The sequence below is a fragment of the Barbus barbus genome, assembly GCF_936440315.1.
Source record: "Barbus barbus genome assembly, chromosome: 48".
NCBI classification, from domain to species: Eukaryota; Metazoa; Chordata; class Actinopteri; order Cypriniformes; family Cyprinidae; genus Barbus; species Barbus barbus.
The window spans coordinates 5,771,523-5,832,470 of record NC_136726.1 but is presented as its reverse complement, the minus strand read 5'-3'; the positions used below and the strand labels follow the sequence as shown (position 1 = coordinate 5,832,470).

Genomic DNA, 60,948 nt, shown 5'->3' with positions numbered 1-60,948 from the left:
GTGTAAATTTTGTATCTCTGTACATCTCTATGTAGTGTGGGCCTATATCTACTGGATCTAAGGATAGTTTTCACATTAGTGATCAAGTGGCAACCCAACACTACCAAAACTGTATATCATTTAAATGTAATGAAACATATTTATGTATTTTTAATAGGCCCAACAACGTGCAAAATTATTAACATATGGGAAGTTTTGGATTCTGATTCTAAAGTAGTTGTTTTGTAAACATTAAAATACTAATATCTCTGTTTTCAATGTTATTTTGTGATACTGTTGTGGTTGTGTACCCTGATAGCACATGTACATCACAGCGACGTCTATTTGCTGTCTGCATTTACATCTGCAAGACGTATTTTGTAGAGTTTGCTCATCTGAAATACATCTATAGGACATCTCCTATCAGATGCCAAATAGACGTTTATTAGCTGTCTTTAAGATGTTTATGGTTTAGAATATATGTAAAACTGACATCTGAAAGACGTCTGTCAGATGTTTGTACCCAGCAGATGCTTTTCAGGGGTGTGTTTCCCAAAACGTCCCATCATTACCAATAGAGATCAATGGAACTAACGACCATAGTTAGCTAACTATGCTTTTGGGAAACACCCCCCAGATCAAGAGAAACAGACATCTTGCAGACGTACATGTGCTATCTGGGTAAATAGGCCTAATGCTGCTAGAACAACCCAAACCTTATCCAAATCAACTAACCATCACACAATGCAAACAGCCCATCAGTTTCGCTGACTATATGAGAAAAAGAACCATACTATGAGGACATCGTTCATAAAGTGGCTCATTTATTCATAAATTTGTTCATAAGCTACCTGACCTTATCATGTAAAAATTTCCCACGACTCCGTTAGCCAAGATGGAAACAACAAATCAGTCAAACGCTGTGTGAAATATTGTATGTGCCTTGCTTTGAAGCGGATAATGAGATGGTGTTACTTTTGTGGCCATTTACTCTGATCCAGTGACAAAACCAGCGAAAGCAAATGGTGCAGTAATTACCCTGACAGCACACGTACATCACGGAGACGTCTGCATTTACATTTCCTATCAGATGTCAAATAGACTTTATTTAGAATGAATGTAAAACCTTAAAGACTTCTGTCGGATGTTTGTACACAGCAGATGCTTTCCAGATGAAGTGATCTTTAACAGACACCTTGCAGATGTACGTGTGCTATCTGGGTAAGAAAGGTGACTTGTCTACCGCTTTGTCTTTCTTGACATTAGAAATTACACCTAGCATCTTTGTTTGAGCATAGTGCCAACTCCATACTGGTTGTCTGGATCAGTAACTTTTAGAAAATCTACTGCGTTGTCCATTTGATGTGTTTTTGTTACCATAGGTACTTCATGTTCCAAGTTAGAAATGTTGACTAGTTGTCTAGATGATGTTGAAATGTGAATGATGGAATTTGCATTACAAACACACATTGTGCAACGTGACCAATGTGTCCCACAGCAAAAAGTTAATATTGGAGTTTCATCCCAGCTAAAGGCGACTCATTTTCACTTCCAGGTTTCTGAAACCAGATCCACCATTACAGCGACAGCACGGAATTAACAAATGACAGGACGACAGAATCTATCAAATCACTTTAACAAAAAAAGACATGGGAAAAAAATGGCAGTCTTCTGTCGTTTTCACGAATTAAATAGTACAAGTTATAAAATAACTCTCCCAAAATCAGGACAAATCTTGAAGTTGGTGCTTGAGTAAGGCATCCACATAGATATACTTTCATGGTTTCAACAGATACAAAAAAATGCTATTGTGATTCTCAGATATTAATTTCATATATTATTTTCTCCAAAGCTCAGCTATGTCAGATGGGCTCTTGATAGTGCAAACCTGGTCCCATGGCTTGGGCATTCAAATAAATAGTGTAACAATGTCAGCGGAACATGGAAGGCATTTGCATTCCACTCGGTTCCTCCCAACCAAATAAGACCATATCAAAGTCAAGGAAGGTAAACTAAATCTTTTTCTGCTTTGCTTTCATCCCTAGTTTTCTTTTCATCTCTTCCTCCTCCATACGCATGTCCTCTTCATCCTCCTTGATGCCCAGGCGTAAGCTGAGGCAGAAACAAAAACAGGTGTCATTAAGGAACGCCATATACGCTGGTCCTCTGCGTAAAGGGAGAGAAGCGTTTTATTTCATCTGAAACAATCATTTTCTCCTCTTGGCATTCTTCCTCTGCATCTCCTCAAGTTCTCGTCGTTCCTCCTCCTGGTCCTCCAGCACTGCCAATCGCAGGCTAATCAAACAATCAGGGGCAAAGCAAAACACACAAAATAGACAGAAAAGAAGGCAATAGTGTGATGATTTGGTGAAAATGATGATGAACCAAAGCAGTTTGTCAGAACTACTATTGACCCACTCATAGTTTTCAGCTGACTTCCTACCTCCTCACTTCCTCTTTCTGCTGTTCTTTCCAGCTGCTCTCCATAAACTTCAGTGCATAGTCACTTTCATCTTTATATCTGTTGAAACGAAAGCCAATTTTAACACAAAGTAGGCAAACAATCCTTGTATTTTAAGGCTAGAAACATTCTACGCAAGTACGCAAACATCTGCGAGTAAACATCCCCTATAACTAGCAAGATCTTTTCAAGACCAAGGACATTTTATAGTAACCTTAAACCGGGCAAAAACTCACTTGGTCCTGTCATAACCAAAGATTTCCCTGATATGTTTTGAAATTTCATCTTGTTCTTCTCCTTCATCGTCGATGAAGTCTTCCATCTCAGAGTCATCCTCATCCTCATCCTTGTACTTTCGTTTATGAATGGATGTTATGGGGGGCAAGGCCGGTCCTTCAAAAATAGCAGGAATAGAGACAACTTTAAAAATGTAATATTACACGTAAGGCATTAAAGTTGCTACTAATTACTAATGAAAAACAAATGTCCTTGAACATGAATGAACGTGCAAATCAAGCTCATTCTAACACACATTCAATACAAGTACTTGGAGAAATAAACAAAAGAATCGATTCACACTAATGAATTCTGCTTGTTCCATAAATGTCAAAGTTATTACGTTTACATGCACCCAAATAATCAGTTAGTAATCAGATTAACAGTTCAATCAGAAAACTTTCACGTCAAGCTCAATCAACTGAGCTTAATCCAAATGAAATTAATCAGAATGGATGGATGGGGGGGGGGGGGGGGGGGGCACAGACCTAAAATAATATGATAAATGGGAAAACAATGAGCACATATAAGCTCATGAATCAGAAGATATTCTCAATCGTATTCTAAAAATACCTTTATGCATATATTTAACATTATACAAACGTGCCTATGTTTGGTTTCAATTATTCTCAGTGACTTTCGGACCTGGCAACTACGCTTCCACTGACGTTTTGTTTGTTCGAATACATGTAAAGTACATGTACGGACCTTTCAGAACCTGAAGTCGTAATGAGTTCATTACAAATGATGACATTTGTGCATGTAAACATACCTAATATGCCTAACAAACAAGAAAGTCTCCTAGTTTTGTAGATAACTCACCAAATCAACTGTTGGAATATTCAAATCAACTTTTGCAAAGCAAAAGGGATCTTTCACAGTAACTGGTTTAATAATACCTTCAACAGGCTTTTGATTACCACAAAAAAAAAGCACACGAAAGGACTTCATTTTGTCCATCAGGATTTAATTGCATATAGAGTTCTAAGTATATTTTTAAAAATGTTTGTGTATAATGTTTGATATGGTGTAATGCATTGCCCCATTAACTTCAGTTGCAAGGTTCATTACATTAAATCTTGGGACTGGCATCTGCCGAAACAGCAGTTCTCTTGATAATATATTAAACAAATCATTGTAACCCTTACCAGGAGATCTAACCAGGATTCTGTGGCCTGAGGGGGCAATTACTGTCCTGGGGCCTTGAGGTCCCGGAGGTCTTGGAACCATCCCAGGTCTCTGTGCAAAGTTCTTTGATGAAATAGTCTCTGAAAAAACAGTGCACTGAGGTCTTCCAGGGCCAAAGCCCATGTCGTTTACCGGTCTCCCAGAAACACTACCTCCCATCCTGCTTGGTCCATTTATGGAGGCCTTGGAGCTTCCAGGAACCTGCTGACCTTGCAAACTACCGCCTGGTCTTGGTTGCTTTGAGGGTTCACCAGAAGAGGGTCGTACAAGTCCGTTGCTCCCAGGCCGTGATAAGTGTCCTGGTTTAGCTGGTTTCTGAGGTTGCCCACCTCTTTCAGAGTTACTAGGTCTAAATTGCCCAGAATTTTTGTGTGGTCCTTGACTTGGTCTAGCTGCACCAGGAGCAACTCCAGTACGACTTCCCAAAATACTTGATTTCCCTTGAGGTACTGAGGAATTCCCCTTCTTTGGGGTAAGGTCACTTGAGGTTGTGGGCCTTTGGCCTTGTAAGGGTCTGGATGGTGCTGGTTTCAATTGAAACGAAGTACCATTGTTCATGGCAGCTTTACAATTTAAGTCACCTGAGGAGCCTGAGTTTCTGTCTCCATATAGTTTGGCAGAACTTGGAATTCTTTCACTGGAAGCTTGAAGCTTTGGCTTTTTGCTGGTACTACTTGACAGGTACTTTTCCCCCGATGGCTTGGGCAATTTCCCAATTTTGCCATCTCGGTCTACATTCTTCTTTTGTGAATTTGAGCCTGGATCCCTGGATTGGGATCGGCTGTCTTTGTGTCCTGAATTCTTGTCTGGTTTGGCGTCTTTCCCTCTATCTTGATTCTTGACTCTGCGCTCTATTTCGAGTTCTCGAATCTCCTCAGCTGTTCTAAGCCTCTCTTCAGTCTTCTTCACTACTTTCATTTCAACAGGTTCAAACTGCTTCTTTTCCGCAAGTTTCAAGAGGTCCGCAAAGTTCATTGATGATGGAGGAGGAGGCCTTGCTGGAGCACTGGGTTTTTTCGGTTTGCTGTCGACTTTCTTGTAGGACTCAGGCCTAACAGGAGGGTTAACAGGTATGCTTTGTTCTTCAGATTCAGAATCTTTTCCCTCATAGTCGTAATTATCACCATCATCATCATCATCATCATCATATGTGTTCGATGTTTCCTGCTCTTCTGATCTCTCCCCCTTCGACCGCCTCTTTTTGGGCTGGTCTATGACAGGGATGCCGTTGTAACCTCTGAAATTGTCCTTAGTTCGGGAAGCCATTGCTCTTGCCTTCCTATCTGATTTCAGCTCCACTCTTTTGGCCAGCAGCTCCTCTTTTGCTTTCTTACTCTGGATTTCTAAGAAAGACAGTGAGGGGAACATCAAAATATGCATTATATGAGAAGTGCCATGGTTATTTTCTAACACTCATGTCTTTGCAAATCCCTATTGCAGGCAGGGGCGGACTTAACATTTAAGCGAGGTAAGCGGCCCTGGCGAATCGGAGGGCCCCATCTGATATTGGCAAAACAAAATGTACAGCGTTGAGCAATGTAGCCAATCACAGACATATCTGCTGATTTCTAAAACGCAATGACCAGAAGTGTTTAAGTTAGAATTGACTGCGCAAAATGCAGTTTTTATCAAGTGCAGAGTTCTGCAACCTTGTGAATCTTCTCATTATAATAAAGTGTATACGATATAAATAAGAGATTCGTTGTGTAGTGTAGAGAGCTTATTAACGGATCGTTGTGAGATAGCAATGAACTGAAGTGAGTGACAGCTTTTAGAGATTACATGGAGTGCTCTTTGCGCACATTCTTATGCTGTATAATACTGACTGTCTCAGAACAGAGATATTCACCTCAGTAAAGAAAATCGTGTTTCAAGGCATAATTTTAATATCTTGATGTTTCTTAATCTAAAGACAATAAAAAGTTGATCACAAAAAAATCTTGATGTTTCAAAATGACGTGTGTACTTTTCCTAGGCACGCCTGCTGTGCACTCGTATAAATGCACAAATGCGATTACTGGAGAAGTTCACTTTAACAGATTACATTTTATATTTGTTTCTCGGCAAACCCTACCATATGCCTTCAGAACACGTGGAATATGGGATGAGTTGCATGGGATAATTTTATGTTTGTAAAAAAACCAAAAAGTTTACAATTTATTAAATGGACAAGTGCAAAAATGTATTTAGTTTTTTGATAATGTTATCCGAAAAAAATAAGTTAGCCTAATATAGCTTTAGAACAGCATTAGGTTTACCAAATTACTGGTTGTGAAGGGATAAATAAACTATAAACTGAGCGCGTGCAAGCAAAATAAGGGTTAGGCGTAAAAGAGCACATAGATATTGTGTTGGGGCCCCATACCTGGAATTTGCTTAGGGCCCCCAAAAAACTAAGTCTGCCCCTAATGGCAGTGATGTCTTATCCTGCTCCTGCAAAGCCACAGTGATCACAGCTTGGCTGAAAGACTTTGTACAGAATCTACTACATGCTTTCTGTCGTCTGATTGAAAGTAAGTAAAAGGCCTTTTAGTATAACTGCAAAAACATCCCTCTTTAGGTCATGCTTCAAATATCTTTATGCTGTGAAATCTTTACTGATTTTTGTAAACATAACAATAACCTTTTATATTGTTAGTTATTTCAGGATGAACACTTAATGGGCTTATGTTTACTTGATTATCCATACATCATTTGTAGAAAAAAAAGTTGATGAGTTTTAAATATGATCCATCAGGCTTTTGTTAAATGTTTATTTGTTCATCTTTCAAACATTTTTCTTGCATTGCATTATATGTTTTGCCCTGACTATAAAACTACAGAGCTTTGATCATAAAACTAATCAAATATCATCTTACGAAAACATATTACCGGAGAATGAGTAACAACTGATATTTATATGCATTGAATAGTTTTAAGTAGATTGCAGTACTGTTATACAGATCTCACTGATTTACATTACAAGCTGTGAGAATTTCATCTTTTTGGCAACACAAATATCCGCCACTGCATCAAATTGCATATTTTCACTTAGTTCTGTGTATTTCCTCCTCAAGTATAGCATTCCCCTCTAAGCCTGATATCAAATATTATAATATCCTCAATAAAAACATGTTTGCATTCCAGATTTTTCAGATCACTATTACTTATGTCAAGCTTTAGAGAGTTAAACACACCTGAACCAGCTAATCAAGGTCTCCAGGATTGCCGGAAACATCCTGGCACGTGTGTAGGAGCTGTCAATATTTGAAAGGACTAACTAAATAAATAAATTAAATTAGATATTATAAAAGCAATCCATTCAACTTGTGTGCTAGAGTTTCATGATATACCATCATAGAGCTCATAGATCATTTTATAGTAGTGAAATATGCACTTCTAAGGAAAAAAGTGCATTTGAAAAACAGCGGCGGTGAGAGGGCTTTAGCGCAAAAAGTGCATGACCTAAATAGGCACATGAGCACTTTAACTCTTTAAAGGGGACCTATTACGCAAAAATGACTTTTATAAGGTGTTTGAACAGTTGTGTGGCAGCAGTGTGTGAAAACAACCAGCCTATAATGGTAAAAATACACCCACTAATTTTTTTAAATCTAAAACAAAATCATAAACAGCTAATGATGCTAAAGCTACCCTCGCCTTTGCCGGTATTCACTGCTGCTCACCCTGAATGATCGTGAATAGGAATGTGGTTGTTAAAAGTTGCATATGAAAGCAATGCGAGTCGATCGCTTCAGTTTGTTTAGCTCATAATCACGAGTGGGACTTATAAAGTGTGTGATAGCATGCCATGCACCATGCCCTCTTCTCCGGGATCAACAGCTCCTTCGCATTAAAGCAACATACTCCAAATCAGCACGTTTGGGCTCATACCCTAAAAGTGGCAATTTTAACAAGCTATAAAAAATTATCTGTGGGGTATTTTGAGCTAAAACTTCATATATACACTCTGGGGATATCAGAGACTTATTTTACATCTTGTAAAAAGGAGCATAATAGGTCCCCTTTAAGAAGCTTATAACCATATTGTTTCATGTGGGCTTCCCTGTCAGGTGCGTGTGCCATTTAATGCATTGAAAAGTTGTGTTAGGTTGAATTTTACCTACAAATATTAGAAGAGTGCATCCACTCCAAAGCAGAGAAAAGCAACTAATTGATTTGGACAGAAATATTCATTATGATCAAATATTAGTTGTTGGTTGTTAAACAGACCCTCATATAGAATAATAAAGAGTAACAGGCTACTATCTTCAGTTGATTTGAAGCAATGTTTGTTTTGTGACATATTTGTGGTTTTGGGTTCTTATTATCATTCATAATTTAACCTGTGTGCTGTACAGAAAATCCTTTACGTAATTTAGATCATTCAAGAACTCAAAAGGTTTTTGAGCATAATGAGAGATTTACAAGCAATTCTTGCAGACCTGTCATTTTTGGCAGGGACACCAAGCGCAACAAGGTCCTAAAAAGTACAAAGATTATCCAGTTGATTTGGGAAGTTGCTGTACCCGGTTTAAGCAAAGTCAGTAGGTTTTACTCCAATGCGATGTCCGGGTCAAAATAACTAGAACCTGGAACACAGAGTCAAAATGACTTTCTGGTTTAAAAATGTGTTACTTTTTAACTAAATGTGACATTTTATACGGTTGAGGTCAACCCTGATATACCCTAAATATAAGTCATATGGACTGCCTTTATGGTGCTCTTAAGGTCTTTTTCATCATCTTGACAGCATCGATCCCCTTCATTTTAATTATCTTTTGTGGTCTAAGTATTACAGGTTTGCAATGGCATGACAGCAAGTAAACGATGACTTGGATGGATTATGCATTTAAGGTTTAAAGAGGAAAAAAACACCTTTTTTCTTTTGCTCTACGGCCTGTTTTTTCAAGAAGGCCTGCACTGCAGATGAATTTACTCCCTTGACTCTGTCATCTTTCTTCGGTGGACCGGTTTTCAGGCTATACCGCTTCTATAAAAGACAGACATGATTTAAAACCACTGAAATGCAAATATTTGCATATGAAATTACATGCAATGACATATGACTTATATTAGCAAAATTAATATTAACATGATAGACTGGCACATTACAACAATACAACATTTGTACATGTAGTTGGGTCTTCCAAAGTCATCGATTGCACATTTACATATACTATAAAGACATTTAGCATTTTTTTTTCTTGTGTTTTTTTCTCATACACACCGGTATGCTGCTGAGGCCTTGGTTTTGGGTGGCGATAGACAGCACGTTGTCGAAATCCATGATCCCTAACTGTCCACAGCTCACCTACTCAGCTAATAGCAATAGCTACCACTTACCAATCGACCAACACTAACCTCAGGCAGACTTTGTGCCCGGAAATACAGCGTAAATCAGCCCTGCTGTTCAAACCAGCCGAGTATTAGAGGAAGGAGAAGCAAACTAAGAGATGAAATCAGCTTCTGTTCGCCATATCTGATCAGCTGCTGTACATTTAAACCCTTAAACAACGCAGAGTCAACTTTCGTTATGTATTCATTCAGTGATACCGGACCAGTTTTCCTAAATTGACATTAAACGACATGAAACGGAAAGGTTATAAAACAACGCGAATGTGTAAAATCCTCTTGAGAGATGGAAGCGACGACCAAACCAGCGTCACTTCCGGTTAAGACACGAAATATTATTACAGAAATATTACACTTGAAAAAAACAATTTAGGGTTACAATTTTTAAAAAATATATATTTTAAAATAAAGCAATGCGTTATTTGAACAACTACACCTTCTTAAACCATCAATGTGGCAATATTTGTTTTTTAATTAATTATAAAGAATCCAAATGCTCGTCCCCACAGCCGTGTACAGAGGTGCTTTATTTTGAGGTCAAAAACAGGGTTTTCTACCATTTAAAATACAATAATGTATTCATCTGATATATGATGTAAATTACATCAAAAATATATTATAAAATATATAATGAAAGTAGTGGTCCCCTGGAGTTGTGTTACCGTTTAACAAAAATAATTTAGAAATAAAACTCACCCTTGACGTCTTTCCTCCTATTTCCTGCAGATCTATGAGGAAAGGCCGCTGTTTCTTTTCAGTTATCAGAAATTTTCTCATTTATCTCATGATTTCATATGAAGCTTTTAGCTGAAGTCACTGGTGTGACCTATTTATTGTCAGGGAATTGTAAAAAACTAGAATACAAATGGATTAAAGGACTTAATTTAGTGAGTATACCATGATTGACAACATGTGGTTTGATACCTTGCAGCAGACTATTTGTAAAAATGCATTTTTCATGAACTTTGTCTTCCTTTAACACTGGTGAAGATCAGTTTATGTTTATGTTCTCTGCTTTCAATAATTGCCAAATGTAACAATTTAGTCTCATCTATTAATTATAGTTGATCTTTGTCCTAATGTATGTGTTTTTTCTGTCACATTACATAAAATGTGTCACATGTGGCATGATAATATTTTTACATCCATTAAATTCTGCTTTTAAAAATTAAAAAGTTTTTTCAAATATTTTCATTGTTATAAAAATACATGGTTGGGCAAATGTACTAACGTCATTCAATCACACTTTTAACAAATAAATAAAACGTAATCTCCTTATCATTATTTTTCTGTAACTCTGACTATGTGCTGAAATAATATTTCATAAAAATATAACTATTTTGCATTTTAAATATTTATTATAAACAAAGCTTGCACTACATTGTAGGCCTACTTTAAGGTAATATTAACAACCTTTTAGGGAAATAGTGAGTACGCAATATTAATGCTACCACAAGAGGTCGATACAGATTCAAGAAACAGCTCAGCTATCATTTACGCATCTCGGTATCATTTTTATTAACCTTTACAATTTATATCGAATTCGCATTATATAAATCAGAAATAGATGTTGAGATAGGTAATGTCGCAGGTAAATCCTCCACACTTGCTGAGGCTCGCTGTAATGTAAACACTTCCTGCACTCTGATTGGACAGGACGTAGCTCCGCCCACTGTACAGCTGATTTGTCTCCTCCCACTGATGATGGCCTGTCTAGAACACAAGACAAAAACACATTGCACATACAAAGGGGCGTAAATATTAGCGCGTGCTCTGTTCATCTTTCCACTGGCTGTTTAACCGCAGACAAAGATGGTTTCTCCTGTCACTGTGGTGAGTCCTTTACCTCTTTTCATCAAAACATCTCTGTATCATCGACATGATATCAGTTAAACTCAAACTGGCATTGCATATGGATTCATAACTGTATGAGCATTTTTATTTCGCATTCATCTATTGCTCGGCTCTGACAACCACTTCCTTTTCTTTATGTTGCGTATGCATGATTAGTATTTTTTTAAATTGTGCTTATATAGTGATCTGTAGTTAAGGATATGACAATCCACGTAAATGTAAAATGTATATTTTTGTCTATGCATCCTTGAGTATGTTATCTTGTGAAGAACAATGAGCACGTGATTATGGCCAGCATGCTCATGTTTACTTTACCTCTACAAACCATGTGCTATGTTATCATGAATTGTGCTGGTTTATTTATGCAATTGATCTATAATGAAATAAGCACTGTGCAATTCGCTGTGCAGCGTTTTTTCATTCTCAGTAGCCTATTTCCCCTTTTTTGTCTGCTTTCAAAGGGCTTTATTCTGTGGAAACTCTGGTGACAACCTTTATTCCTCTTTCAAACAGATGCATGCTAACTGGCAAAGAGAAGCATCCCAGCTCGTGCAGTTTCTCTTGACATGACTTCAGTTTTGCTGACATAATCAAGATTGCAAAGCATTTTAATGTCCTCTGTCTTCAACACTTTTCTTCATATAGATATAATTTTAAATATATGGTGTCTGACCTACAAATATATATTTACAGTTGAACTGTTTTTGGTTTGGTTTGGTTTAAGGGATGTTGTCACATGTTTTAACTGTGTAATTTTATACAATGTATTAATTCAAGAAATATTTCACCCACAAAACGCCCTCGGGCCATCACAATAAGAGTCCAAACACTTGATACAATTATTAATAATTACTTTCTAAATCCCATATCAACCTCTACCAGTTGAACAATACAATGATAAACATAAATTTTTAATTATTTCAAATAAATAATATTGAATTGCATAAATTATTCTTGAACTTTATAAGTATTTAAAGGGAGTTATTTAAAAATACATACATTTACATTAGATCCTTTAAAAAAAATGACATAGAATTGTTCTATAGTCTATACAGTATTTAATCTAATTACATCAGAAGTAACTGTGATTAAAATACAGGAAAAAAATCATAGTAATCCCTTACTTATGGTATGTATAAAAAAATATATGTATATTCAGTTAATTAGTAATAATTACACCCAACGATGTAATGAACAAATCCAACATGTTTTTGTTTTTTACTTCAAATCATTGCTTCCATCTAAAATATAATATTCCATATATTGCACATAACAAGTCATCTTGTTTAAATCATGAAAGAAAACGGCACATATCAAGCACGGCTTACAAGCAAAGTCAAAATGCCTTAATGATGAATTTGTTCTACAAACACACTTTTCAGCTCATGTTAATTGATGGACTGGAGTGGTGTGATTACTTGTGGATTTTTTTATCAGATGTTTGGACTCTCATTCTGACGGCACCCATTCACTGCAGAGGATCCATTGGTAAACAAGTGATATAATGCTACATTTCAATGTTGTGTTTGTGTGATTCTTAAACTCAATTTTAGAAAATAATCCTTCAGGGGATGCACTTCTCCAAAGTGATTTACAGTAAACAGTCCCACCAGCACAGGGGTTATGGGTAGTGGATCATCTCTTGTGGGGTACTCACACAACCTTTCATTTACCAGCTCAGATCTATAACCGCAAAGCTTTACCACCCCTCATTTTAAAGATCAGCACTACATGTTTACATTATAAAGAAATCATGCTGTGTGCATACAGTCTCCTTACATTAACTGGCTAGAAATCAGAAGCACTTGTTTCACAGTGTCTCTGTATTTCAGTGTGACCTTTCTCAGACTGCGGGGTACACCAGAATCTGATTAAAATATACACTTGCTAACAATAGCCTTTTTCCACTTCCCACACGGGCAAAGACTCGAGCTACAAATTCCAAGACTAAGCAACGGACATGGACTAATAAGAGGATTGGGACAAGAAAAGTTACAGTTGTCCCTGTTACATAAGTAGTATGTTGTGTACCGTGCCACTGAATCTACTTCTTCCAATATATAAGTACAGAGATTACATGTATAAAAGGCAAGTGTTATCATTGTTTATATTTACTGTTAGTGATTTGTTCTTACTTTTCTAAAGAACATGACCTACAATTTTAGAAAATGTCCATTTCCCAAATACAATAGACTTAGAGTGAAGGAGGAACCCAAGTCATATCTAAAGACCATAATACCATAGAGGTCTGGGCTCTTTTGATCTAAGCATCCACCAACAACACCCCAACTACCACTTAGCAATACCCTTGCAAACAACCCAGAACACTCTAGAAACCCTCCAGCAATAATCGACTATCAAGCCTCCTAGACCGTCATAGCAATACCCTGGAAATAATTTCCTTTCGAGTATGATAAAATCTCATTATACTAGTACTAGTTACACATAATTATATGTAAGAATAATTATTTTCAAGATTAGACGTGTTGCAACTAATTGACAGTTGCTTAATGTGCTGTAAAGTCTAGAATCGCTTATTGAAGTCTTCCAGAATCATCCAGTTTTGTAATGAGGAGGTTGTGCAATCAGACTCATCTGAGCCTATGGGTCACCAAAGAAAAAATGTTTCCTCCTTCAGGGTTTCTTGGTTTGGCGGTGACTATCCACACCGTCTGTTGTGAGTTTAGTAAAAGATGGCACTCTAGGCTAAAGGCCCAATTCTAAACTAGTTTTCAAGGGACAGTAAACTTTGACATATTTTTCTTGGGTTTGTTATATTTCTGAGAATTAGTAATTGTCATAGTTCATGGTATCTCACATTTCCATGAAAACACGTGGATCGCATTACAGTAAGAGCTTCTTTTTAAGTGTTTTTCTCTCCTCCAATTGTTAAATACAAGAATGACTCTGTGTCAGTCTTTCTGACACACATGATGGTGTGTTTCACTTCCCATGAATGCAACTTCAGTCTCTCTTTTGTCATGCAGGTGAAGAGCGAGGGTCCAAAGCTGGTTCCGTTTTTCAAAGCCACTTGCGTCTACTTTGTTCTGTGGCTCCCTACCTCGAGCCCCTCCTGGTTCAGTGCCCTCATCAAATGCCTGCCCATCTTCTGTCTTTGGGTTTTTCTGCTCGCCCATGGCATCAGCTTTTTAGGTGCCCACTCCAGTGCCAGGAAAATCCTGGCAGGACTTATTTTTTCAGCTTTGGGTGACGCATTTCTCATCTGGCAAGAACAAGGCTACTTTAGTCACGGTGAGTTAATTAATTTGTATTGCTCTGATTTGATTAAAAAAGGATTAAGAGTTATTTGCTATGTGGGTTGATGGGAAGGGAAAGATATGTCACAAATAATTCTGTTTATCGGAAGCTTTGCATCAATATAATATTGCATTTAACTTTTATTGCCTTTCCAAATGGTGGTTCAATGAGTTTATGCAAATGATCTGAAAGCAGAAGTCTGTGTTTTTTTGCAAGTCGCCACTCTCAAGCAAGACATTTTATGTTCTAACCTTGAACTATCATGCCTGATTCAGCAGCTCTTGCATGGAGAAAGTAGCGTAGAGGTCGAATTAGGTTTTTTAGGCCAGGGTTGAGGGTTGGAACAAACCATTCTGCCCGAAGATACCCTTGGGGACCACAGAGTAACTCAAGCAAAGTTTTCCTTAGTCTCATAACACTCTTGTTTGTTCCAAAGAATAACATGTTTCCTGCTGAGTAATATAAAGACAATGTATACTATATGTCAGTGGTTCTTAATTCCAGTCGTCGCTCTGCGTATTTTGCATGTCTCTCTTATTTAACACACCTGATTCAGATAACCAACTGTGTTCCCATTGACAGGGTCCCTGCACAGTGTTCATTGCTCCCTACTCCTGGAGCACGGGCAATCTGTTGAAGTTTACTTCACTTTGGAACATTCATTTATGGATTTGCGCTATGCCACGGCCTACAACGTCTTCACACACAGACAAAACTTACTAGAGACGTGTGAAGTGTGACATATAATATACCTCTGTAAATATAAATACAATTTAAATCCACATCTCGCACACTTTAATGCCCTTTGAATGGAACATATATGCTTCCTTCGAACTGGAATCATGGCAGAATATCCTGTGATGTCCACTTCGCAGGGCACTTACGGTTGAATAGAACAAACATCTGTGATGATAAGTGATGCATACAAAATGTGCAGCGCAGTGGTATGTGAGGACTGGAATTGAGAACCACTGCTATATGTTATATACTTTCATTCAGGGGTTCTGCTTCTAGGATTCATTCCTGCTTCTGGAGACCTTGCTGCAGAGTTCAGCTTTAGCCCTAATTAATCACATCTGAACCAGCTTTTCAGGGTCTTCAGGATTACTCGAAAGTTCTAGCCAGGTGTGTTGCAGCTAAACTCTGAAGGAAAGTGGCCCTCCAGGAGCAGGATTGGACACCCCTGCTTTCACTACGACATATTCTCAATTCAATTGTATTTGTCTTATTAGGACTGCTAATGTTCGCCATCACCCACATTCTCTACTCTTCGGCCTTTGGGATGAAGCCCCTCAACTTGAGAGCAGGTCTGGTCATCGCTGTCATCTCAGGCCTCAGCTACACCCTTCTGTACCCCTACCTCTCTGGTCCCTTCACCTACCTAGTGGCTGTTTACATCGCTCTCATCGGCTTCATGGGATGGAGGGCCATCGCTGGAGTCCAGCTCGCCAATGACCTCTGGACCTGGACGAAACTGTCGGCCTGCCTCGGAGCCGTCCTCTTCATGGTGTCCGACCTCACCATTGCCGTCAACAAGTTCTGCTTTCCAGTTCCCCACTCCCGAGCCATCATAATGGCCACCTACTATGCTGCCCAGATGTTGATCGCACTGTCGGCTGTGGAATGTCAAGATGCTGATGCGGCTCGGAAAAGAGCCTGAGGCACCACACATTAACCAACCTTCCCCTAATGACTTAACATCATTAGCAGCTACACAGGTTCCACTTTCTGCAACCCCTGGTCCATCCACAGTTCCCCCGTCTGACCATGACCAGGATATATTGGTTATAGTTGAGCAATTGCCCGTTAAGGATTGTGTGAGACCAAACCAGTGAGAGTATTCCATGCTGGATTCATTTACAAGGTTAGATAGTCTTGGAGTCTTAATCAGGTTGACTCTTGACTTAGTCAGGTCTCTTTCCATACTTACAATACTGCATTTACTTTCTGTAGTAGTACCATTTTTTTGGTATCGAGAAAGGAAAGACGGATGAGTTTTGGCCTTCTGGTTACTAGTTTCAAATATAATTTTTTTTCTCAACTTACAGTACCTTAAGTGTCTCCATTTTGACCGAGACTATCCCATTGTCTTCTCAATGTCTCCGATATCTTGTCCACTTCAGAGAGTCCCTGATGGCTTATATTGTGAACAAAGAGTGAGTCTTGAGTGACCAGTGTTTGTCTGTAGAATGGACTAGCAAACAATACAAAGTAGTTCAGATTCTTCTTAGGGGGCTGGTTTCCCTGTCTCACTGTAGATTTCCCAAATCTAATCAGAGAGCAGCATGAAAACCATGTCACATTCTAAAGCAGATATGTTAGCGTAGTGCTGCTGTACTGAAATTCAATGCACAAGTCCTTGTCATAGTATCGTGAGGTATACCTTATCCTGTGACACATTGCAAAGTCATTTTGTTTCATAACTTAGTTTAGAGTTAGTACACAAACCTCCATGCCTGCATGCACATGTGCTGGAAAAGTTGTCTTGTCAAGCCCAATTGACTGCTACCAGTGCTAGGGTTGTCTCTGGAGCAGATGAAGAGCGAATACTATGTTCTGAGACATGACCAATACCAATAAGAAAACACGAGACTCTCATAAAAATGGATGTCGGTCTCTTTCTTGGAGTGGATTTCGGTGACGGTGTCTGTTATCTTTGTCTTAGGTTTCTGCTCAGTACCTCTACCACAAGGAAACAGCAAATAAGTACAAGTTTATTTTGTCTGTATAGTATCAGATAATGTTTGTAAAGAGGGCGTGATGTCAGATGATACACATGTACCAAGCTTCCAACCACTTTCCTGTATTGCCAGTAGGAAGAGTTTTACTCAAGGGAAAGTGGGAAGCCCTGTGGTGGGCAAATAGACATCTGTGTCATCAGCTTTAGAGTAGCTGGTATTTAATTTTTAAGCCAGTATTTCATTCACAACCAATCCTCCACCTGAAAATATGTGAAAATGTCACAGTGTGTGAATATTTCACAGTACAGTGTTCTCCTTTTTATTGTGTGTGGTACTGTGCTTTTTTTTTAGCTTAGTCACATACTAGGGTCAATCACAACATATTTTAAGTCATATTTCACTACAAAATAAAAGTATATATTTTGCATAAAGAAAATGTCTTTCAGAAGTTTTTTTTTTCCATTACTTTAGGTGTGTTGCTTTTGTTTGTAATTGTCATTATTCTCAGTAATGATTCTCATTAGATTTTCAATGTGTAATTCACAAAGAGTTTTTTTCCTCTTTATGGTACAAAAATGAATTAATATAATTAATAAGAACTTAATTGACATAATAAATATCAATATCAGTCAATAAAAGTAGTACTAAACTAGGCTTCATTTTATTTATGCAAAATATTCAAATATTCATTATTTTCTTTGGGGTGAAATATGACTAGAACATTTTCTTCCCAGGCTTTGTAAGATTTAACTCAAACACCACATGTACTGTATCTATGATCAGTTGATTTATACTGATTGTTGTTTTTATATATAAATCTCAATAAGGGATCATCAGCTGATCCTTCACTGATACTACATGAGGGAACCATCAGCCATGATGGAAAATATAGCTTGGGCTGATATGTGCTCAGCTGTTGTACCCTCAGGTGCGAGTGGAAATGAGCTTTGAATGCAAACACAGCTGATCACTCAACAATGGTCCATTTTGAAGTGATACGACATCTTTAACCTGGTCGTGATGCGAGGGACAGCAATATCCAGTGGTGAACTGACAGTAGACCATTTTTTTATTTTTTTATGTGAATGAAAATGGTGCCGTACTCTTGTGTACACTCATGGGTAACTTACATTTTTCATGCACATCAAATTAAATAAGGTGTCTACCCAACCCTGTTGGCCATTGCGTCCAACACATTGTTACGCACATAAATGCTACTGTCGTTATCAACACGCACACACTCGGCTTAACCGCTGACCTCTCGAGAAACAGCGAGGCTATTTTGACGCATTTGCTTTATGCTAGGTTTCATAGGTTCCCTACTCAGGGGTCACATTGTCAGCAAAACATTTCAGCTTAGTCGTAAAACCGTACATGATTTGCAAGGTCATCAAACAGCATGTCTCTTCAGAGCCATTGTGTGTCAAGCTGCAAATCGGTGATGTGTTGTGAAGGTCTGCAGCGGAACAACATTTTGAGTGAAGTTAAAGTTTTTTGTTTGATGGTTTTCATGACAAAAAGAGTTGGAAAGACCCCAGAGCATTCCCCTGAATCGCATCAACAGACTTTTTAGTGATTCCGAGTCACTTCTTATGGTGAATGTTATGTAACCATTGTTTGATGGCAATATTACTGCTTAGCATTTCTTTTCTTCCTTGTTTACAACCTGCTGTCACCTCCCTGCTGACCTCGCCTGGTCGTTTCCTTCTCTATTGTGTTAATGCGAACTCCATAGAGGAGAACAGGTGCCTTCTGTTTCCATCACTGAAATGCTGTCTGTTGAGAAGTGTGGAGACTGTCACTGGCACGGGGAAGATTTCCTTTCCACCTGGCTTTGCTTTAGTCCGCGACCTTATTCAAATAGCAATGAGTGTGATCGTTTTACCCCCTCTGTCAGCGCTTGTGTGTTTGATGCTTTTGTGTCGAGTCGAGGGGGATGAAACAGAATGCTGGGAGTTCAGTGGGTTTAGTATTGATGACAGTGTTAGGTATAGCGATCCTGTTGTTGAAGATAATGAGGAATAAACCACTTGTTTCAAAGCACACCATTGAGTGATATAAATAGCTGCACTTTTCCATTTTATCTTGTTTATTACCTTCCTGAAATCCTGTATTTGAGATTGAGGCCTGAAATGTACTGATGTAATTCCAAAAGGCCAATTTTGTGCATAACTGTGCTTTCCTAAATGTCAGGATACAATTCATAAAGTGACGCAAGTATGTGCTGCATTCTCAGCATTGCCACAAGGGCCACTATAAGCTGTGTTTTTTTTCACAACAGTCGTTTTCATGAAAGAGCTACAGTTTGAAGAGCATCTTACTGAGCAATTTAGTTTAAAGGCTTACTCCACCCCAGGGTACACTTTACCCCCTTGTCGTTCCAAGCCCGTAAAATCTTAGTTCGTCTTCGGAACACAAATTAAGATATTTTTGATGCATTGTGACCACTCCCTGACCCTCCCATAGACAGCAATGTAATTAAAACGATCAACATCCAGAAACGTAGCAAGTAGATCGGTAACAGTTCTTCTCCTCTGCGTCAGCGTAGTGTCATTTTGGAGAGTATCCGCTGAATGCAAACTGCGTACGCTGTTCTGTGTCAGCCGGACCTCACGGATGCGCTGTTTTTGTTCAAATCAAAGCACATCCGTTCAGCAGATACTCTCCAAAATGGCACTACACTAGAGGAGACGAACTGTTGAATAAAGTCGTTATTTTTGTTTTCTTTGCATACAAAAAGTATTCTTGTGGACTCCGATTAGTTGTCGATGATCATTTGGGGGGAAATGTTCTGAAAGTGATTCCAATAATATCCGTTCTTCTGTTTCATAGAACTTTATTGTTATCGTCTCTTGTGTTAACGGCCCTGTTCTCACGTACAGCAAATTTCTGGCCTTCCAGTGGTGTGCAATGCAGTTTCGACCCTGTGGATGAAGTTCTCAAACATGTTGAATTTTCAATCTTCTGTTCTTTCAATTCAATTATTTTTTTGCATCACAGTATAGGGCAACTTCTAAATGCACTTAGCTAGAGAGGTTAGTATACTCCTTTGTCGTAATGTTGCCATTTTATTTTACTAAAATGAAAAGTTTTGTTCCCAAACACACTAGGAGCTGTCTAAATCAGCAGTTGCCTTGTGAGATCAAATATCAGTGACAAGATCTTGCATTATCATGTTGCTAAGCTAACACAGTAGATATGTGGTTTGAACTAGTGTTTATTGACGTGTTTTCAGTATTGAGTGAAATTTAAGTATTTATATGTAACATTTCTTTCATCCTCCATCTTGATTTTTCAAGCAGAGCACTCTGGGATTGTCTTTTCTTTGAAAGTTACTTGCAGTGCTGTTTTAAAGTTTGGCTAAACAAGGTATCCTGGTTGTCATCCTTCACAACTTGCCTGAAATGCTGTCTAGGTTGGTAGCTCATTAGGTTTAAGCTTTCAGACATTAGATTTGGAAACTTTTTTGCTCTTATTTTTTTCTATTTGTCAATGTTTTTGCTTGCTAACGTTTGCTGGGAACGTTGCGCACAATCACAACTTTACCAAGTTTGTTTTATATTCTGTGTCACCTCTGCCTTTAAGAGTAAATCAAAGGGTAGTTGCTGTTACTAACATCTGGGTCGGTTCCATCTTATGAGAAAGTTTTATATGATACCAACATATTAATATTAACTGTAGGTGATTCTAACTGCTGTCCAGTACTAATAAGCAAATATAGCAAGTGTGTTCATATGTTGGTAAATCACATTTTAACTAGTTTCAGAAAAGTATTTAAGATGGACCAATATTATTATAGATATGTAACATTTTATGACTATGCTGTATGTAAAAAGTAAGGCAGTGACAATACTTTGAGTAGTAAATGCTGTTATGATTACAATCTTTAAAAATAGAAGAAGAAAAAAATAAGTGGTTTAATGGTCTGAAGTCTGTGAACAATATTACAAAAATAAGGGAAACTCCTTTTCTTTTTAGAGTACCTTTATCTTGCTATACATCTATATATATTTTTTACAGTTGACCTTTAACATTGTAGTTATGTTGTGAACGAATGCTGTTATTTTTTGCTGAGCAAATTTGAGGTTTATTCAATATTTTGCCTTATTGTTATAATGTCCAGCAGTTTAATTCCTTTTGTTATTGTTGTTAAAGGACTGTAGTGCTCCTTTACTATAGTGATACTGCTATGAATGTGATTTTAGTCCAAGTGAGAAATAAATGCAACTGCAATGCAACTGAAAATGTGCTACAAGTGTGTTTGTCTCATTATTGTCAATTGCAACAAGCAGAAGATGATGAATCCTTAATGAGACAGTTCACCCAAAAATGAAAATTGTCATTTTATTTAAGAAGTTACAAACCTGTATGAGTTTTTCTTATGTGTCCCCATCCACTTCCATTGTATGGAAAAGAGCAGTTTGAACATAATGCTAAACATCTCCTTTTGTATTTCTCAGAGGTAAGATAGATTTGGAACTATTTGAGGTTAAATAACACGAAGACATCATAGATCACCAAAAAATGAAGATTTGCTGAAAACTGACTCGCCCTCAGGCCATCCAAGATGAAGATGAGTTTTTGTTCATCCAAGGAGATTTGGAGAACATTCAAAAGTAATCCACTCCATTCCATCAATTAACATTTTATGAAGTGAAAAGCTGGATGTTTGAAAGAAACAAACCTATCATTAAGATGTTTTTAACTTTTAGCTAAAATATGAGTCCTGTATCCATACCATTGCTTTCTCCAGTGAAAAAAGTTGCCGTGTGGATTACTTCTGATGTTTTTATCAGCTGTTTGGACTTTGACGGCACCCATTCACTGCAGAGGATCCATTGGTGAGCAAGTGATATAATGATAAGGTAAATAAATTTCTCCAAATCTGTAATGTAATCTACATTTTGGATAGTTTTGTGTACATTTTCAACAAATTTTTATTTCCTTAACTTTAAGGCAGATGAGTGACTAGAGAAGGGTGGATCGCTTTTCAACCAACATTCACGGATGCATCACTGCAGTGCAGTGACCAGACAAAGCAGTCAACTGGATATCATAGTGTACATATTCAATTACATGCACTTTAAATGTTGGGAAACCCAAACTAAGGACTTTGTACAGGTTATATCCAGATAAACATTCTGTCCTTTTATCATTATGTAAACTGTATCTTCATCATGTTAGGCCTTATAGTTTACTGTTCAGAATACTTGAATGGAAGGGTAAGTAATTGATAGACTTTCCAACCAAGGACAGTCTGTCCTCTCCATTACAAGTTCTGACTGGTGTGAACAGAGCAAGATTTGGATTTCCTGTGTGGAAACACTGCTCTAAAGGCAAGACTCGCATTTTGGAAGACTTGCCCAGGTTGGCAGCAAGTGAGCTGCATTCTGATAAGACATAATGTGCTGCGCCTGATGGTTGCGGAATACAAATTTCAACAAGAGCAATGGTGACCTAAAGGTAAGACCCCTAGGGGTCAAAAAGAGTAGTGTAATTCGTTATTCAACAATATTATGTAATCATTACAGCCTTGTTTTTACTTTGTCCTGTTAATTCCTAATAGTACAGCTCTCTTGCTAACACCCTGTAACCTTGTTGATTTATTGCTAAATTGTTTCGCTGCATGTAAATGCTTTTCAGAACAGGCTTGCAACAATTACTTCAGTGCCTCAGGTTCCTTTTAAGTTCCTTTGTAATTATACAAACTGTCTTGGCTGCAATTACGGTAAGTAAGGCACTGGTTTTCTTGTGGCTATAATAGTTGTTAAATCATGTGAACAAAACATTTATTGACAATTAATGATCTATGAGGCCGCTTAACCTTTCTTAAAAATCCCCTGAAGCAGGGAAAATAAATGTCATGTGGTAAAAGGCACATTTTCTGGTGTGACTAGGAGTTCATAAATGTAACCTCCAGTTCTCAATGGCAGCTTTTCACTTAATCATTAATGAAATCTGTGAAATATCACTCTGGTCTCAGTCATTTGTTTGTGAGGGTCACAGAAGGATACTGATCCCAGCTTTCACATTGCTTCGCTTTTATTTTGTGTGAAAGCTTGTTTCTTTTCCTCAGATTCTTTGAAAGAATCTCCAGAAGACATTAATGATCTTTATCTGTAAATAAATATATAAATGGTGTTATAATTAGCAATTATATAAATTATAATTAATATGAATTATATATTTTATGTTGTATTGATCTTATTTTATTTACATCTAAACTTATACCTTTATTTATACAGGGCAGTAGGGAAATTATGGAATATTAAAAAAGGTAACTGTGACTTTTTATCTCAGAATTCTGAGATAAATTCCCACAATTTTGCTTGGCATGTAAACTCACTTTTTTGCTTTGGACAGGTTTTTCTTTCATTTATGGTTTATAGATTTGCATGTAAACGGATAATAATGAGATCATTTTTGTCCACCATACAATTATGGCATTATGAACTCTTTGACAACAAGCTATGTTTATTTTCTTTTTGTACCGTGTGTGTGTCTGTGTCTGCGTGTGTGTCTGTGTGTGTCTGTCTGTCTGTGTCTGTGTGTGTGTGTCTGTGTGTGTGTGTGTGTCTGTGTGTGTGTGTGTGTGTGTGTGTGTGTGTGTCTGTCTGTGTGTCTGTGTGTGTGTGTGTGTGTCTGTCTGTGTGTCTGTGTGTGTGTGTGTGTGTGTACAAGGAGAACAATGAGAACAACAAGAAGTTTATAATGTTTAGACTTTCAGAAGAGAGTTTGTTTTTCGAAAGGAAAATTTAAAGGTAGCAATAGCTATTGTTTAAGTGGACCTGCAATATTGTGCTTTAAACATATAGCAAGACCGATTTTGATTGTAATTGTATCACTGTTCACCTCCTTAACCATCACACAGGGCATCTTGCCGGTCAGGCGTTTCTCAGTTATGAAGTTGGTCACCTTCACACCTCCATTGTCACGTGGTGCACTGCTTTCCATGCCATTCTGATGCATTTCCCTCCATTCTCAAACTTGACTTTACTCTGTGGTGGTTTAGGACGATCTGAGCAAACGGAACAAGTTCAGTAACCCAAAACTGTGCAGTTATGATGACGCCACATTAGAAATATAGTCTTATGAGCAGATTCAGACCCACAGAACCTTCTCATTCTTCTAAAGTCATTCTTTATACTCACCAGTCATCAATTATCCAGACTAGCAATTTTCTTCCAGCATCAATGAAACAAATTGTTCTGTCAGTGTATTTGATTGATGTTAAAGGGAAATTCTGCCACCATTTAGGCTACTTATTCCTCCAGTTCACTAAAAAGAACCAGTTCAAAAGAATGATTCGTTCACGAACTGGACATCACTCTGGACTGTTTGTCTGAGGCTCTGAATTAAGGTAATAATGTTGTAAATAATGTTCAGTTTCTTGCACGGACCGATCGAATTGACTTCATAAAGTTGACCTATTGAGGTCTTGTGTTCCTTGATATGCTTGTTTGACTCTCAGAGTGATGGTAGCCATTGATTTGCATTTCATGAATTGCCAAGAACACGGTTTCATCTAAAAATCTTCTCCGCTGTTCCGCTGAAGATAAAATGTCATCTTGGATCGAGTGAGAGTGAGTAAATTAACAGCACATTTTAACAGTGTTTCGCACTCACAGTTTCATCAGGAAATGTTTTGCATTATGCATGACAGTAAAAAGCCATATGCATGAATCAAACATCTGCCGTCTTCTTGATTTCCTTTAGGAGTCTTGTTCAGCACAGATGAGCTCGTATCTTTCTCATCAACTACAGTGAGAACTTTTCTCATCTCCTCCTCCGTCAAACGCCTCCTGTCCTCTCTCGAACGCTTCTGGAGGTCAGAGAGGTTTCTTTCAAGACCTTTTTACAGAGATCACACATGCTATATATTCATCAGTTTCTTCTTGAGATCTGACACAGGATCTAAATTGTTCTGTTTTCTGTTCTATTTATCGATTATTATTATCATTATTAAGCATTAACTGTAGAAAGACTGCACATTTTCGCCTATGACAGCTGGATCTTTCAGCAGTGCATTAACACAGATGATCAGCAGAGGTCAGCGGTGTTTAGACATTAAAGCACCTTCATCAGACTCGAGCAGCTTGACACAGGACTGCATGTGTTTCTTTAGCATATATATTATTTACCATTTCATAACAAGTTAGTCAAGTCAAGCTTGGTGTCTGTAAGATTTCGTAAGTATGTAGCTGCAGTATGTTTAGGTTTTTATACATCTAAAAGTAATCTAATGGTGACCAGAAAAAAGACTTTATAAAAAGTCTTAATGAAAATAAATTTTCCAGATAATATTTTACATAATTTTAATAATATTTTAGTTTTATTTCTCATTGTATAAGTATATTTATCCAGGCAACAAATAAATGAAAATACATATCTGCTTATATATTTGAAAAACTGATTGTTCCTTTGAACGCAATGTGGCACATATATTGTGTTGTGCAGTATATTGGTGGAAAACACTTTTATTATTTGTTGTTATTATTATTATTATTATTATTACTTAAGTTAGTGGAGCTAGTCACTAACACGTTTAGAGTTCAGTACATTTTATTATTATTATTATTTTCAGTGTTGCATTCAGCTGTGCATTTCATTTGTTTATCATCATCTATAAAATCCATCATTTCCATCATTGCTGTCTGAACATCTGCCATGTCTGATCGTGCATGTTAAAACAAGCTGAGCAACAATCTTATTTATGGGAAGAGCTGCAGGAATATTACATGAGCAGAATACTGAGGAGATAAGCTTATGTGATAGCGGTGTTAAATAACGCTATTGTGTTTGATTTCAAGTAACCGTAGCCTGTGTGGGTTTGAGTATTTTTGCGACTTTGGAGCCCCTACCGTTAAGTGTTGTAAATATATGACTACAGTGGATAGCCGTACATGTGGGTTGCATCCGAAATCATATACTTCCCTACTATATAGTATGCGAAAAACAGTATGCTACAAATAAGTATGTCTGAATTCACAGTAGCCATAAAAGAGTCAGCAAAAAATACCCGTGATTCTGAAGTGAACAAATTGCACAAAAGTCCTCTTTTTCTGTTCTATTCATAAGCTTTTGATCATTTGTAAACCGTGTTGAAATGAGGTCTTCTTTTCTAACATCAAAAGGAACGAAGAAGAGAAAAAGCGAGGCAGGTGCCGCATTGACAGCTGTGAGAGACGTTTGTGCGGTCCAGGTGAACGTCAGTGACGTCTATCCTCCATTGACCTGCTCTGTTTCTCACTTGCTATGAATGAAAAGCTCCAGCGGCGATCTGCTGCATGAACAAATAAACATTTGTGTCTGACAGTCTCATCTGTTCTTTGAATCCAGCTAAATCTCAGTTTATTGCATTCGCAAGCAAGCCACTCTCCTTCTCTGAGATATAACAGGAGTACACCAGCTTGTGTGTGAATGGAGCTGATTATTACGGCTGTACCTGATCTCATAACTGACGGCTGACAGGATTGGCAGTCATATATTCACAAACCTCAAATAAAGTGGAGGAGATGAATGCTGCATGCAAACGCCCTTGATTATTAAGTAGGTAATTAGAGGGATTAAGCAAAGTGATTAACATGCAGAAAAACAAATATTTTCAAATGTATTTAAATATATATCTAAATATACAAATATCACAAAAAATACATATTTGCATAAATATATTGTCTACCAATATATTCAAGCTATTTTTTGAAGATGTTAGAAAAGTACCTTAAAAATAAATTTTAAAAGCACTTTAAAATATATTTTGCCCCAATCCAAGATTAATTGTTGTCTTTAACGTGCGTAAACATATTACACATTTAAATAAAAAGTAGCAAGGAACATACGTTGCAGTGTTCAAAACAAGTTATGTAAATCTAGATTTCTAACATAATTTTAGTTTCGATGTAAATCTAGTCTAGCTTTTCCACATTTGCACTGGGCCTATGCATTGCATGCAGGCTACTGAAATGTATTTTGAAATATATTTGGTATATTCTATTTATAAAATCTATTTCATTGATCTTCACTGTTTACAACTTAACTATATTTAGCATTTAAAATGTATTTTGGCCAGATTAAAAAAATGCTGCATTGGTATTGAGGGATAGAACATTTTTTTCTTCCTTATTTCTTAAGTCTTTCTGCAGAAATGTGATCTTATATCACTCAAAATGTATGCTATTACATTCATTTGTTTCTTGGCATACACCATTGCTTCTGTAGGTAGGCCTATCTTGTAGCTTGTTACTGTTAAATACTGTAATTTCCAATTACAGTACTTTTATTTTCTGACAGAATTGTTCCAAATGAGATCAAAGCGCGGCGATCTGTCGAGAGTCCCTCAGCAACACAACAATATGGTGATTCGATCGTTCCTGAATGAATCGGCGTCTTTGAACGAAACGGTTCTTTAAATGATTCAGTGACTCGTTCAGTTTAGTTCATGATTGAGTTTTCGAACAAATGGGTTGAAATCAGGGGCGGCGCCAGAGAATTTTGAATGCAGGTGCTGAGGGGGGGCTAGATCATTGACAGGGGGAGCTGGGCAACTAATAGTAAATATGACCAAAACAGGTTATTATTTTTCATATGAATAATAAAATCACCCAGTTGAATTTGTAACATTGTATTACATGGATATTTGACTCACATTTTTTTTTTGGCCGTTCACTCTGACGTTAATTTTGATGCACTGTGCTGTTTAAATACAGTTTTGATACACTGTAATATGCGCTGTGCAGGCTGTTTATGAGTGTGGGAGTATTATCGAGGCATCTGCACAATCCCTTGCTTTTTTTTGCCACGGAAAGAACTTAAAATACATAGCCGATCCGTCATTTTTGGATGCGTTTTCTGCCGTCTCATGCAGTCTCTGTGAAATTTAGCGCGTCACATCAAATGAACCGGCCCACGGACATAAATAAATCTAGGCCTATAGAAAGCTTAAAATGTAGGCTATACTATTATCCGAACCAATTCAAATAAAAACAAATATTCTTTAGTTATATGACAAGGTGCATTTCTCTATAAATTGCACGTCCGTTACTGTGGAGATGGCGAGTCAGCGTCAGCATTCGGCAACCTTTGCAGCCAACACTGCGAAAGCACTAGTTTAGTAATAAATAATAAAAAATGTCGTCTTTTTCCCAGACGCATTCATAATCATTACTTTTGCAGGTGCTTTGCAGCAAGCTTTGTGTGCGCACTTGAGTGCGGAATCGGCTATAATACTCAAGTATGACTAAGGATGGTTTAGTAGGTTATTTTAATGTAACATAAACGTGCGACTAGTCGACTAGAAGAATCTTTAGTCGGGCACAGGCCTAAGTGATCGGACTTGTGGTTTTTGCATGGTGGATAGAAAAATCCAATAGAAAATAAAAGGCTATGACATTACGAAAAGTGCGACTGCAAATCACGTACATGGTGCATTGCATGTTATGCATGCGTAGAGTCAAATGTTTTTTATACTTTATTTCATCTTCTTTATTTGTTGGGGTGCTTTGGTCTTTCTTGGGGGTGCTGAAGCACCTGCTAGCCCCTCCCTAGCGCCACCCCTGGTTGAATTAATAATTGAATGAATGAATAGCCCAGACTCGTAGCCACCTACTGGCATAAGAATGTAACCTGCAGAAACGGCCATCGGAGAAGCGGAGTGATACAGTTATATCCTGAAAAGTAATAAAATAATGCAACTTCCCAGCCACTCAACCAATGAAATTTAGCGCTAGTGTTTAGTACTATTGGTGGCTGAAAGCTTTATCAAATGAGCGTTTGAGATCAGTGTAGCTTCCTATGGCTTTCTGTGCAGATCTATAATGAGTGTTGTTGATAAGATAATCATGTTCTCCAATGGTTTTGACTGGGATAATACCATCATTTCTAACAGGAAAACAGGAACGAAGTGTTTGTTTGGGATGGCAATTACTGGTCACATGTTGTGAGAACAACACGCTCTTGTCTGAGATTCCTCAGAGGAGCAGTGATTTTCTTATTGATCACAGAACTGTGGAAAGAAAAAGCAACAATGTTTTCATGTCTTCATGCTGCTCTTCTTAGCGTCAAAGGTAGGGGTCATTTTAATGTGTTTGTATTTCTTGAGGAGATTAACTGAAATTGTTTTACTCTTTAATACAGCGATCCTCAGGTTCACACAAGGTGTCCACAGGTGTGCTTTATCAGTTATCACATTAACTATTAACACGGAATGAACTAAAATGTGTCTTTATATTAACATTTCTCAAGAAATATGAGCTAATAAGTGAGGTTGTAGCCTGGGTTTGTGAGAGAAAATGAATCATATTGTGAAATAAGATTTTAGTTAAGTGTGTGTTCGCCGACATACAGGTTACATAAATGGTCAAAACATATATCTGGGAAAATGTGTAACTAAAATATGTTCATAATACATTTAGGTTATATCCATGGGCATTTTTGTATTTTTTAAAGACATGAAAAATATTTTTAAATATTGTGGTCACTTTTTCACCTGTTTTATTTTCTTGTGCTTATGCTTTTGGACAGGAATATCATGCATGTTCAAAACAGTGCAAAAGCCATTCTATGTGTTTTATTCAATGGAGGGCACGAAGCAATTTATTTCATCTTTTAAATCTTGTTTCTAAAAAAACACATCTTAGCTCTGAACTCCACCATTTGCACCATTTCCTTTTCAAGGGCCCAAGCTCCTTCGTTTCTTTTTTTCTGCACTAAAAGTGTCTGGGCATCAGAGACCCTAAACTAGGCTGGATGGTGCCAAAGGTGCTCCACTACTCAAACACACATTCGTTTGGCACTAGGTGGCACTGTAATAAGGAAATTTTACATGTACATTGCTATGTAGATTATTGAGACTCTCATTCTGACGGCACCCATTCACTGCTGAGGATCCATTGGCAAGCAAATGATGAAATACTCAATTTCTCCAAATCTGATGAAGAAACAAAATCATCTACATCTTAAATGGCCTGAGGGTGAGCACATATTTAATTTGGGGTGAACTATTCCTTCAACATGTCAATGAGATTTCATCAGCTCTGTCTCTAATCTTTTCTGGTTTGTTTGTGCCTTGGAAGTGGAAGTCAGTGGAAATGATTCGCTCCTGCAAAGTAAGGAGAGTATTTACACGTTACTGCAGGAACAGTGGTGTCAGATTTAGATCAACATTATGAAAAGGCCTTCCTTTTAATCCTCTTGACATTTCAGTTGAGGGTGGTCATCATATTGTAATGTCACGCCGGTAAGCTGTGAGGAAGACAAAGAGGAAGGGGAAAAGGCCATAGAAAATCTCATGGCTTTGGAAGCGTTGTGCTTAGTCTTCCTCTCTTTCATCTGTGAGTTCTTGTGTCACAATAATCACAGTTATGATGATAGCTACATGTTTAATTAACCCGTCACCCTACCCGGCCCCTACTAGTTTTGCTCAAACTCAGACCGTGTCTATCAGGGAACTGGGATGAATAAGACATTGGGAGAGAAATTACTGCAATGTGGTTGTGTCACAGTGATGTGTCTGAAGAACCACTAATATTTCACCATATAAACTCTGCAAGGGCTTATAGCTTCATGCATATTAGAAACAGGGCTTAATTATTCAAAGATTTGATGAGTTGTGCTTATTCTGTGAATGATCAAAGTCAGGCAATGCGCAGACTGCTTAAAATGCGAAATAGGAGTTTAGTAAGGCTGTGGGCTTTAAATTCCCCCGTAATACGACAAATCCAGCGGTTCGTCTGCAAGGAAACTTTATCTTTATTAACAAACCGCATATTTGAAGTCTAAACAGGTACATTCTCATTAAAAACAAACAAACAAACAACAAAAAGCTCTTATTCCGTGGCACAAAAACAGTATATATATATATATTTTTTTTAAATTATAGTGGATTCGAGGATCCGGCCCTTGCGTTGAGAAATACGGTTGGAGTTCTGTTATCACTAGAATATCACACTCTTATCGGCCAATCAGCTTTGAGGACCAGAAAGAACTGCTGTATAACATGTAATATGTATTTTATGTTAAATGCAACTGGATTTTGTTGTGTATGCAAATGATCTAGAAGAGCCTATTCTAATCTTGTAGATAGATTCTTGAATTTTGCTTGTGGTTTCACACTTTTTTTTAAAGAAAAAAAAAAAACAATAAATAATCAATTCATTAATACATAAAAAAAAAAAAAATCTGTTATTGTATTCTATTATTCTGTTTATTATCATACTAAATTCTAAAGATTTTTTAAATTACTTTAATTTACTATTTTGTATTTAATTTTTTTTTATTTAAAACACAGCCTATATAATATAATAAAAATATATATGAAATACAATAAAATGTTATTTATTTTATTTATTAAAAAGAGCAAAATACATTAAAAAGTAATCAAAAGTTAAACAATAATCTATAAATTATACATTTATTATTAATTAAAACATGCACACATGCATTTCTAAATGTTGCTTTCTAAAATTTCATAACATTTTAAGTTATTTAAATTTGTTTAAAAAAATCATACACACAAAGAATTTATTTAAATCAAATATTAAAATTTTATTTAAAAAAAAAACTATATATATATATATATATATATATATATATATATATATATATATATATATATATGTATATGTGACCCTGGACCACAAAAGCAGTCGCTGGGGTATATTTGTAGCAATAGCCAAAAATACATTGTATGGGTCAAAATTATTGATTTTTCTTTTATGACAAAAATCATTAGGATATTAAGTAAAGATTGCCCTGGTTGTAAGTACCATAAATATATTAAAACGTAATTTTTGATTAGTAGTATGCTTTGCTAACAACTTTAAAGGCAATTTTCTCAATCATTAGATTTTTTTTTCACCCTCAGATTCCAGATTTTCAAATAGTTGTATCTCGGCCAAATATTGTCCTTTCCTAACAAACCATATCAATGGAACGCTTATTTATTCAGTTTTCAGATTATGTATAAATCTCAATTTGGAAAAATTGACACTAAAGACTGTTTTTGTGGTCCAGGGTCTCTCTCTCTCTCTCTCTCTCTCACACACACACATTGGTTTTTGTGGTTTATGGGGACTCTCCATAGGCGTAATGGTTTTTATACTGAACAAACTGTGTGTGCTATTGCCCTACACCAACCCTACACCTAAACTTAGCCCTCACAGGAGACTTTGTGCATTTTTAGATTTTCAAAAAACCATTTAGTATGTTTTTTAAGCCTTTTGAATTACGGGGACATAGGCAGTGTCCTCATAAACCACCTTCATATTGTAATACCTCTGTCATACCCATGTCATTATACACATTTGTGTCCTCATAAACCACATAAACATGTGCACACACACACACACACACACACACACACACACACATTAATTAACACATCTTTAACTTTTCAATGTATTATTAGCTAATTAATTAAAAAATGCACATTTTAGACAAACATAATGAATAAATGTCAAATAGCCCGATTATTTAAAAAAAAATTATGCATTCATTGTTAATCGTAAAAATGATTACTTTTCTAAGTAGATAAAAAAAAAAGAACTAAATAGAAACTGAGTTAATCTTTTATATTAATTTATAAATAACCTTTCTAAATAGCACTTCTTGCCATGCATGCGACATTAATCATAAACATGGGTATTTTAGTGTTGATATCCTCATGTCAAATGATGGAAACATCAAATCAACAATTAGGTTGCAAACGATTAAAGGTTAATGCATGCGTTTCGTCACGGGAGCGCTTCCAGTAATAATCCATTGCGCTGGAGCTCCGCCGGTGGTTGGACGCCGTTCCTGCCCATAACGGCTCCACCCAAGTTCGGTTGCCCAGCAGCGACTCTCCGGTTCATACTACGGTAAAGGCGGAGCTTATGAATATTAATCACGGACGTTCGGCCGGTAAGCCTGACCGGTTTTCTATTGATAATACCTCATGGATATTAATGAGCCTAGCGCACTGATGCTCAACGGAACATCAACATGACCTATTTAATAATGTATGGGCTCGGCCGGTACCATAGTAGGATTCGTAACGTCGCTCCGCGGAAGAGTCATGGATGCTCAGTTAAACACGGGGATCGAGAGTCGATCGCATCGTAGGACTGGAAGCGGAGCTTGTGGGATTTATGATGCTAAATAGTTGATCTGACTAAAGGCGTGACACTGGATCCGCGCGCAGAGACTGGCGCATCGCATCACATCGCATCGGTGAAACAAAGCGTTTGTTTCGCAGAGAGCACTAGTGGAATCAAAATGTCAGATGCAGCTAACGGTATCGGAGCTCACGGACGCCAATAGAGCATTGTTATTGTTTTTATGCTGGCCGGGTTTCTGTTAACCGGGGACGCGATTTGGAATTTTGGAAAGAGCGAGTAAGTTGCGCGTGGACTTGGACGGATAGCAGGTGCATGATCGCATCACCTATGAACCGCAAGAGCAATGTGATTCTTCACTCGCGCTTATTCACGTTGCATATTAGTGTTTTAATAAGATCGGCATTTATTTGATTGCATTGCTTTTTCCCCTCTCTCTCCATTGCAATGCGATAAGGTACCAGTCGCGTGATGTTCAAATTTACTGTTGCATACTGAATCAATGCAGCCACTCGAATGCATATTCAATCTAAAGTGTCTTATTTAGCTTTTTTTTTTTTTACATTACTACTGTTTGATTCTAGATTCTATAATTGCTGCCTTCAGTTTTGAATTAAATTCAAAGTGGTGCCAAAGTCATTCATAACCTGCAGTGATAAGCTCATTGCACTTTTCTTGACCATGCACTTCAAAGAGAATTAGCTACTCAAAGAAAATGAGTAGAAATTTAAGTTAAATTAATGACAACAAATTTACAATGCATAATATGGACGTTATTGTGGTTTAATGCTAAATATTGCATTTGTTAATTGAGTGGTTTTATTGCTAACATGGCTGTTTAAAATATCACCAAATCTAAAAAAAGCACTTTGCGCCTCATCCCAAAAAGGAGCAGCTTCACAATTGAGGTTCTACAGTTAGATTGCGTTGTTTATTGTTAATTAAATGCGAAACCGCAATGTTAAAAAGTTGGTGATTTGAGCGAAAGCTTTAAATCCAGAGGATGATCCTCTCTGAAGTGGCTGGACTGCTGTTAGAGCGGCTTTCACAAGATTAACATCCCACTGCTCTTTTCTTTGCCTGTTTGCCTACAATCAAACCTTTTACGGGACTATTCTTCATCTCTACCTGTTTTTAAAACTTGTTTGTGCTAAATGAGACTTAAATGAAGTCCATTTGAAGTCACGTTTGATCCTTTTATAGAGTTAGAATAGTAAGAAACGCATTGATGAAATGGCATTGTCTTTAAAGAGAGAAGCAGCTGACTTTTTTCTGCTGCTGTAATGTGACATTGCAACATCTTTTTGTGAACCGTGCCAAACCGAGAAGCAGCTGACATATGACTTTGTGACATAAGGAGTCTTAACTTTTAGCAAAACAAGACTGATTCTGGTGCCGTCTGGAGAAATATGACATTGTGACGCGACAAATTTAAGCGCGGCGAACTGAGAAGCAGCTGACACTTTCATTCTGCTGCTGTTGCGAAGATGAGATTGTGATACCAGTTTAGTTGCGGCAAACCGAACCTGATGCTGCTGCAAATATGACTTTGTGACATCAGGACTGGTTCTCTGAAGCACCAGACTGAGGAGCGGCTGACACTTTCTTTTTTGCTGCTGCTGCTGCTGATAATGCTGCAGCTGCGAAAATGCTGCGATTCCCTGTGAAGAAAATACGAAAGCAGTTCAAACTTCTGCTGCTGCTGGTGCTGCTCACTTTTGCCGTGTGGTTTACGTACCTGCACATCAACCAGGGCAAATCCATCAAACTTCACTTCAACTATGGAAAAGGTAAGCTGTGCTTGGTTTTTAGATTATATGTGAAAGTAATATTTTTTTTTTCTGGTGGACTTTTTCAGCGATGAGGAGAAATGAAGCAGAGGTTCAGAATGAAAGCAAGATGAATAGGAACTTCTGAATGATCAATTTCATTATTAACTTTAATTAACTTGGGCACCAGTTTCAACATCAGCGTCCAGCACATTTTAATAGTTGGCAGATGAAAATGGGCATTTTAGGAGAGTAACATTAGTATTATCAGCTTTTTGAATGCTTTAGAATCGAATGCATTGTCATTTTGCACAGAAAGCTGAAATATTGTATTTTGAATGAAATTAAGTTGACATTAAATTGGTTTCATTAGAAGGTGCTAAAATTATGCAAATATGGACAACATCAGCAGACATGTTCAGATGAGCATTAGAGCTTAGTCTGCTATGATGATGCTTGGCTTTATGATTAAGCAGAAGTGTGTTTGCAGAAGCCATGTGCTTGTGAGAATCTCCTTAACCTCTGCAAAACAGATTCACACACACACACACACACACACACACACACACACACACACACACACACACAGTCATGAAAATTGCTCATTGTGATATTATATTGGTAGCTGTGTGGCAAGACCTTGAATTTATTTTTGTAACAAAGTGGGCAGTGAACAATTGAAAAAAACAAAAACAAACAAAAAAACAGAAACTTCCTGCAGCTTTAAATCTGATGCTAGATGACAAAATAGCTGTCTAAATGTCATAAACTAGATTACATAGTGTGCAGTTTAAGTGAATAGTGCCATACAAAAGTACAAAAGCTGTACATGTGCCTTATTGAACACTAAAGACATGTCAGCACCTTTTTTTAACATTTGTTCTGAGAGTGTAGTATGTAAATTATTGCAGCTACAATGCTAGAGTTCTGCTTTTTAGTGTGTTGCTATGCAGTTCCTAGGGTGTTCTGGGTAATTGTTGGGTGGTTTGCCAGTTGCCAATAAAATTAAATTTTATTTCTTGTTTTATTATCCATTAGTTATTGGCCAGAGTTGTAATACTTGAATCCAAAGTGTGCTTCCCATATTTGTATTCTGCTCTGGTTTGTGGACAGTCCATCAACACAGTTTGTTAACGTGTGAGTGTTTTGATTGGAAAAAAAATAGGGTCTGCCAAAATAATACATCTGACCTCAGTCAACAGATTATGCTTTAAAATGTTTGCATGCCATTGTGAAAGAGGGATTGTTAAAATTTCAAAAAAAGCATCAAAATTTAAAATAGAAAAGAATATCAGTAGAACACAGCCATCTGACCTCAGCTTAGGAGTAGAAAGCCTCCTGGCCTTTATGAAGGCAGTGTTCAAACCTCCAAATGTACTAAAATGTAGGCCTACCTTCAGTAAAATGACATCAGCTTCAAGTCTGTATATTAAGAGGAAAAGTGCAGTAACATTTCCTGTTGTTTGCTGAATTTTCACAGCTGAGATTCAATTATTTTAATAGAAGTCCATGTGATTGTGAATTGTGCATGAGTGTGAAAGATTCCCCTGAAAGTGTTCAAGTTTTCACCAAAGCTTCCAAATTTACCAAAATGACATCAGCTACAGGTCTATATATTAAAGAATAGGCCTAAACGTATGGTAGATTTACCCTTGTTCACTGTACTTGCTGTAGCCAAAATTCAGTCATTTTAACAGGAATCCATGTGATGGTAATTTCACTTGAGGTTGGAACATTTCCCCAAGCAAATTTAGCTAAATTTTCAGTTGTTCACATGAATTTGGTGTGTTGACCAACAGACAACTTCTTGGTTTGACTTCTGTGTGAGTTGTGCTTCATACATTGCTACACTATTGACAATATACAATAGGCTTTTTCAGTGAAATGTTAGTAATTTGACAGCACCTTAAAGCTTATATTAAAAGCACTAGTGTGCTAACACAGTGTCCGACCCCTAGAGCCCATCTGACAACAACTTTTTTTGTGTCGGACACTCTAGAAGAGGATCTCCTTTCTCATTAACAGCTACTAAAAGCTCTGTGTGGTTTGGCATATCTCCCTTGCTGCCCCAAACTGACCTCAATCGTAACCCAGGAACTCCAGTCTCTGTCTGGCCGCTCCAGTCTTTGAGTAGGCCACCAAATCACTCACGAAGGAGAAGAGCACTGGAATCACTCAAGTGTGAAAAGGCCATGCAAATCCTGCATTAGCACAAAGAAGATGTCTGGAAAATAACGTGGCACCGCACCAAGCCATCTACGGTGAAATTAAAAAGACTGTGGGGCTCGCCGAGTGCCGTTACTGACATTTTAATCAGAGATGTTGGCTGTGCGTGTTTGCACAAATAGGCTGATTTATTTTCGCCCGAGGACTCAAAATGGTCACCTTATTCCCAATTACAGGCTCTGTAGGACTGGGTCAAGATGTAGCCATGCACCAGCTGTGATAGGTTGCTGTGAACAAGGGTCTTTTTAAGCAACCAAGTGTGAAGGAATGTGTCGAAGTAGCAGGCGGGTCATTCATGTTATGCAGTACCTTTTGAACTGTGTAAGTTTTTAAAAATGAATGTGCTTGGGTGGAACTTTGTAGAGTTATTGCTATGAAAGCATATATTAGACTTGCAAATATATACTCTGGTCAAGCTCAGGCACTTAAACATCATTAATTATAACCTATTTACATGATGGCAAGGACATTAACAGGATGGAAATAAAAAGTTAGAGTTAGCCATTGCTCAGTGTGGGATTTTGAGTTAGCTTGCATGAGGTCAGGAAGTTAATTAAGATATATTTTTGAGCATCTTTTATAACAGAAATTTCTGTTGTTGCATCTAACGTGATCATTTTTTAAAAATTAAGCTGAATTATGTTTTCTCTTTTCTATGTTTTATTTATTAATGCTCAAAAAGCAATTACAAAAACAACATTTCTAAGGGATTATATACAAATAAATACCAACAGTAGATCAGTTCTACATAATTAACACTGGATATTTGGATATAGGGCAACCAAAAAACCTGTATTTTCTTATTTCTGTGCTGCTGTTTTCCCGCCAAAGATGATGTCAGTTCCTGGGTGATGATGTCAATAAAGAAACTGTTTAACGTAAAGGGATATTACAAAAGACAAAAAAGTTTGCAAAGTGAAATTGAGGACAAAGAAACAACATTTGACGATCAATTAAAACAATATTTCTGAGAAAACATGATTTAACTGTAAACATTTCAATCAGAGGAAGAAGAAAATGAAGAAACCGGTTGGCTATTTCACAATAAATTGCATTTTTAGAAGCCTTGTGACACATGGACGAACCCCTGAAACTAAAATAATGAATTTATTTAAATTTACTCCTATTTTAAATGAATGGGTGTCATTTTTGCCTAACTAAAGAGACCAGTTCACACCCCGATCTGCTATTGGTCGAAAAAAACCGGTTGATTCAGTGCTGAGTCAATGCTATTTTGGGAAATTAGCCTACTAATGGCTTAGTCTAATGGCTACCTAACCTGTCTTAGTCTGTATATTAAAGTGTTTTAACAAAAAAACATACTGTAGCTTTAATGGTAATAAAAAATGTAGAGCTTAGGAACATGAAGAACTGAATAGTGGAAATAGCCTGAGTACAGTGTTTGTTAATACAAAGGAAGCCTTTTTAAAATGAGTTTTTTTTGCTTTAGGTTGCTATGTTTAGAAATCCAAGGGAATGGCATCGGTGTTCAACCTCTAACCGGGACCCCTGTGAATGCTGAATGAAAGGGTGTGAGAAATACACACAAGTGAACTGAGAAGGAGTGGGTTGAGATTGGCATCTTGGTTACAGGCACAGAAAGGGCTTTTGGGAAAGGTCATATGATACGGCTGTGTGTGTGTGTGAATGGAAAGCAGCCATTTCCCACCATAATCTGGCCGTACTAAAGCATGACGGCTGTTAAGGTCATAAAATCAGAGTTAATTGCGTTGATGTATAATTGAAGTGTCATTTTACATTCACTGAAAAGGTCTTTTTTTTACTATGAAAACACGTCTTGCATGCAGCACTTTGTAATGCTTAACAGGAAAATCTACAGTAACGTTATATTAATGAATGACTGTTTTACGGCAGGGAATATTTGATAAGTGACATGCCTATTTTTATTATGGTTAATGACATTAATGGATTCAAACTGCGCAGATACACAGTATGGTTTTGCTGTAATTTCCTTTTTACCGTTTCCTTTGTTAATAGGGAAACTGAGCATGAATTACTTCACCTGTGGGATGCCTGTTTGCCTTTATTAATCAATGACGCATAAACTACTAAGTCATTTTTCTTTCTTTAAATATTGGTTACAAGTGCAATAGTGAGTAACCTGGATTTTGTGTGCTATGACTGTTAGAAATTCATCTTCAGCTTAGAATGGACACCATGTATGAGACGTAAGACGTCTTGCTGCTGTCATCATGTAGGTGTGCTTTGTTTTATTTGAAGAACTTGCAACAAACGCTACTTTTTTGACATTGAAGTACCATGATCGTTTATACCAATTTTTAACAGCAGTACAAATTAGGGAATCTTGTTTAATTTCTACATGTATACTTGAACAATTTTGAGTTTCTATCCCATAACTCGCACTTTGTTACTTGCAGAAAAACTAAAAATTCAGGATTGCAATAAAAAAAAAAAAAAAAAAAAAAAGTTGCGAGTCGGAGTTGCGAGATATAAACTCATTCTATATATCTCACAATTCCTTTTTTTTTTTTGCGGTTGAATATGTAATTTTAACTTATTTTTATCTTTCAGTTGCGAGTTTATATCTCACAATTTGTGTCTTGTCCCTCGAAATTGTGAAAAAAATTCAGAATTGAAATTAAAAAGTCGCAATTACTTTTTAAAAAAATTCTGATTCTGTGGGAGAAACGGCTTTCGTAAATACTATTAAACATGCTTGTTTATTTGAAAAGTTAAATATTCATTTTAACAAATGAATATTTAGAACAAAATGTAACAAAAATGGTCGTGGAGTATTGTAACTTTAATTTTTTGAATTCTGAATTTGAATTCTGAATTTGAATTTAGAATTTTGAATTGATTGAATTTTACTGTATAACTTGAAGCAATGTTTAAGTTAATATTTCAGTCAGTAAAAAAATTATAATACAAAGAAGGTGAGTTTTTGAACATAAAAATCACTCAGCATCAAGTGTTCAAGTATACATTTAGAAATTAAAAAGTGTACACAGATTAAAACCGTATGTATGAGTATGTTGTGTTGAAATGTAATCGGTTACAGATTACAAGTTACCTTGTTTTATGTAATAGTGTAACTGTTTTGATTAATTCATGTAACTGAATTGATTATAGTATGAATACTGAAAATAGAAATGTATTTCATCCCAAGACTATCGCATGTGTGGAGACAGAAGACATCGACATTGGTTGATAGCTTATTCAAGACTCGTCAGCTCAGAGATATTTGAACCTCATTGACTTTCATTGTATAGATAAAACATTCTATTTTGAAGATATTTTGTCACAATGCATTAAAGCACAAGGCTTGCTTAGCTTTATCAGTGACACATGTGCATTCTTCCTCTCTCGCTCTCATAGCGTATCATATTTCAGTGTCCTGGCTGAGAGATGCTTCACATTGAAGTTGGTGTTACTTTACTGTAAGCGATCCATCTGGTAAAGCTGGATTACAATCGATCATCAAAGGCCTGAAGCTGCTCGAGTGGGCTTTTATTGTGGTTGTGTGTGCAAAGGTCACCTTAACAGTTTGCTCTAAGCACCCACGTTGGCAAGCGATGACAAGAAAAGGAAGTGATGGGAGCAGTCAATCACACTCATGCTTTGTCATAGCGGTACCAAGAAAAGATTTGGTTACTGAGCAGGAACAAGGTTGCATTCACTGTACAAGTGGAACTGAAAATTCGGCCCCTGTCCCAAATGCCGGACTTGGACTTGTGGTCTGAAAATGTATTTAAAAATGCAGTTCATGAGTGTGAATGACAGTGATTTGAATGCATCTCTTATATGAAATGTGATATGTTTGTATTTTCTGAATTAAATGTAATTTTGATATTTTATGAGGGTGCAAAAATATCTTGCAACTATGCTACACTGTATAAAAATGATTTTCAAAAATAAAAAAAAGAAAGATAATTGGTGTAGAATTAAAAAAACAAATTCTACTTAATTTCATGCCAGCTTGTTGTTTCTTTGTAATTATTTGTGAAATTTATTAGCAATTTCTGAGAAAATCCTACACCATTTTTTCAAGTGTATGTGAAGAAAAAAATCCGACAAAGTTCGTTTTTTTAAAGAAAATTCAAGAAAGATATTTTCTTTTAGTAAGTACAACAGTCATTTGCTGTAATGTTTCTGTAATTTATTAAAAGTTAAAAATAAAGTTCAAATATATAGAGACCTGCAGATCATCATGACTGTATCAAGCTCAATAAATTTCTTAAAATATCAGATAATTTGACCTTTTTCTGACATTACAAGGTTATTTTGGTTGAAATCGGCAAATAGTACAATAGTAAGTACAATTACATAAAATTAGTAAAAAAATATTAAATTTAAGTTTTTAAATTGAAACTTTTGTTGAAAAAAATTCAAAAATCTTTACAATAAGGTTCCATTTGTCAGCTATATTTAATGCATTAACAATGAACAATACATTTGTTACAGTATTTAATAATCTTTCTTAATGTTAGTTAATAAAAATACAACTGTTAACATTAAAAGAAACAATTTTAGATTTTAATGTGTTAGTAAATGTTAGAATCAATATTAGCTAAGATTAATACATTTTTTAGAATAATTTTTGTTGTTAGTTTGTTGCCTAATGCAGTTAACTAATGTTAACAAATGGAATTTTACTGTAAAGTGTTACCGAAAGTTCTCACAACCACACCAATGCAAAGATTTTTGCTTTTGTTCGTGTTGTAACTCTTATTTGTCATTGACCCAGATTTAAATTTAAAGAAGTCTGTGCAGTCTGTCATACTCTGTTAGGCTCCTAAAAAACATCTAATTTTTACAGTCCATAGTTGAAACCTTGAAACCGGCAAAAAAACATATCTATTGAACATATAATGCTTCCATTTGTGACGGCCTTGTTTTCATTCGCCTTAAATGAAATATGCGGTTTGGTCTGAGGTCTACAGGGCCAGCCTTTATCTTCAGAGTTTCAGTACCTCTTTGAACGCAGTCAAACTAATTCTCAACTGTTTGTAGTGGGATGTTGCAAAAAGACTTTGAGGCGTGAAGTGCAGTGATGTGTAGATCTGCTGATTGGGAAAACATGAGAATATTTCATTTGTTCTGCAGCATTTGGGGGTTACACTGCGGTAGAATCAAATTTTTCAAAATTAGTTGCACTTGGTACTTTAAATTGGACTCATTTGCCTTGGTTTTAATGTGACTCTGCAGAGCAAACAACGGGACATCATCATTTTAATGTGCCTGTTGCAGGTGGGATTCTTTCCATTGTATCATAGCCAACAGATATTGTGGGCTCAAGGCATTCTTTAAACATAAATACAGCTGGATGTCGAAAAATCCACTGGAAAACCAGTGGAAATTCAAAAATGACTCATCAGTACTTCTTCCATTGCCTGGAGGTCTAAGGCACCAGATTAGTGTGTTTGTGTTTTGGATACAAGTGGTTTCCAAATGGCAGTCTTGTCATACATATCAGAAAATGTGATTGGCTGACAAACCATGATTTGAGAGGCACTACTAAAATGAAAATGAATCAGATCAGACTTGTTTAGCCCGACTGAGCACTAAAGGTCAAAAGGGGTCGTGTCACGAGGCATCTGATTTTCATTGATCTTCTACAGTGGAGTTGATTGATCATACCGTAACTTCTAAAAAGTCTAAAAAGAGCATTCCAGGGTATTATAGCTTATTAAAACTAAAACCATAAAAAATGATTTCTGTTGAAATAAAATAAACGGGAACTGAAATAAAATATAAAAATGAGCTTTTTTCAGCTATTTTCCAACAAAACGTTTCTCATTCTTCATGTACTTTACCTTGATATACTATAGCTAAAACTAAAACATATATATAAAAAATAGGCCTAAAAATAATAATACTAATAAATAAATAATGATAAAACACACAACAAAATTACTAAGTGATACTAAAATAACACTGTTCTGAACTTCCACACATTTCTGACATACAGATGAACACATTTGAACACATTAATGATTATTTGGGTGTCCAGAAATGTGGCCCAGTCAATTGTGGAAAGGTAATGAAAAAGTATAATAGATACGTTTGTTCCTAAACACCAGAATAACTAAAGATAACAGATAAATGTTGTGTCTGTTTTTGACTGTGTGTAGCACCTACAGCTCTGCACACCCATCTGAAGGATGCCATTGTTAAATCAGTGGTGTTGGAAGAGGTGTTAGTGAGGCCAGCAGGGGGTGCTCACCCTGCGGTCTGTGTGGGTCCTAACGCCCCAATATAGTGACGGGGACACTATGCTGTCAAAAAGCACCGTCTTTCGGATGAGACGTTAAACCGAGGTCCTGACTCTCTGTGGTCACTAAAAATCCCATGATTTAAAAATAATATTTAGAATATTGAAATGTTGTCTTAATTATTGTCTTAATTGGCAAGTTTTTTATTCAGCAAATTTTTGTGAACAGTTGAGTCATTCAGAAATAAAGCAAGTGTGACTATCTACATGAATGGATCAATGAATCATTGATTCGTTCAAAATGCTGATTCATTTAGAAACGACAGTGTGTTTCTCAGAGCTGCACAACAGTTCTGCCATTGATATGAAACTATTTTCATTGCCAAAATAGAGACAATAGTGTGCCTAAAATAAAACTCACAATAACTTCTAGCTTATTGAACTGTTGTATAAAATCAGATTTGCAATTGTGCTGATATTTGAGAAAAAACAGTGTGCTTGCTTACTGTATATAATATTGCTTAACTATATCATCTAGAAATATAAGACAACAAAAACTCATACACTTTTGCTCAAGTATATTGAATTTTGGGGTCATTCAACTAGACCACATCACACATCGAAAGTCTGGACTCTGAAGGCTTGTTTTTTGCAAAGTAAGTTACTAACTGGATAATGTCAGCTTCTACATTGTCTAAACAACAATTCTGATATTATCATAGTCTATGTTTTTATTGCACATACATACTTAAAAAGCTCCATTTATTGCAATCGCATGGAAAAAAGCACAAAGCACATCTTACGAATTTCTCCTTTCTGTCTTATATGGAAGACACAAAGTTATACAGGTTAGGAATGGCATGAGGACGAATAAAGTATGAATTTTCATTTTTGACTGAACGGCTCCCTATATAAAGACTGGGTGTGCCTCACACGTCCTGAAAAGTACAGCTGCAGGCTCTTTGATCACCCCCTGATTGCTGGCTGTAGTACAGGTCATAAACCCCGCCCTCTCCATGTGAACAAATGGGATTTGGGTCAAAATAAACAAATAAATTACACTTCCAATACAATTTTCTGAAATATGGTTTTGGTCATTTAAGGTAGTTGTTATCACGCTGATATATGTTCAATTGTTCGCTTTTGTGATAAGTTTCATTTTAGCTAGTAATTTGATGCCATAAAAACGGGGCGTGTCGTTATGGTTGATTGGGTCTGCGGAAGTTTGGGCGGGTGTTTGATTCCGCGACTCCACCTTACGATACTACTGCGTAGACTCTGGCTCCAAACGAATCTCTACTTTGCAAACTCTGGCTCCAAACGAATCTATACGGTGCAGACTCTAGCTCTAAATGAATCTCTACTGTGCAGACTCTGGCTCCAAACAAATCCCTACTGCGCAGACTCTGGCTCCAAACGAATCTCTACTGCGCAGACTCTGGCCCCAAACAAATCTCTACTGTGCAGACTCTGGCTCCAAACAAATCTCTACTGCGCAGACTCTGGCTCCAAACAAATCTCTACTGCGCAGACTCTGGCTCCAAACAAATCTCTACTGCGCAGACTCTGGCTCCAAACAAATCTCTACTGCGCAGACTCTGGCTCTAGCTCCAAACAAATCTCTACTGTGCAGACTCTGGCTCCAAACGAATCTCTACTGCGCAGACTCTGGCTCCAAACAAATCTCTACTGCGCAGACTCTGGCTCCAAACGAATCTCCACTGCGCAGACTCTGGCTCCAAACAAATCTCTACTGCGCAGACTCTGGCTCCAAACAAATCTCTACTGTGCAGACTCTGGCTCCAAACGAATCTCTACTGCGCAGACTCTGGCTCCAAACGAATCTCTACTGCGCAGACTCTGGCTCCAAACGAATCTCTACGGTGCAGACTCTGGCTCCAAACAAATCTCTACTGTGCAGACTCTGGCTCTAAACGAATCTATACGGTGAAGACTCTGGCTCTAAACGAATCTATACTGTGCAGACTCTGGCTCCAAACGAATCTATACTGCGCAGACTCTGGCTCCAAACGAATCTATATGGTGAAGACTCTGGCTCCAAACGAATCTCTACAGCGCAGACTCTGGCTCTAGCTCCAAACGAATCTCTACTGCGCAGACTCTGGCTGCAAACGAATCTCTACTGCGCAGACTCTGGCTCCAAACGAATCTCTACAGCGCAGACTCTGGCTCTAGCTCCAAACGAATCTCTACTGCGCAGACTCTGGCTGCAAACGAATCTCTACTGCGCAGACTCTGGCTCCAAACGAATCTCTACAGCGCAGGCTCTGGCTCCAAACGAATCTCTACAGCGCAGACTCTGACTGCAAACAAATCTCTACTGTGCAGACTCTGGCTGCAAACAAATCTCTACTGTGCAGACTCTGGCTGCAAACAAATCTCTACTGCGCAGACTCTGGCTGCAAACAAATCTCTACTGTGCAGACTCTGGCTGCAAACAAATCTCTACTGTGCAGACTCTGGCTGCAAACAAATCTCTACTGCGCAGACTCTGGCTGCAAACAAATCTCTACTGCACAGACTCTGGCTGCAAGTTACGTCATTTACTCAAGATGGCAACGGCCATACTGAGATGCTTTGGCTTCACTTTTCTATAGTGGAAGGAAGTGGAGACGCGTCGTCCATCTTTTTTTTTACAGTCTATGATAAAGACCATCTGAAAGGAAACTCCAGCCTTCTTCTCAAGTCTTTACTCATTAACCACTCTCAGTCGTAGGTCCACATGGATTTGAAATCCACCTGGAAGCTTCTGGTGAGCAGTGTGTTTTGTAGACCAGCACTCCAAGTGCTTTCGTTGTTTTTTTTTTATTCTGCCCAGTTGAGAACAAGTGCCCTCAGGCTTACAGAACAAACATTTTCATCTCTGCCGGGAGCAAACTGACACCATCCTGGTCTGAACACTTACACTTGGAAGCACAAGAAGGGATACAGTCATAAAAGGACACTTGAAATGACTAGTTAATGTTTCGCCAACCGCAGGTGTATCAGGAGTGGCTCAGAATACGTTAGCTGGTTGAAATCACAGTAAGAAGCGGTTAATCTACAGCGTGCGAAGCCTCGGGGAATGATGTTTTACATACACAAGTCTCCACAGGTGCCGCGTGCTTTGAAAAGTGTTTAGGGATTTGCATTAGAAGCAAAGGCTGCTTTTTGTCCAGCTGCTTCACGGTTAGAAATCCACACTTGTTTTTAATTTGACAGTGTGTTTTTTTGTCATTTGGTAAAGTCAGCAAGCCATTTGGAGTGTGTTTGTTGGTAAATATTAGAATGCATAATTACATTTGTATTGTTATATTTGACAATACTGATTTTTTTATGTTTTTAAAATAAGTCTTTTATGCTTTTATGTAATGCTGTATTTATTTGATTTAATAAATGCAGCACTGCATAAAATTGTCAAATATTATTACAATTTAAAAGAACTAGGCCTATATGTTAAAATGTAGGTGATGTAAAGCTGAATTTGCAGCATCATAACTCAAGTTTTCAGTGTTTATTGGTACTCAATTGTTATTTTGCTGCTTAATATCGTGTTGAAATCATAATACTTTTTTCAGGATTGTTTGATTAATAGAAAATTCAAAAGAACATCATTTATTTGAAATAAACTGTTTGGTTACATTATAAATGTCTTTAATATCACTTTGGATCAATTTAATGTTGTTTTTTAAACTCACCTTCTGGATGGTATCGCAGTTTACACAAAATATTAAGCAGCACAACTGTTTTCAACATTGATAATAATCAGAAATGTTTTTTTTTTCCAGCAAATCAGCATATTAGAATGATTTCTGAAGGATCCTGTTACACTGAAGACTGGAGTAATGATGCTGAAAATTCAGCTTTGATCCCAGGAATAAATGACATTTTATGATTATCAAATAGAAAACTTAGGCCCATTTTAAATTGTGATAATATTTAAGAATTTTACAGTTTTTACTGTATTTTTATCAAATAAATGTGACCTTAGTGAGCATAAAATACTTTTTTCAAAGCATCTTAATTATTCCAAACTTCTAGATCATTAGTGTATTAAAAATAAATGCATAAATACATAACATCTCTTGCAGTGATGGTGATTATTTGGAGATTTTATCATTCTGTGATCATTTTTTTTTTTACATGTTTTTCATGTGACTCGCTTGTGTCAAATTTGCTTCTGCCGTGGGAATATTTTCCAGCGTTTCACATCTAGCCTGTTAGAGAGTGTTGTAGTTCTCTTGTCTTTCAGCTCAGTTCCCTGTGAAGTCCTCTTGTTAGGGTTTGATTATAGGAGACGCTGGATGGAGATCAGCATGTAAAGGTGACTTTCACCCTGAGTCTCCAGAGGAGCCTGTCGGCCAGCACTTATAACAGCCATCTCAGATCTGAGATAGCAGAATCACCTCCTGCATTCTGATGGGGAACGCGCAGTTTATATTTGATATGATCAAAACACTGTGGCTTTTTGTTCTGTTCTGATTGTGCAACGTGTCTTATTGTGTAGATTATTGATGAATCTCATGTCCAGGCAGGGTTATTATGGCTAAAACCAAAACCTTAAAAAGGCAGAAGCAATGTACAAAATAGCAAAAACACAATATATAATATAGACAGTTATGTGTGTACAGGTCTCATATCTGCAAATTTGAAATGAAAAAAATAACTGTGTGGTGAATAAATAATGTATAATAGTGTTGATCTGAAATCTGAATGACTCAACTACAGTCACAGTACTGTTCATGATGGTGAGTGGGGGGAAAGCAGTGGGGTTTCTCCTGAAGTCCACGATCATCTCCACAGTTTTGAGCGTGTTAAGCTCCAGGTTGTTAAGACTGCACCATACAGCCAGCTCCTTAACCTCCTGTCTGTAGGCAGACTCGTCACCGTCCTGGATAAGGCCGATCAGTGTGGTGTCGTTTGCAAACTTGGAGCTTGACAGAGGGGTCTTTAGAGGTGCAGTCGTTGGTGTAGAGGGAGAAGAGCAGTGGGGAGAGTACGCAGCCCTGAGGAACTCCAGTGCTGATGGTGCGGGTGTTGGATGAGAATTTTCTGCTCAGAAAATTAGTTGCTGCCTGTCTAAATATTTTGAACTGCTTAAAATATAAACAATACATTCATATGTCATGTAAACAAAAACTTTTATTTTGGATGCGATTAATTGTTTGACAGCACTAAATAAATTATATTTTTGAATGCATAGGTATTTATTGATTTATGTTTTGGTAGGGTGTTCTAGTAATCTTTGTTTTATTTATTTATGTATTTATTTTTTACCGTGAAGCATTTCTTATTTATATTTAATTTAACCTGATGTATTAAAACCTATTATTCAATTATTCCTATAATTTCTAAATTTACTAGAAATAGCATTAACTAGACATTGCAAAAAGCAATAAAATGACAAAAACAAAATTACTCAAACTAACAAAAATTTAAATGAAAAAAAAAACAACAACAACCAAAACATCTGTCTGTCTGTCTATTAAATGTATTAATATATTAATTTATTATTATAAATTTTTTGTGCATTTATGCAGTTGAAAATCAGGAGAATTTTTATTTCACTTAATTTTCAGAGAAATTATGTCAATCCTAATGCAAATCCTATTAACAACATTATTATTATTATTTTTTAAAAATATGCTTTATTTCATTTATGCAAGATATAAGTTTTTATTAGATTTTGGTAAAAAAAGACCTGTATTTGTTATTTAACAAGTTATATATGTTTTTCTACGTCACAAATGACAGTGCTTTGGCAGTAGCTTTTTGTAACTTGTTTTCACTACTGAATTATGTAAAGTGGGACCTGTGTTTTCATGCTACTTGTTTGCAATCAAATTAAGAACAACCTGCTCCCAGAGTGGTTTTATTTCTTTATTAAGCAGCAGATTTGGTTTTTGAAGAGTTTGTTATTCGACTCTGTCGGTATCTGCAAAATATGCCCTCAGTGAAGAGTGTGGTTGTTTGATACTAACAGCCCAATTTCATTCTGTTGACTAATTAGGCAATTAGCAACTGTCAGTATGCAATGCTAGATTCATCTTTCCTGTGGTATTTCATTTTCATCTTGTTTGTCAGACAGGCGTTTCATAACAAACACACTGTAGATACAAACTGTTGGCATAAATTATACGGGATTCACTTAATATGCCACTTTACCACCAGAATGGAGAAAACAAAGCTCTCTTCCTTTATTTGAGATCTGCTTTTTGGCGTCTGGGATTGCTTATGTGTCATAGGTGCTGAAATATATTTCATATTAATATTTCTGTAGTAAGCTAAGCTATGCAAACTGGTCTGGAACTGATTTTCCTGGAAAGCCCACATTGTCAGTCAGCTCAGATCTCCCAGATGACTACAGGAAGTGGTTTGGTGATAAATCAGGCAGGATATATGTTATCTAGAGCTCTCCTGACAGCAGTTTTCACAGCCTTGTCAACACTGAAACTTTATACAAAGATTTATGTATTTTTTTGTACTTGAAATAGAAAAAAAGTAGTAGTAGTATAGAGTAGTAATAATAGTAATAGTAGCATACATTGATATGTTTATTATACTTATTGTTATTACTTTTTTAACAGGAAAATGTTAGAAGAAAATCTTTTTTTTTTTTTTTTTTAAGGAAAAATAAAAACTAAATTAATTACCAGTATTTTCATGCAGATGTAGTGTCTTATGTAACATAATTCCCCCCGTATTATGTAGTTAATAATAATTGTCATAAATTGCTTAATTTTGTAATATTTGTCTGGTTACATTTTATTTTTCACCATATATATTATACACAAGTCAGCTAAAAATTAGGCTACTTTTTGAAGTTGTAAATTAAACAGATTATTAGAATACATTTTTAAAGAAAATACAATTTTGTTTTTTCTACATTTAATTCAGTGTGTTGCTGTTTCTGTATTATTTCAGAGTAAAAAGTGTTTCTACATCAAATTTTCTTCAGTGTATAGTCAACTAAAAATATTTTTCAAAGTTAAAAACAAAGAATATTGGAGAACGTTTTTCAAGAAAATACTGTTTCAGTCTTTATTCCTCAAATTTTCACTAGCACTATTTTTTTTTTCAATGTACAGTCAACTATTTTTTTCAAAGTTTTTTTCAAAGCAAAACAACGATTGTTGGAATGTTTTACAAGAAAATGCTAAATTTCTCCAAATCTGTTCTGATGAAAAAACAAACTCATCTACATCTTGGATGGCCTGCGGACAAGTTCATTTTCTACAAATTTTCATCTTTGATTGAACTTTTCCTTTAAACTCCTAATGTATACTTTACTGTTTAAGCAGTATATCTACTTTGATTCATGTTGCAAATATGAGAATGAGATGGGTATTGAAAATAATTTAAAAAATGGTCCATATGATTAAAATCATTTTGAACATCCTGTTGCATTAGCATATATTGACGCTGCTTGATGGAATCAGACAGAAACCAGCACCAGCATCTAAACACTCAATTAATTGGTATTGATGACACTAAATTCACAGAATCCAGTCAGAGTCGGCACCACAACCAACTAAATGTTTGAAGTCTTGAAATACAAAAACAGAGATTATAGCTCTGATTTGGCAAGCAATTCCCACCAAAATGCTGAGAAACAAACAGTAACATCTCAAAACCAACAGATCTGATTTGATCATCTCGAAACTGAACAGAAGCGACAGGAAATGCTCTTCAAATGGTGACCAAAGTCTCAGTGTACCAGTTCTACCCAAAAGCCCCGAGGGAGTATATTACAAAAAAGGTGCAATCTTCCTCCTTGGCATCCACTGATGAAAAATATCAGTTTGCACCGCATCTCAAAGAGGAGAGCGAGTGGCTTTTCAGAGTGACCTACCGTGTGATTGAAGGTAATTGAAGCGGAAGGTTTGAGAGAGACTGTGAAGTTATGCTTTTTGTTAAAAGAACTTGACTCTGACCTTTACAGTTTGCAGTTCAGATATGTAATGCTGTAAAAATAAACTGACACTTTAATTTTTTATTCCATCTCATCTCCTTCAAGCCATTTCTCCTGCAGTTGTACTGGCACTCACTCACATCGTTAACACATCCCTTCACATTTAAATTTTTCCCTCAATATTTAAACCGGCTCGTATAACCCCACTTCTTAAAAAAACCACTCTTAAATCAACTCTTTTAGGGAACTATAGACCGGTTTCCCTTCTACCTTTTATTGCAAAAACACTTGAACGAGTTGTGTTCAACCCAGTCTCTGCCTTTCTCACACAGAACAACCTCCTGGACAGTAACCAATCTGGCTTCAGAAGTGGACATTCGATGGAAACTGCCTTGCTCTCAGTTGTTGAAGCCGTTGCAAGAGCGGCTTCCAAGTCTTCATTACTTATCTTGCTATATCTGTCTGCTGCTTTTGATACGGTCAACCACCAGATCCTCCTGTCAACCCTATTGAGAAAGGGTATCTTAGGAACCGCACTCCAGTGGTTTGAGTCTTACCTCTCAGATAGGTCCTTCAAGGTATCTTGGAGAGGTGAGGTATCCAAGTCGCAACATCTAGCTACTGGGGTGCCTCAGGGGTCAGTTCTTGGACCACTTATTTTTTCTGTCTTCATGGCATCACTAAGTTCTGTCATTCAGAAACATGGCTTTTCATATCACTGCTATGCAGATGACACTCAACTCTACCTCTCATTCCATCCTGATGATCCGACGATAGCTGCTCGCATCTCAGCGTGTCTAACAGACATTTCTTGCTGGATGAAGGACCATCACCTTCAACTCAACCTAGCTAAGACAGAACTGCTTATAGTTTCAGCAAACCCATCACTTCATCACAATTTCACCTTCCAGTTAGGCTCATCAACCATAACTTCTTCAAAAACAGCCAGAAACCTTGGAGTTGATTGATGATAAGCTGAATTTCTCAGACCACATTGCTAAAACTGCCCGGTCCTGCAGATTTGCATTATACAATATTAAGAAGATCAGGCCCTTTCTCTCGTTACATGCACCACAACTCCTTGTTCAGGCTCTTGTTCTGTCCAGACTTGATTATTGCAATGCTCTCTTGGCAGGTCTCCCAGCCAGTTCCATCAAACCTCTACAATTAATCCAAAATGCCGGTGCAAGATTAATCTTTAATGAGCCGAAAAGAATACACATAACACCTCTATTCATCAATTTGCACTGGCTACCAATAGCTGCTCGCATTAAATTCAAGGCATTAATGATTGCCTACAGAACCACCAATGGCTCTGCACCCCTTTACCTAAATTGACGTGCCCAACTCAATCCGAGCAGCTGAATCCTTACCCACTTTCAAGAAACGGCTAAAAACACATCTCTTCCATCTTTATTTGACCCTCTAACTCTAGCACTCTCTATTCTAATTTTATTTTAAAATGTTCTTTTTATTTATAAAAAACACACACATTTGACCCTCTATCAATTGCATATTTATTCTCTAACTGCTAGCTTTTCTTGTAAACCTAACACTAGCTTTCTTTTTTCTATTCTATCTACTTGTTTCTTATAACAAAAAACTAAACAAAAACAAAAACAAACAAAAACCTTTCTACGTGTACTGCGTTAGCCTAACCAAGACTTGTAATAGCACTTGCATGTTGTTGCTCTTTGTTGGTTTTGATTGCTTCTAATGTCCTAATTTGTAAGTCGCTTTGGATAAAAGCGTCTGTGAAATGACTAAATGTAAATGTAATGGGAAAAGAATACATTTGCATTACATGCTTGCTCACCAATGGATCCTCTGCAGTGAATGGGTGCCGTCAGAATGAGTCCAAACAGCTGATAAAAATATCACAATAATTCACAAGTGATTCACACCACTCCAGTCCATCAGTTAACGTCTTGTGAAGAGAAAAGCTTTGTTTTTGTAAGATGCAACTTTAAACCAAAATATTCGGCCAAAATACAAGATCATAATCCATAATAATGCTTCCTTCAGAGAAATGTTGATCCATTTGTCCTCTCACATCAAAATCCACCCGCATATTTGTTTAGATCTGTTTTCACCTGTAAACATTGATCTATGCATATTTCTCCCCAAATTCAGACGAGACGACTTTTTCTCTGGAGAAAGCAATATTTTAGATAAAGGGCTTTATTTGAAATTTGAGAACATCTTAATGGCAGATTTGCTTCTTACACATACACACAGCCTTTCACTTCACAAGATATTAACTGATGGATGAGTGGTGTGGATTACTTGTGGATTATTGTGATGATGTTATCAGCTGTTTGGACTCTCATTCTGATGGCACCCATTCACTGCAGAGGATCCATTGGTGAGCAACTGAAATAAGGCTAAATGACTTAAAATCTCTTCTGATGATCAAACAAACTTATCAACATATTAGATGACCTGAGGGCGAGTGAATATTTGAAATAAAGTTTTTTTATTTTCAATAAATGAGTTGGACCATATAGCAAAGAAAACATAACTATAAGTGTCCAACATATATGAGAACTCCTCTAATAAAATATAATAAGAAAATATGAAAGACAAGTAAATAATAAAATATCAACAGCAAAAATTAAAGGTAGATAAATGCTCTCCCTGCTTAAAGATCCGACTCTCTTTTCTCACCCGAGATTAACGGCACCCATTAACTAACACTCAGCACTTTTGTCCCCTGTCTGCTGTAATCTTGGTGGATGGCCGCAGTTAAAAGTAATTAGTTTTGGCTGCTAATAATTGAATGTCTCTCAACAGGGGAGTCACAGACTCACAGCCACAGAAAGCTCGTCTTAATGGAAGGATCCCTCACTTTCTCTCACTGAATCTGAAAGGTGCTGTAGCATTAAACTCGTTACAGTATGTCGGATAAGGGACTATTTATTTTATTGATTGGGGGGGGGTTCTAGACTACAACCCTTAAGCAGATGATCACTTGATGATCCTGAACTTGGGGCTTTGGGGTTTGCAGATTGGATTTTCTGGTTTTTAGTTTAACATGATAGCAGTACTCTTAAACAAACCACACAACTAATCTGAGATATTGCAACTTTCAACCTCTAATTTCTGCAATTCTGCACTCTAAAACATAAAGGTTCCTTACCCCCGGGACACGGCATCACAATACGGTGAGGGGCGTAACATTTCCGTCTCACGCTTGAGGTATTCGGCCAATGGGGACATAACATGAGTATGGTTCCATGAATAGTTCACCCAAAATTGACAATTTGCTGTTAAAGGGGTCATATGATGCGATTTCAAGTTTTCCTTTCTCTTTGGAGTGTTACAAGCTGTTTGTGCATAGATAATATCCCTGAAGTTGCAAAGACTAAAGTCTCAAAACCAAAGAGATATTCTTTATACAATTTAAGACTCTGCCACGCCCCCGTAAAATGGCTCATTTAAACACTTCCCCACATGTCTACGTCACGATGTGGGAAGATTTTCATAACACTGCCCAAATGTAAACACAATTCGTTGTGAAAGCAAAAGTACTTTGTTTGGGCTTCCAAAAGAGGACATAACTAGAAATCAGTGGTTAAGTTATATTTACAACACTGTTCCAGAACAGTTCAACCCAAATATTCGAGTGTGTGCAGTGCATTTTACGGAGGACTATTTCCTGAACATGGAAGAGTAGCCTACAATGCTAGCTTGCACAAAGGCTGTTTCTATAAAATGGGGCAATTCCAACTTTGCAAGGACAGTCTGGTGCTTCAGACTCACAGCCTGTAAGTATGTTTCTGCTACTGACGATTCAAACGCGAGTTTTGAGCAGTGTGGAGTAGCGCTTGTTGTTTGTCGTTTCTCCGATCATAAATGCAGACATGGTAATGTTTACACGGCGCGATGCAACGCAACGTGGAAAACGATAGTATAAGTCATTATAATCAGTAATTATGTCCCCACTGGATGCAACAAATGCCTCATTTATAATGGGTTTTATTGTTTTTGTGTCATCATGCCGGGACACGGCATCACAATACGGTGAGGGTCGTAACATTTCCGTCTCACGCTTGAGGTATTCGGCCAATCACAACGCACTGGATAGCTGGCCAATCAGAGCACACCTCGCTTCTCAGAGCGATGAGCTTTGTAAAAATCGGCACGTTTCAGAAAGGCGGGGCATAGAGGAGCAACAATAATGTAAAGTATGTGGAAACTAATGTTTTTATTTTAACCTTAAACTAAATATAAACACATTGCATTATGTTATGAATGCAGCCAGACAACAAGGGTAAGTAAAACAATGTGATCTTTATTTCTAGGTGCGGGTGCAGGAGATCGTGGTAATAGGTGAGTGGCTTCCAAGTGGGCAGTGCGGTAGTGTCCGATATTCGTGGTGACTTTGTCTTCTGGCTTTACAGGCTCGAGACTCGGGACAGAGGATGAGGTCCGGAAGCCGAGGATGCCGGTAACAGACGAGGCAGGTCTGGAGACAGGGGAGACAACGAGACGGAGAACAGGAGGTAAGTCTACGAGGAAAATGTAGATAGAGAGTACTTATCGATTCTTGGGATGCGGGAGTAGAGTCCACGTTGTATAAACGAGATCGGACACTGGCGTGAAGGTGGTGAGTGGTTTTATAGTGTTCTTGATGCGGGTGGTGACGAGGTGCAGGTGCGTCTGATTAGTAATCAGGTGAGGTTGATCGAGGGAGCTGACTGGCGGGAGAGCCTGGCCGTGTTGTTACAGTACCCCCCTCTCCACGGCCTGCTCCTGAAGGCCGACCCCGGCGTCGTGGTGGTCTGCCCCGACCCCGTGGGGCTGGAAGTTCCGGATGACTAGCGTGGAAGTCCTCTAAGAGCATCGGGTCAAGAACATCCTCTCTGGGGACCCAGGAGCGTTCCTCGGGGCCATAACCCTCCCAGTCGACGAGGTACTCCAATTTACCACCACGGCGTCGGGCATGTACGATCTCCCGGACCCTGTAGACGGCACCTTCGTCAATGATGAGCGGGAGAGGGGGTTCCTCGACCGGACCAGGCTCTGGGGAAACAGAAGGGAGATATGGTTTAAGTAGTGATACGTGAAAGGTGGGATGAATTCGGTATTGTGGGGGTAGTCGGAGTTTGTAGGTGACAGGATTGATCTGCTCGAGGATGGTAAAGGGGCCAACGAATCTGGGACTTAGCTTACGGCTGGGCAGGCGTAGACGAATGTCCCGGGTGGACAGCCACACCTTCTGTCCGGGCTGGTAGGTGGGAGCGACAGAACGACGGACATCGGCAGAGATCTTTTGTCTGCGCACTGCCCGTTGTAATTGATGATGGGCAGCGTCCCAGACTCTCTCGCTCTCCCGGAACCAGTAATCCACTGCGGGGACTTCGGAAGGTACTCCCGACCAAGGGAAGAGCGGGGGCTGGTAGCCGAGTACGCATTGAAAGGGCGTGAGTCCAGTGGCGGCTTGGCGCAGGGAGTTCTGCGCGTACTCGGCCCAGCCCAGGAACTGGTTCCAGGAGTTCTGGCGGCTATGGCAGAAGGTTCGTAGGAAACGGCTGATGTCTTGAATCTTGCGTTCTGTTTGTCCGTTGGATTGAGGGTGGTAGCCGGAGGTTAGGCTTACGGTCACACCTAGGAGGGAGAGGAAAGCCTTCCAGACCCGTGAGATGAACTGGGGTCCTCTATCAGATACTATGTCCTCCGGGATGCCATAGTACCTGAAGATGTGGTTGAAGAGTAATTCGGCTGTTTGTAATGCTGTGGGTAGACCGGTGAGGGGGATTAGGCGGCAGAATTTGGAGAAACGGTCTACTATGACAAGGATGCAGGTGAATTTGTCGGAAGCAGGTAGGTCAGTGATGAAGTCCACCCCTAGGTGTGACCATGGACGATTGGGTATGGGTAATGGGAGGAGTTTACCAGCCGGGAGATGACGGGAGCTTTTTGAAACGGCACAATCTGGGCAACCCTGAACGAACCTTCGCACGTCCCTGGCCATGTTGGGCCACCAGAAGCGTTCGTGTAGCAGCGAGAGAGTCGCGTTGGCCCCTGGGTGGCCAGTGCCGAGGGATGTATGAGTGGAGAATATGAGCGGAGTCCGTTGGGTTCTGGGTACGTATTGTCGATCTGGGGGACAGCCCGGCGGATTGGCTGGGGGATTATCTGAGGCAATGGATGGAGAGGACCATTGGATGGGACTTGCGATAACCTTCGTGGATAAGATACCCTCTGGTTCTTCCAAACCTTCCTCCGGGGCATGGACCCGAGACAGGGCATCAGCCTTCAGGTTGCGCGGTCCAGGGCGATAAGAGATCTGGAAGTCAAAACGGGTGAAGAATAAAGCCCATCTGGCCTGGCGTGGGTTAAGACGTTTAGCGTCCCGGAGGTACTGGAGGTTCTTATGATCGGTAAGAACCACGAAAGGATGGGCTGCCCCCTCCAACCAATGCCTCCATTCCTCTAGTGCGAGCTTGATGGCCAGAAGTTCTCGATTGCCGATGTCATAGTTCCTTTCCGCCGGGCTGAGTTTACGGGAATAGAAGGCGCATGGATGGAGTTTGGGAGGTGTCCCCTGCTGCTGAGATAGCACAGCTCCTACGCCAGTGGTAGAGGCGTCCACTTCCACGACAAAAGGCAAATCTGGGTTTGGGTGGACTAGAAGAGGTGCGGTGGTGAAAGCTTGTTTCAGGTGGTGGAAGGCAGTAGAGGCTTGGTCGTTCCATTTCAAGGTTTTAGAGCCGCCCTTTAATAGATCTGTGAGAGGACTGGAGATTGTGCTATAGTGGGCGATGAATCGGCGATAAAAATTAGCGAACCCAAGGAAGCGTTGAAGCTCCTTGATGGTGCTGGGCTGTGGCCAAGAAGCGATCGCCTCCACCTTCCTCCTGTCCATGCGGACACCACCACTGTCGATGACATATCCGAGAAAGTGAACGCTGTGTTGATGGAATGTACATTTTTCCGCCTTGAGGAAGAGATGATATTTCCGAAGTTGTTGGAGGACCTCCGCAACGTGCTGGCGATGTTCGGCCAGGCTCCGGGAGTAAATTAGAATGTCGTCGATGTAGACAATGACAAATCGGTGGAGGTACTCCCGGAGCACCTCATTCATGAAACCTTGAAAGACTGAGGGGGCGTTGACTAGCCCATAGGGCATAACCCTATATTCATAATGGCCTGTGGGCGTGATGAAGGCAGTCTTCCATTCGTCTCCCTTTCGGATTCGAATGAGATTATAGGCGCTGCGGAGGTCCAGTTTAGTGAATATGGTGGCGCCGCGCAGTTGTTCTAAGGCTGCAGGGACAAGAGGAAGGGGATATCGATATTTAACAGTGATGTCATTGAGCTTACGATAATCGATGCAGGGACGGAGGCCACCGTCCTTCTTGGCCACGAAGAAGAAGCTGGAAGCAGCAGGGGAGGTGGATGGTGTGATATATCCTTGATTGAGTGCTTCCTCAATGTACTCCTCCATGGCCTTCTGTTCAGGGAGAGAGAGAGGATAAATCCTACCCCTTGGCACTGACTCACCCGGGAGCAGATCAATGGCACAGTCCCATGGCCGGTGTGGTGGTAATTGAGAGGCCCTCCTGGGGCAGAAAACGTCGCTAAAGTGTTGATACTCTGAGGGGATATCGATTGACTGTAGTGCGGCAGGGCTCTCGATAGTGGTGGTACACAGTGGAAGGGAATATTGGGCTTTAGGCAAGGGCTGTGGTAATTGTGGGAAGCAGCGCGGGAAGCAGCAGTTACCCCATTTTGTAACCTCACCGGTGCTCCAGGACAGGTTTGGGTCATGCTGCACGAGCCAGGGGAGACCCAGAATGATGTCAACACCAGATTCTTCCAATATTAAAAGGTGAATCTCCTCTTGGTGGAGTAAGCCTATGCGTAGTTGCAGGGGACCCGCACAGCGATTGATATGGCGGCGTGAGAGGGATTTACCTGTTATGGATTGGATTTGAAAAGTGGTTTCTGTGGCGGTGGTCTGGAGCCGGAGCTGTTTGCAAAGGTACCCCGCGATGAAGTTCCCCGCTGAGCCGGAGTCGATGAGGATGGTAACTGGCAGAGAGCGGATACCAATGATCAGTTGAGCTTTAGTGGTGAAGGGTTTCATTTTAGGAAAAGTGGGTCTCAGCCCACTTACCGTCAGACGGGCAGGCCGGATGGGACAGTCGTGGATCAGATGCGCTCTGTCTCCGCAATACAGGCATAAGCCCCGCTGCAAACGCCGTTGTCTCTCTGCAGGTGTAAGGTGGTAGGAGTCAGTGAGCATCGGTTCAGGTTGCTCCGTGCTCGCAGCTTGGGTAGAAGATGGCATGCTGGCTGTATTGGGCTCTGGGCTGCAGGCTTGCATGCGGTTCGAGCAGCGGACGGCCAGCTGGATAAACTTCTCTAAGCCGAAGCTATCATCGTACGCCGCGAGTTGAAGGCGTAAAGCAGGGTTTAAACCCTGACGAAAAGCGGTCAGCAGAGAGGGCTCGTTCCAACCACTCGCCGCCGCGAGGGTACGAAATTTGAGAGAATATTCATGAGTAGTAGACGAGCCCTGCCGCAGTCGGTAAAGCTGTTCGCCCACGTTGGAATCCCCTGGCGACGAACTGAACACCTCACGAAAGTGGGTAATAAATTGGGCATATGAGTGTGTAGCGGGACCTGCTTGGGTCATAATGGTTTCTGCCCACTTCAATGCGGGACCTGTGAGGGAGGTGATTACAAATGCGATCTTCGCCTGCTCGGTGGTGAACATCTGGGGGTGTAGATCAATGGTGAGCGAACACTGCATAATGAAACCGTTGCACTCCCCTGGTTCGCCAGAGTAGGGCGCTGGTCGGGCCATGGGACTGGCGAAAAGCACAGGTGAAGAAGAACTGACGGTAGTTGGGTTAGGTGGAGCCGGTGGTGGTGTGGAAGGCATCGAACGGGCTAGGAGCCTCTTGAAGGTGTCCACTAGCTCCTGGAAAGGATCCGGTGTGCTCATGGTGCCTACAGTCTTGTGGTCCGATCTTCTGTTATGAATGCAGCCAGACAACAAGGGTAAGTAAAACAATGTGATCTTTATTTCTAGGTGCGGGTGCAGGAGATCGTGGTAATAGGTGAGTGGCTTCCAAGTGGGCAGTGCGGTAGTGTCCGATATTCGTGGTGACTTTGTCTTCTGGCTTTACAGGCTCGAGACTCGGGACAGAGGATGAGGTCCGGAAGCCGAGGATGCCGGTAACAGACGAGGCAGGTCTGGAGACAGGGGAGACAACGAGACGGAGAACAGGAGGTAAGTCTACGAGGAAAATGTAGATAGAGAGTACTTATCGATTCTTGGGATGCGGGAGTAGAGTCCACGTTGTATAAACGAGATCGGACACTGGCGTGAAGGTGGTGAGTGGTTTTATAGTGTTCTTGATGCGGGTGGTGACGAGGTGCAGGTGCGTCTGATTAGTAATCAGGTGAGGTTGATCGAGGGAGCTGACTGGCGGGAGAGCCTGGCCGTGTTGTTACACATTACACCAAATACACAAAATAATGTTCTTTTTAGCAGCGTCATATGACCCCTTTAATTTATTTACCCTCAGGCCATCCAAGATGTAGGTCTTCAGTTGTCGTCAGTAGATGGTCCATAATTATTGGTGATTCATAAAATACAGGTCAGCTGCTACCGTCACTTTGAGAGTCAAAAACAAAACAAAAAACAGGCCAAACAAAATATTAATATCTGTGGCTCTTGATATAGGCCTAATGATGTCTTATGAA

General features: G+C 38.5%; 3 protein-coding genes across 4 annotated transcripts in view; 2 read left to right on the top strand and 1 right to left on the bottom strand.

Moving 5' to 3' along the window:
- Positions 1–782: 782 nt before the first annotated feature.
- Positions 783–9,567, bottom strand: LOC306866898 (protein SPT2 homolog). The gene is made up of 6 exons (XM_079412323.1): positions 9,114–9,567; positions 8,762–8,876; positions 3,865–5,247; positions 2,677–2,833; positions 2,423–2,500; positions 783–2,091 (listed from the first exon to the last, which is right to left on the bottom strand). Exons 1-6 carry the CDS (start codon positions 9,171–9,173, stop codon positions 1,992–1,994), a joined length of 1,893 nt encoding a protein of 630 aa, XP_079268449.1. The 5' UTR covers positions 9,174–9,567; the 3' UTR covers positions 783–1,991.
- A 1,411-nt stretch (positions 9,568–10,978) lies between these two features.
- Positions 10,979–21,272, top strand: LOC306866903 (lysoplasmalogenase TMEM86A-like). 2 transcript variants are annotated; one of them, XM_079412333.1, is made up of 3 exons: positions 10,979–11,071; positions 14,080–14,344; positions 15,583–21,272. In XM_079412333.1, the coding sequence occupies exons 1-3, from the start codon at positions 11,051–11,053 to the stop codon at positions 16,008–16,010; spliced, it is 714 nt and encodes a 237-aa protein (XP_079268459.1). In that variant the 5' UTR covers positions 10,979–11,050; the 3' UTR covers positions 16,011–21,272. The 2 variants fall into 2 exon arrangements, with proteins under 2 accessions (XP_079268459.1, XP_079268460.1); XM_079412334.1 differs by lacking the exon at positions 10,979–11,071 and having other exon boundaries at positions 13,632–14,344; positions 15,583–17,459.
- Positions 21,273–34,770: 13,498 nt separating this feature from the next.
- The window catches only part of LOC306866904 (N-acetyl-beta-glucosaminyl-glycoprotein 4-beta-N-acetylgalactosaminyltransferase 1-like), a gene marked incomplete at its 5' end in the record, with an annotated part of 174,833 nt that continues 148,655 nt past the window's right edge, over positions 34,771–60,948 (top strand). Inside the window, one exon of the mRNA XM_079412335.1 lies at positions 34,771–34,912. Within this exon, the coding sequence (XP_079268461.1) occupies positions 34,771–34,912 (142 nt within the window). The remainder of the gene's footprint in view (positions 34,913–60,948) is intronic.

What these genes read in the sequence shown, in the direction of transcription:
- LOC306866898 (XM_079412323.1), bottom strand. Translation starts at nt 9,173, where the DNA reads ATGGATTTCGACAACGTGCTGTCTATCGCCACCCAAAACCAAGGCCTC. An exon ending in AAGGCCTCAGCAGCATACCG is followed by an intron (nt 8,877 to 9,113) that starts GTGTGTATGAGA and finishes TGTCTTTTATAG; the next exon opens with AAGCGGTATAGCCTGAAAAC. An exon ending in CGTAGAGCAAAAGAAAAAAG is followed by an intron (nt 5,248 to 8,761) that starts GTGTTTTTTTCC and finishes TGTCTTTCTTAG; the next exon opens with AAATCCAGAGTAAGAAAGCA.
- LOC306866903 (XM_079412334.1), top strand. Translation starts at nt 14,023, where the DNA reads ATGATGGTGTGTTTCACTTCCCATGAATGCAACTTCAGTCTCTCTTTT. An exon ending in ACAAGGCTACTTTAGTCACG is followed by an intron (nt 14,345 to 15,582) that starts GTGAGTTAATTA and finishes TTGTCTTATTAG; the next exon opens with GACTGCTAATGTTCGCCATC.